The 72089-nt window shown below is 41.7% G+C and overlaps 3 protein-coding genes and 1 pseudogene across 5 annotated transcripts; 3 read left to right on the top strand and 1 right to left on the bottom strand.

The window, feature by feature from the left end:
- Window positions 1-6621: 6621 nt before the first annotated feature.
- XAGE3 (X antigen family member 3) lies at window positions 6622-12672 on the top strand. Of its 2 annotated transcripts, none has more exons than XM_054544229.1 (5): window positions 6622-6711; window positions 8096-8184; window positions 8682-8787; window positions 10303-10428; window positions 12561-12672. In XM_054544229.1, exons 2-5 carry the CDS (start codon window positions 8104-8106, stop codon window positions 12581-12583), a joined length of 336 nt encoding a protein of 111 aa, XP_054400204.1. In that variant the 5' UTR covers window positions 6622-6711; window positions 8096-8103; the 3' UTR covers window positions 12584-12672. The 2 variants fall into 2 exon arrangements, with proteins under 2 accessions (XP_054400204.1, XP_002831720.1); XM_002831674.4 differs by lacking the exon at window positions 6622-6711 and adding an exon at window positions 7155-7232.
- Window positions 12673-18848: 6176 nt separating this feature from the next.
- On the top strand, window positions 18849-20092 carry LOC100452450 (eukaryotic initiation factor 4A-II-like; annotated as a pseudogene).
- A 3408-nt stretch (window positions 20093-23500) lies between these two features.
- LOC100936054 (X antigen family member 3-like) lies at window positions 23501-52877 on the top strand (the record flags this gene model as incomplete). Its single annotated transcript, XM_009234873.1, has 5 exons — window positions 23501-23571; window positions 23928-23931; window positions 24622-24721; window positions 49229-49354; window positions 52855-52877. Coding segments are annotated over 5 exons (324 nt in total), but the record flags the coding sequence as incomplete, so codon positions are not given.
- XAGE5 (X antigen family member 5) lies at window positions 32403-39431 on the bottom strand. 2 transcript variants are annotated; one of them, XM_054544228.1, is made up of 6 exons: window positions 39307-39431; window positions 39004-39175; window positions 38085-38164; window positions 37477-37582; window positions 35484-35609; window positions 32403-32513 (listed from the first exon to the last, which is right to left on the bottom strand). In XM_054544228.1, the coding sequence occupies exons 3-6, from the start codon at window positions 38154-38156 to the stop codon at window positions 32491-32493; spliced, it is 327 nt and encodes a 108-aa protein (XP_054400203.1). In that variant the 5' UTR covers window positions 38157-38164; window positions 39004-39175; window positions 39307-39431; the 3' UTR covers window positions 32403-32490. The 2 variants fall into 2 exon arrangements, with proteins under 2 accessions (XP_054400203.1, XP_002831717.1); XM_002831671.2 differs by lacking the exons at window positions 39004-39175; window positions 39307-39431 and adding an exon at window positions 38463-38519.
- Window positions 52878-72089: the final 19212 nt, after the last annotated feature.

The raw sequence follows: 72089 nt of genomic DNA, 5'->3' as shown, positions 1-72089 counted from the left end.
CTTTCAGGATTTTTGCCTCCTCAAAGCTCACCTTTGGCAACATTTGAGTCCTTTCCCCTCCTGCCTGGAGGAGAAAACAAAAGCCAAAGTCAGCACCTGGCTGCACCTTCCCCGGGCACCCTGCATTATTCAGCATAGAACAGCGACTCAGGGATCCAGTGAGCCAACTCTCTTGCCGTTGGAGGGATTACTGTGAAATGCAGTGAGTACATGTATTTTTCACAACAGACAAGAGCTCGGCTGCTGCTTCCTATTATGGGCAAATCCACAGTCTCCCAGGTGTTACAGCTTCGTCATGTCTGCTTCTTCATTCTTTATTCAAAGAAGGCTTTCATTATATTTTAGTGAGTCAGGGTCTTGCTGGTGAATCACACTGTTGTTGCCACTGTGTCAGGGATCCCCAAGACCAACCTCACTTCCAGTAATTGCCTATGAGGACCCAATGTATAGTTGTGCTCGTGGCTAAGATTTCTTACAGCAAGAGAATACTGAGCTAAATCAGTAATGGGGAAAGTCCACTGGGCAAAGTCTGGTGGGAACCAGCAAAAGCTCCTAAGAGTCCCTTCCCAATGGAGTCACACAATTTGTCTCTCCAGCAACGAATCGTGACAACATGTGTAAAATGTTATCTACCAGGGAAGCTCATTAGAAACTCAGTGCCCCAGGTTTTTACTGGGGACTGGTCACATAGGCACTCTCTGCCTAACAAGCAACAACATTTCAGATTCCCAGAAGGGAAGCTCGTGTTCAGCATAGAACATATTGCTTGAACAAACAGTTTCGGAGGAGTAAACCACTCTTATCAGATGGAGAATGGTGGGAAACCTCCCGAAATCAAGTTCACAGATGCCAGGCAAGGGCCAGTCTTGCAAGCTGGCCTTTCTAAGGATAGTAGTTTCAGACCTGCTATATTACCTCTTTTTTTGCACAGAACTCAACTAGAAAGCTTTAAAATACATAATCAAATCAGACAGAACCAATGGAAAAAAGTCAGTAACATACAGATGAACTGAATGGCACCATGGACTAATTGGATCTAAGTGACACATAAAGAAAGCTCCTCATAATGACAGCAGACCGTGTATTCCCTCATGGGTGGTTTTGAGGGGTTCATGGCTCCAGTGGATGAAGTACCTGCCGACATGGTGGAAATAGCAAGAGAACAAGGGTGGAGCGTGAAGAGATGACTCAACTGCTGCCATCTCATGATAAAAATTTAACCTGTAAGGAGCTGCTTCTTTTATTATTATTATTATTATTATCATTATCATTATTATTATTATTATTATTATTATTATACTTTAGGCTCTATGGCACATGTGCGCAACGTGCAGGTAAGTTACATATGTATACATGTGCCATGCTGGTGCGCTGCACCCACCAACTCGTCATCTAGCATTAGGTATATCTCCCAATGCTATCCCTCCCCCCTCCCCCCACCCCACAACAGTCCCCGAAGTGTGATGTTCCCCTTCCTGTGACCATGTGTTCTCATTGTTCAATTCCCACCTATGAGTGAGAATATGCGGTGTTTGGTTTTTTGTTCTTGCGATAGTTTACTGAGAATGATGATTTCCAATTTCATCCATGTCCCTACAAAGGACATGAACTCATCATTTTTTATGGCTGCATAGTATTCCATGGTGTATATGTGCCACATTTTCTTAATCCAGTCTATCATTGTTGGACATTTGGGTTGGTTCCAAGTCTTTGCTATTGTGAATAATGCTGCAATAAACATACGTGTGCATGTGTCTTTATAGCAGCATGATTTATAGTCCTTTGGGTATATACCCAGTAACGGGATGGCTGGGTCAAATGGAATTTCTAGTTCTAGATCCCTGAGGAATCGCCACACTGACTTCCACAAGGGTTGAACTAGTTTACAGTCCCACCAACAGTGTAAAGGTGTTCCTATTTCTCCACATCCTCTCCAGCACCTGTTGTTTCCTGACTTTTTAATGATTGCCATTCTAACTGGTGTGAGATGGTATCTCATTGTGGTTTTGATTTGCATTTCTCTGATGGCCAGTGATGGTGAGCATTTTTTCATGTGTTTTTTGGCTGCATAAATGTCTTCTTTTGAGAAGTGTCTGTTCATGTCCTTCGCCCACTTTTTGATGGAGTTGTTTGTTTTTTTCTTGTAAATTTATTGGAGTTCATTGTAGATTCTGGATATTAGCCCTTTGTCAGATGAGTAGGTTGTGAAAATTTTCTCCCATTTTGTAGTATATCTAGAAAACCCCATTGTCTCAGCCCAAAATCTCCTTAAGCTGATAAGCAACTTCAGCAAAGTCTCAGGATACAAAATCAATGTACAAAAATCACAAGCATTCTTATACATCAATAACAGACAAACAGAGAGCCAAATCATGAGTGAACTCCCATTCACAATTGCTTCAAAGAGAATAAAATACCTAGGAATCCAACTTACAAGGGATGTGAAGGACCTCTTCAAGGAGAACTACAAACCACTGCTCAAGGAAATAAAAGAGGATACAAACAAATGGAAGAACATTCCATGCTCATGGGTAGGAAGAATCAATATCATGAAAATGACCATCCTTCCCAAGGTAATTTACAGATTCAATGCCATCCCCATCAAGTTACCAATGACTTTCTTCACAGAATTGGAAAAAACTACTTTAAAGTTCATATGGAACCAAAAAAGAGCCCGCATCGCCAAGTCCATCCTAAGCCAAAAGAACAAAGCTGGAGGCATCACACTACCTGACTTCAAACTATACTACAAGGCTACAGTAACCAAAACAGCATGGTACTGGTACCAAAACAGAGAGATAGATCAATGGAACAGAACAGAGCCGTCAGAAATAATGCCACATATCTACAACTATCTGATCTTTGACAAACCTGACAAAAACAAGAAATGGGGAAAGGATTCCCTATTTAATAAATGGTGCTGGGAAAACTGGCTAGCTGTATGTAGAAAACTGAAACTGGATCCCTTCCTCACACCTTATACAAAAATCAATTCAAGATGGATTAAAGACTTAAATGTTAGACCTAAAACCATAAAAACTCTAGAAGAAAACCTAGGCATTACCATTCAGGACATAGGCATGGGCAAGGACTTCATGTCTAAAACACCAAAAGCAATGGCAACAAAAGCCAAAATTGACAAATGGGATCTAATTAAACTCAAGAGCTTCTGCACAGCAAAAGAAACTACCATCAGAGTGAACAGGCAACCTACAAGGAGCTGCTTCTTATGGATGAATAAAGAGAGTAGTTTCCTGCGATGAAATCTACTCCCAGTGAAGATGCTGTGAACACTGTGGAAATGACAGCAAAGGATGAGTTGATTAGGTAATGGCAGGATTTGAGACATCTGACTCCAATTTATAAAGGAGTTCTACTGTAGGTAAAATGCTATCAAGCAGCATTGCCTGTTACGGAGAAATCTTTCGTGAAAGGAAGAGTACATCAATGGAGTAAATTTCATTGTCGTCTTATTTTAAGAAATTGCCACAGCCCTCCATGTAGTATTAGCTTGTTAAAAAGTAAATAAAAAAGAAAATAAATTGCCACAGCCACCCAATTTTCAGCAACCAGCACCCTGATCAGTCAGCAGCCATGTACATCCAGGCAAGACTCTCTACTAGCCCAAAAGTTACAACGCATTGAAGGCCCAGATGATCTTTAGCATGTTTTAGCAATACAGTATTTTCCAATTAAGTTATGTACATTTTTTGACATAATACTATTGCACAGTTAACTGATTGTAGTGTAGTGTGAACATCACTTTTATTTTATTTTATTATTATTTTTTAAATTTTTTATTTCAATAGGTTTTTGGGGGAACAGGTGGTATTTGTTTACATGAGTAAGTTCTTTAGTGGTGATCTGTGAGATTTTGATGCACCCATCACCCGAGCAGTATACACTGAAACCAATTTGTAGTCTTTCATCCCTCACCCCCCTCCCACCCTTTCGCCTGAGTCCTCAAAGTCCATTGTATCATTCTTATGCCTTTGCATCCACATAGCTTAGTTCCCACTTATGAGTGAAAACATACTATAAACATCACTCTTATATGCACTAGGAAATAAAAAAATGTGTGCGACTTGCTTTATTGTGGTGTTCTGGAACGGTACATGCAATATGTATGATTTATGCGTGCATAAATTTCTGAAGGGGACATAATTTAACATGTAAAAGTCCACCATCTGGCACCTCAGATTCATGTTCCCTCACATCTAAAATACATTCATCTCATCTCAACATCCTCAAAACTCGTAATTCTTTCCAGCATCAACTCTAAATCCCAAATCTCATTCAAATGTCATCAAAATCAGGAAAGGGTGAGAGTCAGAGTATGTTGTATTCTGGGGCAAAATTATTTTCATCTGTGAACTTGTGAAACCAGACAAGATGTTATCTGCTTCCAAAACAGCATGAAGGTGCAGGCATAGTAGAAACATTCCTATTCCAAAATGGAGAAGATGGAAGGAGAAAAGGAGTCATGGAGTCCAAGCAAGGTTTCAGACTTTAAGAGATTTTAAGGCTTCAGAATGGTCCTCTTTGGCTTGATGATGTGTCCTCTGGGCCTAGTAGGGTGGCAGCTCTGCCCTCTTGGCCCTGAGTGTTAGCCCTGCTCCCTCACCCCTGGGCAGAAGCCCTGTTTTCTGAAAGTGAGGAGGTGGCTCTGCCATCTGGAGCTCAGGAAGAGGCGTCTGGATTCCTGTTCCCCAGGTCATTGCTGTCTGGGCCTATAGAGGCAGTGGCAGCTTGCCAGCCTCTGCATCTGTAGCTCTCCCCTCAAAGTCACTCTTCCTTTATTTTGTCCCATTTCTGTCCCTTTCATTTCAGGCTGGCTGTGCTTCTTTTGGTATAAAATCCTCAAAAACATGTTGGCCTCTGATGCAATTCATGGCATCCATGCCAACAGACCCTGAGTCCTCCCTAGATCTTTCCTGGATAAATGCATCTCCTTCCCTGCATTCTGCTGAGATGGTTGACTGGATCCATGACTCACATAGCTCATATCTTTAGTAATCAGTTGTCCCGCTACACCCTTGGCCCTATTTCCAGAGCTTGCTATCTGGGTAGGCTGAGAATCTTCTAAATAATCAAGGGCTGATTCCTTTTTGCTCAGCAATTCTGTTGTTGTTTTATTTCTCCTCCCTTACATTTTGCAACCAGCAGTGAGGAGAAACCAGGCCACAACTTCAATACTTTGCTTAGAAATGTTCTTAGCTACATATGCAATTTCATCACTTACAAGTTCTACTCTGCATCTAAGAGAATGCAATCTAGCCAAATTCTCTGCTACTTTCTTACAAGGATTGTGTGTCCACATGTTTCCAATAACGTGTTCCCCATTCCTGTCTGAGCGCTTACCTTCAACATTCATATTTCTAGGAATATTCTGTTCATGATGATGGATGTATTTTCTAAGATGACAGAAACTTTCTCTATAGTTATATAAACACCCATACAATGCTAGAAACTCTCCTCCATTTGAATGACCTCCCATAATGATTCATTCAGAGGAGAGAAGCGATCTGCTGGGAACTCTTAGAGCTTCCAAAACCCAGTCTACCTGTGCTTGCCCTGGCATTCTCTGCTGCCCTTCTGCATACAATGCTCCTAACTAAAGCCAGCCCCTCACCTCAGCTCAGGATCCCATGCCTCCCACCTTTTCAGGAGCTTTGCTCCTGCAATGATCATTCCTCTCTCCTGAACCACCAACTCCTCCCTCTAAATGGGATCATTCCCCAAGCTAAGGGGGGAACTCACCTTCTTCCCCCATGTCCTCCCATAGCTACTAACACATTTATCTGCTTCCTTTCAAAGCGAAACTGCATGAACTTATACAACCCACTACATTGGAGTCGTTTTTTCAAAATTCTATGGAAAGGAAAATGAACCAGAACAACCAAAACGATTCTGAACTATAACTTTGGGGAACTCACACTACCTAATTTCAAGAGTCATGTTAATTCTATAGTAATCCAGGGAATGTGGTACTGGGGAAAAATCAACAGATCAGAATGGAGTCCAGCAATATGTTCACAGACATGATAAACTCATTTTCAAAAAAGGTGCAAAGGCAATGTAGAAATATTATCTTCTTGAGAAATTGTGTTGTTTTCTACCTTGCTTCTTGGCCACGACATTCATTGCTCTTTACTCCCCTGGGTCCATTCCCCGTTTATCTCCTTTGCAGTTCAACTGCTCTTCTGTTTAACTGTCTGTCTGCCCCACCACAGTGTGGTAGCCTCCGTGGGACATACCACGTGTGGTTCCTTGGTCTTCACATTTCCAGCATCCCAGATATTTCCTGCAACATGGCAGAAACCCATGCATATATAAATGAGAAAAAAGTATGTATAAATATATATAATAAAATAATTTATTTATGTCACAAAAGGTTTTTCTGAGCCACATCCTCCACTCATGGTGACATGGGACTGTCCCCAGTGTTTCTGGATGCATGAGAATGGTAGGGCAAGAGAGGGAACAAAGCCTCTTTGTCCCTTTCCTTCTACTACAAACACCTTAGGGATGTGAGTCTGGGGACAGTGGGAAAACCCCGGCTGGCCTTGCATGTGCCTGACTCAGCGTGCACGCTCCTTGCTGCCCAAGTCCTTTGTTGTCCATGTGCCTTGCTGTCTGCCTTCTGTCCCTGCAGAGCTGTGCAAGGAAACATCATGACTTCCTTCTGTGTTGCTGACTAGGAGTCAGCCAGTAAGTCCGAAGATCAGTCTTCCCAGAGTTGAAGTGGGAGAGAGTTTGAGGAGGAGCCCGCGGTGCGGTCTATGGCCTCCGGTGGGGAGGTGCTTGAGGTTCCTGTCCTTCTCCTAACAGGTGGCGACATAGCCATGGCCTTGCTGCCGTGGGGGTCCCAGACAGGGGAGGAAGGAGGGCCATAGAGGGGAGGAGGACCTAGTGAACATGGAGTGAGTTTTGAAGGGGGAAACTATTTGTGGTATTTGTGTCCCGGAGGCATATGAAACCGCCCACAGAAGACACATTCCGAAGTCTTCAGTGGGAACCTGGGAGAGGGTAGAGGACTGCGGGGCGCGGCATGGGGTGGGGCGAGGAGAGGCGCCACAGCCCACTAGGCAGGCACCGACCTCACTGCGCATGTCCACTGGGTGTCTTCCCCTCGGCTCCTTTGCCCACGTGGTGAATGCCCTGGAGCTGTGAGGGTGTGAGGGTCGCGTTCCTGCCGTCTGGACTTTTTCTGTCCTACTGAGACGCAGCTGGTAGGTCCGCAGGCCAGTCCTCCCAAGGGTTGAAGTGTGAGTGCGTGTGAGGAGGAGCCAGTGGCTGTCCGGAGCGTGGGACAGCGTGGCCCGTGGCCTCAGAGGCCAAAGGGTCTCAAAGTGATCATCCTTCTCCTCGTGAGGTGGCACTGCCATGGGCCTTGTTGTGGTGAAGTCAGAATGAGGGAAGAAGGTGGGCCGCGTAGTTGAGAGGGGTCAGATGAAGATGGGGTGAGTGCTGGGGGTGCCGGGGCAGGTATCTGAGTCCCTGGAACCCTCGACCGAGGACAGATTTCAGACTCCTCCGTGTCGACCCGGGAAGGAGCCGGGTGGGCATTAAGGAAGGGAACTGGGAACGCTGCGGGTTGGTGACTATGGCCCTGAGGTCTGTAAAGCGCCTGGCAGAGGTGTACAGTGAGGAGGGCCCAGAGCTGTGTGGCAACTTCTCAACTCCACCGTGGAGGTTTGAATGGGCGGGGCTCTGCATTCCAACAAAATTTGATTTTGGGGGGAAATGGGCCTAGCAAATGGGTGTGTGACAAAAGCCGTGGTCACTGCAGTTTTAATTCTCTGGCTGTATTTTCCCAAATGTCTCCACGGAGGAGAGTTCAGTTGTGAAACCAAACCTCATCGGAAATATCCTGTCTTTTGCCAGGAGCCTTAAGAAATTGCTCAGCTAGCTTCACCAACTTAATGGCTTCCCAAGCATTCAGAAGGCACACATACTTACACTTGCCCTGAGACTTAGTTCGAAAGTATTTACAAACTTTTAAAAAATGACAAGTTAACATTTGGTCATGGAAGTGGTCAAATATAGCTGTCTTTTCAAGTGCATTTACCAATTCACAGTATTCTGTTTGCAGTGTGAAATATGATTTGGCGAGGAAGATCAACATATAGGCCTAGACCAAGGAGAAGTGTACCACCTCCTGAGCTGATTGGGCCTATGCTGGTGAGTGCCTTAACCTTTGATGTTTTCTATTAGCAGAAAGTTATTTTTGTAACTTGTTGTTGCAAAACTATGTTTTGTAATTGTTGTTGAACCAGTATAGACATACCAATAAAGGTCTCCCATGCTGATAAAAATAATCATGGCATCTCATGAAGGAAAGACTAGTCCAAGAGGATTAAGTTCTTCTGTTGTCTGGATGGATGATCTTGTGTTCCACAGATTTTGCCCATGATTTCCTTCTCATGCTTATTTGCAAAAGATTACACACATTCATCCCAGCTTAGATTAAAACAGCTTCCAAAGCCCTTGAGGGCAGCTGTCTTAGAGTAACCTCTCTGTGGGAAGAGTAACTTTATAAAAAATAAGTATGTGGAATAGTGTTGGAGAAATGTCTTTAGACTTATGATCAGAAATATCTATGTATTCTGTATATTTGTATTATTGAAATGTATTGATAACAAAACTTTTTATCTGCACACACACACCCCTGGTTCCAGGAGCCCAGTGATGAGGAGCCTCAGCAAGAGGAACCACCAACTGAAAGTCAGGATCCTGCACCTGGTCAGGAGAGAGAAGAAGATCAGGGTGCAGCTGAGATTCAAGGTGCTGGGAAGGGAAAGAAAGAACGTCTATGGGGAGGGGAGGAGGCCTATGCCATGACAGAAGGAAAGAAAACATTAGGAAAGGATCTCAAACATTTGCTGAGAGTTGGCTGGAAAAGTGAAGAGTATAGTTTGCAGCTTCATAGAGTCCCTGGATATAATGAATCTTCTCTTACCTTTGAAATATATTTTGTATGCTTGAAAATACAGTCCTTGCTAAATCAGATGAAACTGTTTAATTTGATGTACAAAAATGTACATTATTTCAGTAGTTTACTTTGATCTTCTTAGAATGTTGTTGTCTGATCTTCTCAGCCGAGGTGTCCACAGTATTGTATGCACCCTTTAATAGCATGTAGAATGCCAAGTCACCCTACCTGAATACACTGAATAAAGCTCATTTGCATAAGGATGTTAGCCCCATTTTATAAATAAGAAAACTGAGGCTCTGAAATGGAGGCTTACCAAGAACACTTGACTCATGGAGAAGGAATTCATATTTCATTCCAAGGTTTGTGTTCTCCCTACCATTCACATTAGAAAACGTGAATGATTTTGCTTGAAATGTTAATACTCAAATGTGTCTGTACTGTAAGTACTTCAGTATTGGCTCAGGACAAAACAAAGTTCAGTGAAGCAGGATAGCAACGCCAGAAAAGAGCTCAATGAATGACAGCCACTCTTTCCTTTGCTTTGTATTTTTAACAGTATGTTTGGTAAAATCTGGATAATTCAGGACATTGGCATACAGGTAGCTATATTAGTATGATTTTAAAGGGCTTTTAAAGAGTTGTTTATATACTTTTATAATTAGAAAACTTGAAGTACAATAAGATTATCATAAAACAGAAATTATTTCCTCAACAGATAGCATTTTGAGGTTAAACATTGACAGAATTTGGGTCATGGGTTACTTTAGCAATTCACTGTTAAGGGGTTTCCAGCATATGACTGTCAACAATGCCCATTAATTTTTTTTCACTTAAGTTTCTGTACTCTTGTGGAAGACAGCGATTTTGCTGTTATATTTGGTACTTTTTTGTGAATGGGATTCATTTATGGAAAGTTACATATAGGGCCTTTGGACCTAAGTTTGTTTAATTTTAACCAAAAAATTTTCAAGTGACCTCAACAGGTGATGAGTGTCAGGACTGTAAGATTTGTCATAGGCTCACCAATATATTCATCTAATCTTTCAGAAAATTACATTTAAGTTATTATTAAAATGCTATCCATTGGGCAGTCTTTAGGTTTCCTAGATAGCCGACACTCACTGTTTATAATACACAATGGTAAAGTCTAGGAAATGTAAGTGTGGTGTGATTTTTCCTCAGATTGTCATTTAAGATTAGATTTCATAATACAGGAAAACAAAGGTGGGACATCTTTGCATCACATTTATTACCACAGTCGCCTGCAGCCTTTTATTTCATAACATTGAGGAAAAGAATATTATCATTTCCTTCTTTATCTTTCTTGTTTGCCTGCTTCAATCGATAATCTTTGTATTTTTTAGTGCCTGACCTGGAAGCTGATCTCCAGGAGCTGTCTCAGTCAAAGACTGGGGATGAATGCGGAAATGGTCCTGATGACCAGGGGAAGATTCTGCCAAAATCAGAACAATTTAAAATGCCAGAAGGAGGTATGCTATCCATTATTATGTGCTTTCTGTTTTCCACGATATTATACTTTTGATAATAAGAGAGAACATGACTATCCCTTTAAAATCAGAGTTCAAATGCAGACTTTCTTTGAAAGGTTGTTCAGACCCCAATTGCCTGACTGTAAGACTTAAACACTATCAGACACAGACACAAATTGGGTCAAACCCACATTGAATCATCAAATATGAAAGCATATTCTTACTTCTGATTATACCCAACAACTAACAATTTTCAGATTTTTTTCTAATTTCTGCTTTTAACAAATATATAACGCATTTGTAATACCAGTTTGTGTGAAATATCCTGAGCACCTTAAGCAGATTCTAGTACCAGCTCTAACATTATTTGTGAGATTCTGGATGAATTCCATAAATTCTACAACCATCTTTTGCTGTTATTGAAAATAGTAAATGCAAATCAGATGTATTAACATCTGTTTCAAAGTTGATATCTGTATCCTCATGTTCCGTTGGATAGAATACAAAGATATGATTTGTTTTTCATAACAATCAGTTTCACTCCAGTTATAATATCTGAGTTGAGATTTCATGGTTCCTAAGAAAATGAGTGGGCAACTTGCTTCATGAAAGTATCTTTTCCACATATTTTCCAAATTGATGACTGTTAATCAGAAGAGCTTCTGAATTTATAGGAAGCATTCCATGTTTATGGAAGAAATTGCCTAAATGTTTTTACTCTACACTGCTGAACCATTCCATTAGACTATTTACATGAAAGATAGTTTTCAATTATTTCCAGGAGCCCATTGAACAATCCTCAATTGTATTCTTAGGAAGATAGTCTTAAGTGAATATCTTGTTAAAACAGAAAATTACACGAGAAAGGAAAATATTGATGAAAATTATAAAGAGCAATAGAATAAATCTAAGGGAAAAGGAAAGAGGTACTTAATAAGAGACAGGTATGAAACATTAGTAAAAGGAAATGTAATCCAAAAGTAATACATTTAAAATATTGTTCTTTTGAAAAATAGCTATGAATAGGGTAATAATTTACACACTCTTGAAGAAAATGGAAAAAGCTCAACATGGAATATGAACGAGACCCTAACAGATACTGAATATATGGTATAATCGAAAGTGAATACATTCTTGAATTCTAGTATTTTCAAAATATGAATGAAATGATTGATATGCTAGGAACACATACATTAGTTAATTTATTCCAGTAATACCTGAACATCTAAGCATCACAAAGACTGTGGGAAAACTTCTGAAATTTCCCACTTATCCCTCAAAAACACTTAACTTTTAGAAACAAATATTTGGCTTTTCCAGATGTCTTACTGTCCTTTTCTATTTTCCTCTCCCTCCATTTCTTTTTTTGCCCCACTGTTCATGATATATGCCTCTTTCCCATTTTGATGTCAAAAATAATAGTGATAGATTAAACTGAATGTGACCATGTAATTTATTTTACCAATGGGAATACTTTCAAGTGTAAAAAGAGGGACTCTTCATATTGACATCAGGATGGTAGGTGAAAATCTTGGACAAATGGTTACCGTACCTTACAGACCACAGAAGGATGAACTAGCCCCAAGCAATATTTTTGGACTTCTGTGCAAAGAGAAAAAACAAATGCAGTACTGACCTTTCAATTCACTGCACTTTTGCAGTTCCTAATGTGACATAAACTGTTTCCCAGGAGCTTGTTGAACATCCAGACTATTATTTCAGGGCAAAACATTGCATTACATTATACATTGTTTGTAAATTCCTTTTGTTTCTTAGGTTTGTTGTGTGTTGGTCATATTTTTATTAAAACAATACACAATGTTTCCTTTTCACTTTGAGCCACCTTTTAATAGGTTCACTTGATTTAAAGTGTTCTGAAGTTAGACAGTTTTTGGTTTCCTTGAACTACAGAAAGCAGGATGTTTTAAAAATGTTGCTAATGTATATACTTGGAAGCCTGTCTTCAAAGTCTCTACAGAGGTCTAACTGAATGTTAGCCATCGGGTTACTCTTAGGCTTCTGGTTTTAGTCCATGGTATAAAACCAAAACTTTGGTGTCCTTTGCAAACCTTTAATGTCATCTGAATACAGTTCTGCTACTAATGTTCCCTCCTGTTATATTTCTATTATAGGTGACAGGCAACCACAGGTTTAAATGAAGACAAACTGAAACAACACAAACTGTTTTTATCTAAGATATTTGACGTAAAAATATCAAAATAAACTTTTGCAGCTTTCTCCAAAGAAGTCTTGCACACTTTTTGTTCATTTTATTCCCAAATATTTGATACTATTGAAAATGGTGGCCAGGTGTGGTGGCTCAAGCCTGTAATCCCAGCACTTTGGGATGCTGAGACAGGAGGATTTCTTGAGCTCAGGAAACTGACACCAGCTTGGGCAACATAGTGAGACCTCCTCACTGCAAAATAAATGAATGAATGCATGAATGTATGCATGTATATATGTAGCCTTAGTCCCAGTTACTCTTGAGGCTACGTTGAGAGGATCCCTTGAACTCAGGAGGTCGAGGACGTAGGTAGTTATGTTCAGGCCACTGCAACTCCAGCCTGGGTGACAGAGTGAGACTCTGTTTAAAAAAAAAAGGAAAAGTATCATTTTTGAAATTTTCTATTCTGATTACACTGGTACACACACTTGTGATATTATGAAATATATAAATATATATTTGGTCCTCTACCCTCTATACTGGCATACAACTCTTAATATTTTTAGAATCTCCACAAAGTGATGTCTTTTTGTATGCTAATGAGTTGGACTGATGCCTAGCAGCCCCTAGGTAGCTTTGGGATGGGGGATTAGAGGGCTGGGACTTTCAGCCCCACCCCAAACCTTCAGGGAAGGGAGAAGGGCTGAAGGTTAAGTTGATCACCAATGGCCAGCCAGTGGTTTAATCGATCACACCTGCATAATGGAAACCTCCATGAAAACCCAAAAGGATAGGGTTCAGAGAGCTTCTGGATAGCTGCGCACATGGAGCGCAGCATTTCCACAGAGGGCATGGACGCTCCCTACCCCTTAACTCATTCCTTACCTTATGCATCTCTTTAACTGGATCCTTTCTAATATCCTGTTTAAATCAACCCATAAATGTATATGTTTCACTGAGTCATGAGATGTTTTAGTAAATTAATTGAACTCGAGTAGGAGTCATGGGAAATTCAATTTATAGCTGGTGTGTCAGAAACACAGTAAAACAACCTAGGGCTTGAAGCAATTGGCAGGGCCCTCTTGTGGGACTGAGCCCTCAACCTGTGCAATCTGATGCTATCTCCAGGTAGATCCTATTGGAGTTGAATGAGAGGATACCCAGCTCGTGTATGCTGCAAAACTGATTGCTTGCTCGGTGTGTGGAGAAAAGCCCCCACATATTTGGTCACAGAAGTCTTTGATGTTACTGGTTGTAGGGCAAGAACAGAAAAAACACTTTTTTCTTCCATTCAACCAACAGGTATCATGTTTGTATATTGTTTTTCTATGCAGTAAACTTGCTAAATATCCTCATTCCAAATTTATCTCTAGATCCTTTCTGATTTTCAACATACACAATCATATCATCTTTGAATAACAACAGCTTGTTTCTGACATTTCAAACACTATAATTTTTCCTTTTTCCTATTTTACAACATTGGATGGACCCACCCAATACAATGCTGATTAGAACCAGTAATTGTGGCCATCCTTCTTTTATGTGTAGTAGGCACTGGAAATTTTTTATTTTTTATTTTTTATTTTTTATTTTTTATTATACTTTTTTTATTATTATACTTTAGGTTTTAGGGTACATGTGCACAATGTGCAGGTTAGTTACATACGTATACATGTGCCATGCTGGTGTGCTGCACCCATTAACTCGCCATTTAGCATTAGGTATATCTCCTAAAGCTATCCCTCCCCCAGGGTACATATGCACAATGTGCAGGTTAGTTACATATGTATACATGTGCCATGTTGGTGTGCTGCACCCATTAACTCGTCATTTAACATTAGGTATATCTTCTAATGCTATCCTTCCCCACTCCCCCTACCCCACAACAGGCCCCAGTGTGTGATGTTCCCCTTCCTGTTTCCATGTGTTCTCACTGTTCAATTCCCACCTATGAGTGAGAACATGCGGTGTTTGGTTTTTTGTCCTTGTGATAGTTTGCTGAGAATGATGGTTTCCAGCTTCATCCATGTCCCTGCAAAGGACATAAACTCATCCTTTTTTATGGCTGCATAGTATTCCATGGTGTATATGTGCCACATTTTCTTAATCCAGTCTATCATTGTTGGACATTTGAGTTGGTTCCAAGTCTTTGCTATTGTGAATAGTGCTGCAATAAACATACGTGTGCGTGTGTCTTTATAGCAGCATGATTTATAATCCTTTGGGTATATACCCAGTAATGGGATGGCTGGGTCAAATGGTATTTCTAGTTCTAGATCCCTGAGGAATCACCACACTGACTTCCACAATGGTTGAACTAGTTTCCAGTCCCACCAACAGTGTAAAAGTATTCCTACTTCTCCACATCCTCTCCAGCACCTGTTGTTTCCTGACTTTTTAATGATCGACATTCTAACTGGTGTGAGATGGTATCTCATTGTGGGTTTGATTTGCATTTCTCTGATGGCCAGTGATGATGAGCATTTTTTCATGTGTCTTTTGGCTGCATAAATGTCTTCTTTTGAGAAGTGTCTGTTCATATCCTTGGCCCACTTTTTGATGGGTTGTTTGTTTTTTTCTTGTAAATTTGTTTGAGTTCATTGTAGATTCTGGATATTAGCCCTTTGTCAGATGAGTAGATTGCAAAAATTTTCTCCCATTCTGTAGGTTTGCCTGTTCACTCTGATGGTAGTTTCTTTTGCTGTGCAGAAGCTCTTGAGTTTAATCAGATCCCATTTGTCAATTTTGGCTTTTGTTGCCATTGCTTTTGGTGTTTTAGACATGAAGTCCTTGCCCATGCCTATGTCCTGAATGGTATTGCCTAGGTTTTCTTCTAGGGTTTTTATGGTTTTAGGTCTAACATTTAAGTCTTTAATCCATCTTGAATTAATTTTTGTATAAGGTGTAAGGAAGGGATCCAGTTTCAGCTTTCTGCATATGGCTAGCCAGTTTTCCCAGCACCATTTATTAAATAGGTAATCATTTCCCCATTGCTTGTTTTTGTCAGGTTTGTCAAAGATCAGATAGTTGTAGATATGTGGCATTATTTCTGATGGCTCTGTTCTGTTCCATTGGTCCATATCTTTGTTTTGGTAACAGTACTGTGCTGTTTTGGTTACTGTAGCTTTGTAGTATAGTTTGAAGTCAGGTAGCGTGATGCCTCCAGCTTTGTTCTTTTGGCTTAGGATTGACTTGTTGATGTGGGCTCTTTTTTGGTTCCATATGAACTTTAAAGTAGTTTTTTCCAATTCTGTGAAGAAAGTCTTTGGTAACCGAATCCAGCAGCACATCAAAAAGCTTATCCACCATGATCAAGTGGACTTCATCCCTGGGATGCAAGGCTGGTTCAACATATGCAAATCAATAAATGTAATCCAGCATATAAACAGAACCAATGACAAAAATCACATGATTATCTAAATAGATGCAGAAAAGGCCGTTGATAAAATTCAGCAACCTTCATGCTAAAAACTCTCAATAAATTAGATATTGATGGGACGTATCTCAAAATAATAAGAGCTATTTATGACAAACCCACAGCCAATATCATACTGAATGGGCAAAAACTGGAAGCATTCCCTTTGAAAACTGGCACAAGACAGGGATGCCCTCTCTCACCACTCCTATTCAACATAGTGTTGGAAGTTCTGGCCAGGGCAATCAGGCAGGAGAAAGAAATAAAGGGTATTCAATTAGGAAAAGAGGAAGTCAAATTGTCCCTGTTTGCAGATGACATGATTGTATATCTGGAAAACCCCATCATCTCAGCCCAAAATCTCCTTAAGCTGATAGGCAACTTCAGCAAAGTCTCAGGATACAAAATCAATGTGCAAAAATCACAAGCATTCTTATACACCAATAACAGACAAACAGAGAGCCAAATCATGAGTGAACTCCCATTCACAATAGCTTTGAAGAGAATAAAATACCTAGGAATCCAACTTACAAGGGACGTGAAGAACCTCTTCAAGGAGAACTACAAACCACTCTCATTGAAATAAAAGAGGATCCAAACAAATGGAAGAACATTCCATGCTCATGGGTAGGAAGAATCAATATCTTGAAAATGGCTATACTGCCCAAGGTAATTTATAGATTCCATGCCATCCCCATCAAGTTACCAATGCGTTTTGTGATTTTTCAACAAGCAAAATTAAAACGTGATACAAATGAATGTTTTTCACTATGTTTACCAAGAATTTGTATCAATATAAAGACATTTATGTTATAATGCATACATTTATATAAACATGGGTGTAATCAAGAAGAATATAACATTCTTCCAGATATTTTCTAACTTATGTGTGCTCTTTTTTTATTGACTCTCAATCTATTTCCCAATTACTCATATGAAAGACTATTCTTTTTTTCTATACATAATATTAGGAGTTTTTACAATCATCATTAAACATGGCAGATTATTACTCTACCTATGATTAATATACGTTTGTAGCTTCACTGACTGGCAGTATATCAATATATTAAGCACATAACTAGATTTCTATTCAAAGTTACATCTAAAAATATTACCTATTATTGAAGGAGAATGTTCACATGATAACCATAACTCCAAATGTTATGTTGTTTATAGTACTGATGATGTGTTATTGGTTAGATATGATGGTCACATAAGAATTATCAGGATCACAAAGTAGTATAGGGATATCAGAAATCTTGCTGGCATAGAATTTGGCTACTTTGTCTTCCTAAATATCCTAAGCTGAAACTGAAGCTGAATAGAAAATTTAGGCCAAATATTTGTGAAAAAGCAAACTTTAAATGGCTGCATGCAATAAAAAATATGCTTGGAATGATTAAAGGGACACCTGATTTTAATGAGAAAGAAAACCCTGCATTCTCTTGTAGTTTTGAAGTAGAAGACACACAGCGCTTAATTCCAGGTCCTGACAGGACTTAATTCACAGTCCTCACAGGATAGGGTGAAGAAACCCTCATGAACCCGCAGACAGAGATGACTGCAGATGATTGAGGAATCTCTAGCTGCCTTCATTGCTCACTAGCACATGACACTCCCACCAGCGCCATGACAGTTTACAACTGCCATGGCAATGAACCAGAAGTTCACCCTCCCCTGTCCCCCTGCATTACTAGACAGTTCTAAATAACTCGCCCTTCAATTTGCATTAACCTACCCCTTCATTTACATGGAACTGAAAGTTGGTATAAATGAGTATAAATACAGTTGTCAAGAACCCATAGGTTGCTGCCTGCTGGCGCACTGCCTGTGGGTTAGCCCTGTTCAGAAAGGAGCCGTACTGTTCTATAAAAGTATTGCTGTCTAACACCACCAGCTCATGCTTAAATTCTCTCCGAGGCAAAGCCAAGAACCCCCCTGGAATAAGCTCCAACTTTGGGTCTCACCTATCCTACGTGAGTTTCAAGGCAAGAATTTTCCTGATAGTCTACAATTGTGTATTTCTCAAGTTGATTTGTTAATAATGTCAAAATCTCAGACTCTTTGATTCTATGTCTTGGTCAATATGTCATTTAAGCATAATGGTGACATAAAAGCTGAAGTGTAATAATTGTTAGTCTGATTAGAAATTCAGTAGGATTATTGCCCTGTAAGATCTTTTATTGTTACATTCACTGGAAGCGTGGCATAAAACCCAGAATCACAGAAAAAAGTGATTAATCAAAGCATGTATAAAAATTGGCCCAGGTGGGAAGATCACTTGAGCCCAAGAATTTGAGACCAGCATGAACAACATAGTGAGATCACTCTCTAAAAAATAAATGAATCAATTGCTCAGGTGTTGTGTCCACACCTGTAGTACCACCCACTTGGGAGGCTGGAGGATGAGGATTGTTTGAGCCCAGGAGTTGTGCCACTGCCCTCCAGCCTTGGCAAAAGAGCAACATCCTTAGGAAAAAGCACGTGTAAATACAGACATAAAATTCCTTATTTCTGTCAGAAAAGAAATACATCTTCCACTAAGGGTGACATGGGACTGTGTGTTTCCAGTGTTTCTTGATGCAGGAAATTGTTTGGGCAAAGAAACAAAAGCTCTCTTATGTCCCTTTCTTTTTACTAAAAAATGCCCTGTGGATGCGGATACAGGTGTTATGGGATCTTTGGGGTGTCGATTTTCTGGCTGGAAACCTCTGTGGCTGGTGTCGCCTTTGTTCAAGTTCTTGTCCTGCATCCAGGAAGTATAAGGTACGCAGACAAGTGGAGGGTAAACAAGACAAAGAGGACTTTTCAGTCGGGCACTGAGTGGTTTTTTGGATCATGTCTGGTGGCTCCATGGATTATAACAGAGAACGTGGCAGCCCAGAGGGTATGGACCCCGATGGTGTCATTGAGAGGAACTGGAATGAGATTGTTGATAACTTTGATGATATGAATTTAAAGGAGTCTCTTCTTTGGGGCATCTATGCTTACGATTTTGAGAAGTCTTCTGCTATTCAGCAGAGAGCTATTATTACCTGTATGAAAGGGTATGATGTGATTGCTCAAGCTCAGTCAGGTACTGGCAAGACAGCCACATTTGCTATTTCCATCTTGCAACAGTTGGAGACCCAAGCACTAATGCTGGCCCTCACCAGAGAACTAGCTCCACAGATCCAAAAGGTAATTCTGGCACTTGGAGACTATATGGGAGCAACTTGTCATGTCTGCATTGGTGGAACAAATGTTCGAACTGAAATGCAAAAACTGCAGGCTGAAGCACCACATATTGTTGTTGGTACACCTGGGAGAGTGTTTGATATGTTAAACAGAAGATATCTTTTTCCAAAATGGATCAAAATGCTTGTTTGGGATGAAGCAGATGAAATGTTGAGCCGTGGGTTTAAAGATGAAATCTATGAGATTTTCCAAAAACTAAATACAAGTATTCAGGTTGTGTTGCTTTCTGCCACAATGCCAACTGATGTATTGGAAGTGACCAAAAAATTCATGAGAGATCCAATTCGAATTCTGGTGAAAAAGGAATAATTGACCCTTGAAGGAATCAAAAAGTTTTATATTAATGTTGAGAGAGAGGAGTGGAAGTTGGATACACTTTGTGGCTTGTACGAGACACTGACCATTACGCAGGCTGTTATTTTTCTCAAGGCCCAAAGTGGACTGGCTGACTGAGAAAATGCATGCCAGAGACTTCAGTTTCTGCTCTGCATGGTGACATGGACCAGAAGGAGAGAGATGTTATCATGAGGGAATTCTGATCAGGGTCAAGCCATGTTCTGATCACTACTGACTTGTTGGCTCATGGGATTGATGTGCAACAACTGTCTTTGGTTATAAATTATGATCTACCTACCAATCATGAAAACTATATTCACAGAATTGGCAGAGGGGGACTATTTGGGAGGAAAGGTGTGGCTGTAAACTTTGTTACTGAAGAAGACAAGAGGGTTCTTCATGACATTGAGACTTTCTACAATACTACAGTAAAGGAGATGCCCATGAATGTGGCTGATCTTATTTAATTCCTGGGATGAGAGTTTTGGATGCAGTGCTCGCTGTTGCTGAATAGGCAATGACAATGTGTATTGTGGTTCTTTCTTTGGGACTATTTGAATCTTGTCTCAATGCCCATAATGGATCAGAAATATAGATTTTGATAGCAAAGCTACATTAGTCATGAGCTCTTGTGAGGAAAGTCATTGGCTTCATCCTCTTTAGAGTTAGACTGTTGGGGTGGGTATAAAAGATGGAGTCTGTAAAATCTTTCTTTCTTAGAAATTTATTTCCTAGTTCTGTAGAAATGGTTGTATTAGATGTTCTCTATGATTTAATAATATACTTGTGGGCTAAAAGATATAAGTGCTGTATAAAATCAGCCAATTATGTTAAACTAGCATATCTGCCTTTATTGTGTTTGTCATTAGCCTGAGTAGAAAGGACTTTAAAATTTTTTTTAGAAAGCATTTGAATGCATTTTGTTTGGTATTATATTTATTCAGTAAAATATTTAATCAGTGCTAAGTGTGAACTGGACCCTGTTGCTAAGCTCCGGCAAGCAATCATCCTAGATAGGGTTTAATCCCCAGTAAAATTGCCATATTGCACATGTCTTAATTAAGTTTGAATGTTAAGTAAATTGTATATTCACTTTTTTAAAAAACAAGACAAAGAGGAGCTTTATTGTGTGTTAGAACAGCTCAGAGGAGATCCGCAGTGGGTAGTTCCTCTTTAGGCAGGTTGTTCTGTCAAGTGTTCAGCTCTCAGCAGAGAGGAGGCCCTGAAGAGTGTGGCTCCTCTTTGCAGGCAGGTCTTTCCAACGTCTGCAGCTCTCAGCAGAGAGGAGGCCCTGGAGAGGGTAGCTCCTCTCTGCAGCTGGTCATCCCATTTTCTCTCCATCCTTTGCCCTGCTCTGGCTGAGTCCCAGGCATTTACGGACCTCAGAGGGGAGAAAGTGCATGTACATTGGTCCATGGGTGGCCACGGATGGGCCCAGAAAAGGCACCACAAGTCCACACTCTGGTCTCTGGGATTGGCCGCCTGGCCAGTACCTGGTCTGAAGGTGGGGCCTTGCCAGGGACCGCCCCTTTCTGCTCTGGAGCCTGTCTGCCTCCCACTGCAGTCTATGGTGCCCAGGCTGCTCACACCAAGGGGCATCTGCAGGCCTCCACCCAGCTGCCCTCAGCACCCCCTTGGCTTCCCGTCTCATGTTCCTCAAAAATCAAATTCTGGAGGTGTCTGAGGTGGCAGGGGGATGGCACGCCAGTGCTGGCCTGGCTATGTGCACACTTGGCTGAGCTGTGACAGTGCAGGGGCTCAGCTCCCAACCTGCTCTGAAATCAGAGTGGGTTCTGGGAGCAGGGAGAGATCAGGCAGTGGGAGCTGACACTTCCAAACCTGCAGGGACAGTGGGGGCCTTCCTGGGCTTCAGAGAGTGCAGGCTGCAGACACGCCTGGGTCTTCCACCTGGGAGGGCAGTTGCAGCTGCTCCTGGGGAGCTCCCAATCCACCAACTCTGAAGGGGTGGGGCTCCCACTTGTCCCCAGCTCCTGGGTCTGCAGCCATAGATCGTTTGGTTGCAGCTGCACCCGGGAGGGCAGAGATCCTGCCTGCTCACGGTCCCCCCAAGAGGACAGGGAGGCTTGGATCTGCAGCCACAATATGCCTGTTCCATGGAGCTAGAGGTCTGGGTCTACAGCTGCAGTTTGGGCAGCTGCAGGTGCACCCAGGAGCTCCCTCCCCAACTCGTAAAAGGTGGGGAGCCCACTTGTCCCTGGCTCCTGCTGCCTCCACAGAATATGCAGCCCTGGCTGGGCCTCCCTGCTGCAGCCAGTGTGATGGCAGCAGCTGCTGCTATCATGGTGACAGTGAGGAAACTCTGGCTGTCCCTGAAAGTCCCTGGCTCAATGTGCGTGACCCTTCCTATGCAAGTTCCTGCTGCCCGTGGGTCTTGCTGTCTGCCTTCTGTTCCTGCAGAGCTGTGGGAGGAAATGTCGTGACTTCTTTCTTGCTGACTATGACACATCAGGTAGGTCCACAGATCAGTCCTCCCAGAAGTTGAAGTGTGAGTGAGTGTGAGGGAAAGTGGGCAGACTTCCCATGGGTTGGGCCACTTGGTCCATGGCCTGATAGAGAGCCTCTTCCTCCTACTAGAAGTCAGCGACACCACCATGCACTTGCTCCCTTGAGGGGCCTGGAAAAGGGAGGAACAAGGGCCATAGAGGGAGGAGGGTCAGGTGAACACGGAGTGAGTTTTGAATGGTGATATTTGGGTATTTGAGTTGCAGAGGCATAAAAAAAAACACACAGGGAGGATGGATTCCAAAGTCCTTAGTGGGGTCCTAGGAAGGGATGGAGGAAAGAGCAGGGGGAGGGGGGACAAGGAGGGAGACACCACAGCCCTTAAGGCAAGCGCACATCTCACTGCACATGCTCTTTGGGCGCCCACCTCAGTGCACATGTTCACTGAGCGTCTTCTGCTCTACCCCTTCGCCCACGTGGTGAATGCCTCGGAGCTGTGAGGCCAAGTTCCTAAGGTCTAGATTCTTTCTCTCCTACTGAGATGCAGCAGGTAGGTCCACAGGCCAATCCAATTGGGAGTTGAAGTGTGAGTGAGGGTGAGGAGGAGCCAGTGGGCTTCTGGAGGGTCATCGATGGGAGGGAGACTCAGAGGGAGAAGGGCCTCCAGGTCTTCATCCTTTACATGTGGCACTGCAGCCATGGGCCTTTTTTTTTGTTGGGGCCACAACTAGGGAGGAAGGAGGGCCTCGGCATGGAGGGGACTGGGTTATGATGGGGTGCATACTGGGAGAGCTGTTGGAGGTATCTGAGTCCCAGAAATGCCTCAAGCCCCCGACAGAGGACAGATTGTAGACTCCCCAGCAGGGACCCAGGCAGAGATGGCGTGGGTGGCAAGGAAGGGGCCTGGGAACTGGGAAGGCTGCGGGTTGGTGACCTTGGCCCCGAGGTCTGTAGAGTGCCAGGCACAGGTGTCCAGTGAGGAGCGCCCAGTGCTGTGTTGCAACTTCTCAACTCCACCGTGGAGGTTTGAATGGACGGGGCTCTGTGGTCGAGCAAAACTTGACTTTAGGGAGGAACTGGGCCCAGGAAATGGGTGTGTGAGAAACATTGTGGTCACTCCCAGTTTAATTATCTAGTTCTATTTTCCTACATGTCTCCATGATGGAAATTCCAGTTGTGAAACCAAATCACATCAGAGCTATCCAGTGTCTCTTGCCAGGAGCCTTAAGATATTACTTTGATAGCTTGACCACCTTAAGTGATTGTGCAAGCATTCTCTTCAGAAGACACACAAACTTATACTTGCCCTGGGACTTACCTTCAAAGTATTTCCAAACTTTAAAAAAGTGACAAGTTAACATTTGGCCATGGAAGTGCTCAAATATAGCTATCCTCTCAAGTGCCATTTCCCAATCACAGTGTTCTGTATTCTCTTCGCAGAGTGAAATATAATTTGGCGAGGAAGATCAACATGTAGGCCTAGACCAAGACGAAGTTTACAACCTCCTGAGCTGATTGGGAGTACGTGTGAGTGCTTTAACATTCGTTGTTTTCTATTAGCAGGAATTATTTTTTTTGTGTGATAGTGTCATTGAATTAGTATACATAACACTGTTAAAGGTCTTCTGAGCTGATAAAAAATGATCATGGCATCTCATGAAGGAAAGACTGATCTGAGAGGATTACGTTGTGTGTGTGTTTTTTTGGAGACGGAGTCTTGCTCTGTCACCCAGGCTCGGCTCACTGCAACCTCTGTCTCCTGGGCTCAAGCAATTCTGCTGCCTCAGCCTCCCGAGTAGCTGGACTACAGGTGCATGCCGCCTCGCCCAGCTAATTTCTTTTTGTATTTTAATAGAGACAGGGTTTCACCATGTTGCCCAGGCTGGTCTTGAACCCCTGAGCTCAGGCAATCCGCCTGCCTCAGCCTCCCAAAGTGCTGGGATTACAGGCCTGAGCCACTGTGCCCAGCCTACATTCTGGTTTTGCCTGGATGGATTCCCCAGATTTTGCCCATGACTTCCTCTGTATGCTTATTCATAACAGATTGCACACATCCATCCCAACATAGATTAAACTGCCTTCCAAAGCCCTTGAGGGTAACTCTGTCTTAGAGTAACCTCTCCATGGGAAGAATAACCTTATGAATAATAAGTATATGGAATAGTGTTGGAGAAATGTCTTTAGACTTATGATCAGAAATATCTATGTATTCTGTATATTTGCATTATTGACATGTATTGATAACAAAACTTTTTTTTTTCCCGAGATGGAGTCTTGCTCACAGCACTCCAGGCTGGAGTGCAGTGATGTGATCTCAGCTCACTGCAACCTCCGCTTCCCGTGTTCAAGCATTTCTCCTGCCTCAGCCTCCCAAGTAGCTGGGATTACAGGCATGCACTGCCACGCCAGGGTAATTTTTGTATTCTTAGTAGAGACAGGGTTTCACTGTGTTTGCTAGGCTGGTCTCAAACTCTTGACCTCGTGATCTGCTTGCCTTGGCTTCCCAAAGTGCTGGGCGTGAGCCACCGCGTCCAGCCAAAACTTTTTATTTGTACACACACAACCACAGTCCCAGGAGCCCAGTGATGAGGAGCCTCGAGAGGAAACACCAACTGAAAGCTGGGATCCTACACCTGGTCAGAAGAGGGAAGATCAGGGTGCAGCTGACATTCAAGGTGCTGGGAAGGGAAAGAAAGAACGTCTATGGGGGGAGGAGGCCTATGTGTGCATCAGGCATTATGCCATGACCGGTAACAGGAGGAAAGAAAACATTAGGAAAGGATCGCAAACATTTGCTGAAAGTTGGCTGGAAAAGTGAAGAGTACAGTTTACAGCTTCAGGCAGTCCCTGGATATAATAAGTCTTCTCTTACCTTTGAAATATATTTTGTATGCTTGAAAATACAGTCCTTGCTAAATCGGATGAAGCACTTTAATTTCATGCATAAATATGCAGTGTGCCACTAGTTTAATTTGTTCTTCTTAGAATGTTGCTGTATGATCTTCTAAGCCATTGTGTCAACAGTGCTGTAAGCACCCTTTAACAGCATGTGGAGTGCCAAGTCGTCCTACCTTATAACACCCCGAATAAAGCCCATTTGCATAAGGATGGTAGCCCCCTTTTATAAATAAGAAAACTGAGGCTCTGAAATGGAGGTTTACCAAGAACCTTTGTACTCATTGAGACAGAATTCATATTTTGTCCCAAGGTTTGTGTTATCCATGTTGTAATAAGAAAAGGTCAGTGCTTTTGCTTAAGATACTTACTATTCGAATGTGTGTGTACTGTAAGGTACTTCAGTATTGGCTCAGGACAAAACACAGTTCAATGAAGCAGAATAGCAACTCCAGAAAATAGCTCAATAAATGACAGCCACTCTTTGATTGGTATCCTTCAGTATTTTTTCAGGATGTTTGGTAAAAGGTGGGTAATTCAGGACACTGGCATACAGGTAGCTATATTAGTATGATTTCGAAGGGGCTTTTAAAAGTTGTAGAAGCACTTTCATAATTAGAAAACTCAAAGTACCATAAGTTTATCCTGAATCAGAAGTTGTTTACTCAGTAGATAGCATTTTTGCGTTAAACACTGGCAGAATTTGGGCCATGGATTATTTTAGCAATTCACTGTTAAGAGGTTTCCAGAATATGACTGTCAACAATGACCACTAATTTATTTGCACTCAACCTCCTGTACCCTTACTGGAAGACAGTGATTTTCCTGTTATTTTTGGTACATTATTCTAAATGTGATTTATTTGTGTATAGTTACATATAGGGCCCTTAGACCTAAGCATAATGTTAATTTATCTAAATAATTTTCAAGTTACCTCAACAAGGGATGGGTGTCACAATTGTAAGATTTCTCATAGGAAGGCCAATACATTGATCTAATCCTTCAGAAAATTGCATTTCATTTAGGATTAAAATTCTATCCATGTGGCAGACTTCAGATTTCTTAGATAGTCGATATTCACTGTTCATAATTCACAGTGATAAAGTATGGGAAATGTAGGTGTGGTGTGATTTATCCTCAGATTATCATTTAAGATAAGTTTCCATAATATAGGAAGACAAAAGTGTGACATCTTTACATCACATTTATTACCACAGTAGTCTACAGGCTTTTATTTCATAACACTGAGGAAAAGAATATTATCATTTCCTTATTTGTCTTTCTTGTTTGCCTGCTTCAATCAAGAACCTCTGTATTTTTCAGTGCCTGACCTGGAAGCTGATCTCCAGAGCTGTCTCAGTCAAAGACTGGGGATGAATGCAGAGATGGTCCTGATGTTCAGGGGACAATTCTGCCAAAATCAGAGCAATTTAAAATGCCAGAAGGAGGTATGCTATCCATTAAGATGCAAAATTATGTGCTTTCTGTTTTTCACAATATTATACTTTTGATAATAAAAAGAGAGAACACTACTGCCCCTTTAAAAACACAATTCAAATGCAGGCTTTCTTTGAAAAGTTGTTCAGACCCCAAATGCCTGACTGGAAGACTTAAACACTATCAGATACAGAAACAAATTGGGTCAAAGCCATATTGAATCATTAAATATGAAAGCATTTTCTTACTTGTGACTATAACCAATAGCTAACAATTTTCAGATTTTCTAATTTCTGCTTTAAACAAATACATAATGCATTTGTAATACCACTTTGTGTGAAATATGCTGAGTACTGAAGGAGGTTCTAGTACCAGATCTAACATAATTTGTGAGGTTTTGGATGAATTCCAAAAATTCTACATCCATCTTTTTCTATTGAAAATAGTACATGCAAATCAGATATATTAAAATCTGTTTCAAGATTGATTTCTGTATTTTCATATTCTGTTGGATAGAACACAAAGATATGATTTGTTTTTCATAACAGTTTCACTCCAGTTATAATATCTGATTTGAGATTTCGTGGTTCCTAAGAAAAAGAGTGGGCACCCTGCTTGATGTTTGTTTTCCTGTATGGAGACCTAAATGACTGTTCTTGGATTTTGCTAAATTTTGAATTCTCTGGTTCTTAAAGAATAATTGTATTTTAAATCCTTCCTGCAGTGAACCCTTGAATGACTGAATAATAAAATGGCAAGAGACAGTCAGGTTTCTGTGGCCGATGTAGTAGGGATCATGCGTGTAGGTCAGTGATGCTCAAGGTGGATGTAAGATGCCTGTGCTAAGCATGCTCCCTGCCCTCCTGTCAGTCTTCATGAGCTACTGTGTGTAATTAGATTGAAGACACATATGATAGAATCACCTCTAACCATATCAGAGGTTACATATTACAGGTTTCTGCCTTGAGACATCGGATGATACGACTTACAGTTCAAAGACTATAACATCCTAATTCGTGAGTAGTCGACATAAGTATCTTTTACACATAGTTTCCAAATTGCGGACTGTTAATAGAAGAGCTTCTGAATTTCAAGGGAGCACTCCATATTTAGGGAAGAAATTACCTAAACGTTTGGGCTCTACACTGCTGAACCATTCCATTATACCATTTACATTCAAAGACAGTTTTCTTTGGGAGGCCGAGGCGGGCAGATCACGAGGTCAGGAGATTGAGACCATCCTGGCTAACACAGTGAAACCCCGTTCTACTGAACAAAACACAAAAATTTAGCAAGGTGTGGTGGCGGGTGCCTGTAGTCCCAGCTACTCGGGAGGCTGAGGCAGGAGAATGACGTGAACCCGGGAGGTGGAGCTTGCAGTGAGCCGAGATCGCGCCTCTGCACTCCAGCCTGGGCGACAGAGCGAGACTCCGTCTCAAAAAAAAAAAAAAAAAAAAAAAAAAAAAAAGAGAGAGAAAGACAGTTTTCAGTCTATTTCCAGGAGCCTATTGAAGAAGCCTCAACTGTATTCTCAGGAAGATTATAGTCTTAAATGCACATCTTATTAAAATAGATAACACATTACATGATAAAGGAGAAGAATAAAAAATAAAAAAAAATAAAAGAGCAATAGAATAAACCTAAGGGGAAAGGAAAGAGGAAATGAATAAAAGACAGATACGAATCACTAGTAAAAAGAAAACGAATCCAAAAGTAACAAATTCAAAAGATTTTTTTGGGGGAAATAGTTATGAATAGAGTATCCAGTAGTTTACACACTCGGAGAAAATGGAAAAAGGTCAACACGGAACATAAACAAGACACAGATATTGAATATAGGTTATAACTGAAAGTGAATACGTCCTTGAACTCTAATATTTTCAGTGTATGGATGAAATGGTTGATATGCCAGGCACGTATACATTATTTAATATATCCCTATAATATGTGAATACCTAAACATCACAAAGACTGGAAGAACTTCTGAAATTTGCTAGTTGTCCCTCAAAAACACTTACTTTTAGAAACAAATAGTTGGCTTCTCCAGATGTCTTCCCGTCTTTTCCATTTTCCTATCCCTCTATTTCCTTTTTTTTTTTTTTTTTTTTGGCCACACTGTTCATGATATATAACGGTTTCACGTTTTGACATCAGGAATGATAGTGATAGCTTAAAACTAATGTGACTACATAATTAATTATACAAACGGGAATACTTTCAAGTGTAAAAAGGCAGTATTCATATTGACATTAGCACTTTTGGTGAAAATTGGGGAAAAATGATTACTGTACCTTAAAAACCACAGAAGGGTAAACTAGCCCAAAGAAACACTTTTGCACTTCTGCACAATAGAGAAAAAACAAATGCAATAAACTGTTTTCTTAAAAGATAGTTTTCAGACTATTTCCAGGAGCCTATTGGACATCCAGAACGTAGTTTCAAGCTAAAGCATTAAATTAAACATTTTTTGTAAATTCCTTTTGTTTCTTAACTTTTTTTGTGTGTTGGTTATATTTTTAGTAAAAGTATACACAATGTTTGCTTTCTACTTTGAACCACTTTTTAAAAGGTTCACCTGATTTAAAGTGTTCTGACCTCTAACTGTCTTTCGGTTTCCTTGTAGCACTAGAAACCAGGGTGTGTTTAAAAAGTATTGATAATGTATATGCTTGGAAATCTATCTTCAAAATCTCTACAGAGGTCTAACTGCATGTAAGCCAATGGGTGACTCATAGGCTTCTGGTTTTGGTCTATTGTATGAAACTAAAACGTTGGCGTCCTTTGCATACCTTTAATATCACCTAAATACAGTTCTGCTAGTAATGTTGTCTTCTATTATGTGAAAGGCAACCACAGGTTTAAATGAATACAAGCTGAAAGAATGCAAACTGGTTTTGTATTAGACATTTGACTTAAAAATATCTCAGAGGACCTCACATGCAGAAGGAGGGCAGAGAACACTTGTGGAATTGTAGTGATCTCTACATGGTTGGATGACCAAACCCTAAGTCACAGTGATGAGCCACGTGGATGTCAGTCTGCAGAGGGTGGGAGGGGAATGCCACAGGCCTCTGCTTTAGGAGCCATGCAGCAGAGTGAGACCAACCTGCAGTACTGATCTCAGTTATGCCCTTTAAGGGTCCCAGACATATGCAGCCTATTGGTTAGGGTTCCTCATTGCGTGCGCGCGCGTGTGTGTGTGTGTGCGTGCACACGTGTGTGGGTGGGTGAGTGGAGAGAGAGAGAGAGAGAGAGAGACTGAGTTTGAAGACCTAGCCCATGGAAGTGTTGCGACTGGCAAGTCCAAATCTCACAGAGCAGGATGTCAGGCTGGAGACACGGGGAAGAGGTGATATGAGAGCTCAAATCAAGGGCAGTGTGGAGGCAGAATTTCTTCATCTTGTGGAGGACCCCTGTCTTCTTCTCTGAAGGCCTTCAAGGAACTGGAGGAGGCCCACCCACACTGGGTAGGGCAATTAGGTTTACCCAAAGTCTGCTGATTTAAATGCTAGTTTTCATGTAAAGAAAACCCTTCACGGAGACATCTACTCTGGTCAAAGTGAACATTTCTCATGCATCGTGGCATAGCAAAGTTGATACATCAGATTTCCCATCACATCCATCTTATATAAATCCTAATAATGATGAAAGCCTATCTGACAAAGGCAGGTGACTTCCTAACTAAGATTCTGTATTAACCATTTTTATCCAGCCCAAGCCAGCATTTCAGGCTCGACACAACTATGGCCAGGAAGTTGAAGCTGATGTCAATGCCTTCCAGGGATGAGGCAGTGATGGGACATTCAGGGCGCACAGGTAAGAACAATCCCAGAGGGCACAGGTGATACCCCTGGACAACAAGACTTTACCCTTGTTAGGGCACCCGCAGCAGGACATACATTCGTCAGGTAGGAGCTGGCCAAGGCCCCCAGTGTGGCCTCCCACTAAGGGACCCTTCCCTCTAGGGTTCCTCGTCCAGTCCAAACAACTGATTTGCATCTTTGGTTTACGGGAGCTGTCAGCAGGCAGCCAGTTCAGGGTAGCCATTGACACAGGTTCCTCCTCTTCACAAGCATGGATGACATCCCTAAGGTGTTCTGTGTGAGATGTTCGGGAGCTGGGTCACCCCTGCTGTCCCATAGTTGCAACTCGGTCAGGTGTGATCTGGGGTTCAGGATTCAGTGTGGTTTCAAAATTGGCCTTACAGTATGACTGTGGGCTCCTCACAGGCAGAGAGACCCACCATCTGTGCTGTCACTGAGTATCTCTGATTCAGTGTGATACTGTAGGACTAGGGACACAGTGCTGACACATTGTTAATCTTGCTTTTGCTGAGTCTGCAAGTAATCAACCACTTTGATCCATTTGGGCTCATTGTCTTTTACCTGCCAAATCTATGAATATATGACAAGCCAAAATTACAACTGCACTGGTGATCCTTGTGGCCCCGTTAGCCACCACAGGGCTGCTTAGGGACTGCCTGAGCTCTTGACACACTATGATATTGAGTTCTGTGGTGTTGACTGACCGGAATAGACTTATTCTTCATGGCATCACACACACCAAACGAGTTTTCAGCACATAGTACTGACATAGTGTTGGCCTTGTCACACCTCGGTTATTTACAAATCAACTTCAGAATCAATGCCATGTCTGATGCCAGCTACACTGCTATTTAATTTACATATTTACATCAAATCAGTTTCTGAAGTCAAATGCATTTAAAAAGGTAGATTGATATTCCTACTTGAAATTCCAAAGCAGTTATCACATACTAGAGGTGTAGTTGTAAAGAAAAATGGAATGAAAACATTTGAAATTTTAAAGGGATTAAGGAAAGATAACTAGTAAATTTATCTGCAATGTAATGCCTGCATCGTATGTTGTTTCATTTATTCTTCGTAGCAAGTATTTAGTCTAAATACTCTAATTTCAACTTTAAAATGGGGAAACAGTCCCACAGGATGTAAGTATCTTGCCCACCATCTCAAGGCCAGTGTGTAAGAGGCAGGATGGCTCTTACACCCATGGCTATGTCATGCCATCGCCTGTAAGGAGACAGTGTAGGTAGGATCCAAGTAATTTTGCTTCAGCAAGTTGTCCTAGTTGCTTTCCCCTCTCTTCTACCTAGGCCCTAGTTCTTTCATCCAGCTCTACAGCCTGGGGAATTCTCACATATTTTGTGGAAAATAGGATATCCTAACAAAGGATGCAGATACAGAGATACATAGGGGAAGGAATGAAGGAAGAGGCAGGGGGCTTCCATGGCCTCTACGGGCATGCTACCCTCCATGTGTTCCGCTAGGCAGAAGCTCTATGAACCCTGTCCTTTTGGGTTTTGATGGAGGTTTTCATTATATAGGCATGACTGACTAAACTGTTGGCCCGCCACTGGCAATCAACTTAACCTTCAGCCCCTCTCCCTGTCCTGAAGGTTGGGGATGTGGCTGAAAGTGTCAACCCTCTAATCCCCTATCCTAGAGCTACCTAGGAGCTGCCAGCCAATGGTCAACTCACTAGCATACAAAAAGACGTCACTACGTGGAGATTCTAAAACCTGTAGGAGTTGTATGACAGTAAGCAGGGTCCAGGACCAAATATATATATTTCACAATATCACACATGTGTATACCAGCTCAATCAGAATGCAAAGTTGCAAAAATGATACTATTTTTTATTCAGACAGAGTCTCCTTCACCCAGGCTGGAGTTGCAGTGGCATGAACATGACTACCTGCATCCTTGACCTCCTAGGCTCAAGGGATGCTCCCACCTCAGCCTCCAGAGTAGCTGGGACTACACCTACACACACATATGCATATATTCATGCATTCATTCATTTATTTTGCAGAGAGGGGGTTTTGCCATGTTGCCCAAGCATGTCTCAATCTCCCAAGCTCAAGCAATCCTCCTGCCTCAGCATCTCAATGTGCTTGGATTACAGGCATGAGCCACTGCACCCGGCCAAAATTTCCAATAGGGTCTAATATGTGAGAATAAATGAACAAAAGATGTGTGATACTTCTTTGGAGAAAACTGGAAAACTTTATTGAGATTTTTAAAAGTCAAATATCTCTGATAAATCCAGTTTGCATTCTTTTGGTTGTCTTCGTTTAAAGCTGTGGTTTCCCTTCCTCTGCAATAGAAACGTAACAGGAGGGAACATTACTAGCAGAACTGTATTCAGATGAAATTAAAGGTATGCAAAGGACACCAAAGGTTTAGTTTTATACAATGGACTAAAACCAGAATCCGAAGAGTCTCCCTACGGCTAATATTCAACTAGACCTCTGTAGAGACTTTGAGGATACACTTCCAAACATATACATTAGCAACATTTTTAAAACACACCCTGCTTTTAGTGCTAGAAGGAAACCAAAAGACAGTCTGAGGTCAAATCACATTAAATCAAGTGAATCTATCAAAAGGGGCTTAAAGTAGATGGCAAACATTGTGTAGAGTTTACTCAAAATACAACCAGAACACAAAAAACCTAAGAAACAGAAGGCATTTCTGAAAAAAAAATTCCTCCAGAAAAAATGCATAATTTAAAGTTTTGGCTTGAGTATGGTCTGAATGTCCAATAGGTTCCTGCAAACAGTCTGAAAACTATCTTTTGAGAAAACAGTTAATGTCACATTAGGAAATACATAAGTGGAATGAATAGAAAGTCCAGTATTGCATTTGTTTTTTCTCTATCGTGAAGAAGTGCTATGATATTGCTTTGAGCTAGTTTACCCTTCTTTGTTCTTATTTAACATACACTAACCATTTGCATCCAGTTTTCACCTATAGTCCTCATGTCAGTATGAATGACACTTTTTTCACTGGAAGGTATTCCCGTTTGTATAATTAATTAAATGGTCATATAAGTTTTAAGGTATCAAGATCATGATTGGTATTAAAATGTGAAAGAGTTATATATCATAACCAGTGTGGAAAAAAAAAAAGAAATGGACGGAGAGGGAAATGAAAACGGAGAGTAAGACATCTGGAAAAGCTAAATATTTGCTTCTAAAAGTAACTGTTTTTGAGGGACGACTAGCAAATTTCACAAGTTCATGCACAGTCTTTGTGGCGTTCAGATATTCAGGTATTGCAGGGACATATTAAATAATGTAGGCATCCCTAGCATGTCAACCATCTCATCCATACTCTGAAAATACTAGTGTTTAAGAATGTATTCACTTTCAATTATGCCTTACATTCAATATCTGGGTCTTGTTCATATTCCATGTTGTGCTTTCTCCATTTTTTTTTAAGATTGTTTAATCTACTGGATGCTGTCTTCCTACCCATTTCTCAAAAGAACAATCTATTAAATGTATTACTTTTGGATTAGTTTTCCTTTTGTTAATGATTCATACCTTTCATTTACTGCCTGCTTCCTTTTCCCTTAAGTTTATTCTGTGACTCTTTTATTATTTTTTATGTCTTAGTATTATTTTCTTGTATCATGTAATTTGTTATCTATTTTAATAAGATATGCATTTAACGCTATGACTGTCCTAAGAATACAACTGAGGCTTGTTCAGTAGGCTCCTGGAAATCGTCTACAAACTATCTATTGATGGAATTAGTCTAATGGAGTGGTTCACCAGTGTGGAGTAAAACATTTAGATAATTTCTCCCCTAAAAATGCAGTGCATCCTTTAAATTCAGAAGTTCTAATTAAGTCAGGAATTTGAAAAACATGTGTAAAAGATACTTATGTGGACTACTTAGGACTTAGTATGCTAGTTTTTGACCTTTAAATCATATGATCTGATGACTCAAGGCAGAAACCTGTAATATATAACCTCTGATATGGTTAGAGGTTACCATATGTGTCTTCAATCTAATTACACACAGTAGCTCATGAAGATTGACAGAAGGGTAGGGAGCATGCTTAGCACAGGCATCTTCCAACCACTTTGAGCATCACTGACCTACATGCATGTTCCCTACTTCATGGGCCACAAAAACTTGACTGTTTCTTTCCATTTTATTCTTCAGTCATTCAAGGCTTCACTGCGGGAATGGTCTGAATGTATGGTCTGAATGTCCAGTAGGTTCCTGCAAATGCAATCATTGGGTCCGGTGAGGGAGATGGTTCACACCTGTAATCCCAGCATTTTGGGAGGCCAAGGCAGGTGGATCACTTGAGGTCAGGAGTTCGAGCCCAGACTGGCCAACATGGTGAAACCCCGTCTCTATTAAAAATACAAAAGTTAGTTGGGCATGGTGGCACGCACCTGTAATCCCAAATACATGTGAGGCTGAGGCATGAGAATCGCTTGAACCCAGAGGCGGAGGTCACAGTGAACCAAGATTGGACCCCATCCTGGGCGGCAGAGCGAGACCTCGTCCGAAAAAAAGAAAACAAAAACAAACAAAAATAAATAAATAAAACAATCGTTGTTTAAGAGCCTGAGAGAATTCAGGATTTGACAAAATCCAAGAACACTAATGAAGGTCTCCTTATGGAAAAACAAACATCAAGCAGAGTGCCTGCTCGTTTTCTTAGGAGCAATGAAATCTCAACTCAGATATTACAATTGGACTGAAGCTGATTGTTATGATAAACAAATCGTGAAAATCCGAATATCTTTGTATTCTCTCCAACAGAACCAGAGCATGTAGAAATCAGCAATGAAATGGATTTTAATCTATCTGATGTGCATTCACTACTTTCAATAAAAGCAAAAATGGGTGTAGGATTTATGTGATTTGTCCAGAATCTCACAAATTATGTTAGAGCTGGTACTAGAATCTTCTTCAGGGATCAGCATATTTCACACAAAGAGGTATTACGAGTGTATTATATATTTGTGAAAAGCAGAAATTACAAAATAATCTGAAAATTGTTAGCTGTTGGTTATAATCAGAAGTAAGAAAATGCTTTCCTATTTGATGGTTCAATATGGCTTTCACCCAATTTGTGTCTGTATCTGATAGTGTTTCAGCTTTGCAGTCAGGCTTCTGGGGTCTGAATTACCTTCCAAAGAAAGTCTGCATTTGAACTCTGTTTTTAAAGGGGCAGTAATATTCTCTCCTTTTATTATCAAAAGTATAATATTGTGTAATACAGAAAGTACATAATTTTGCATCTTAATGGATAGCATACCTCCTTCTGGCATTTTAAATTGCTCTGATTTTGGCAGAATCTTCCCCTGGACATCAGGACTATCTCTGCATTCATCCCCAGTCTTTGACTGAGACAGCTCCTGGAGATCAGCTTCCAGGTTAGGCACTGAAAAATACCAAGGATATCGACTGCAGCAGCCAAACAAGAATGATAAATAAGGAGATGATCCTATTCTTTTCCTCAGTGCGATGCAATAAAAGCCTAGAGGCTACTGTGGTAATAAATGTGAAGCAAAGATGTCCCCCGTTTGTTTTCCTGTATTGTGATATCTTATCTTAAATGACAATCTGAGGATAAGTCTCAGCACACCTGCATTTCCCATACTTTACTACTGTGTATTATAAACACACAGCTACCTAGGAAAACTGAAGACGGCCTCACGGATAGCATTTTAATCATAACTTAAATGTAATTTTCTGAAGGATTAGATCAATGTACTGGTGAGCTTATGACAAATCTTATGGTCCTGACACTCATCCCCTGTTGAGGTATCTTGAAAATGTTGGGGTTAAACTTTATTAAAGTAATTCTTAGGTCCACAGGCCCTATATGTGACTTTCCATACATGAATGTCATTAAGAAAAAAAGTACGAAATGTAACAGCAAAATCACTGTCTTCCAGTGAGAGTATGGGAACTGAAGTGCAAAGAAATTAATGAGTATTGTTGACAGTCATATTCTGGAAACCCCTTAACAGTGAATTGCTAAAATAATCCATGGCCCAAATTCTGTCTCTGATTAGTTTGAAAATGCTATCCGTTGAGAAAACAATTTCTGTTTCACGATAATCTTATCGTACTTGGAGTTTTCCAATTATAAAAATACTGAAACAACTTTTAAAAGCCCCTTCCATATCCTATTAATACAGTTACCTGCACACCAACATCCTGAATTATCCACCTTTTACGAAACATGCTGTAAAAAATATACATCAAAGGAAACAGTGGCTGTCATTCATTGACCTCTTTTCTGGAGTTGCTATCCTGTTTCACTGAACTGCGTTTTGTCCTGAGCCAGTATCGAAGTACCTTATAGTACAGACACATTTGAGTATTAAGCATTTTTAAGCAAAATCATTCACATTTTCTAAAATAGATGGCAGGAAGAATGCACACCTTAGAACAAAATATGAATTCCTTCTCCATGAGTCAAGTTTTCTTGGTAAGCCTCTATCTCTGAGCCTCAGTTTTCTTATTTATTTATTTTTATTTTTTGAGATGGAGTCTCACTGTGTCACCAAGGCTGGAGTGCAGTGGCGCGATTTTGGCTCACTGCAGCCTCCACCGCACAGGCTCAAGAAATTCTCCTGCCTCAGCCTGCTTAGTAGCTGAGGTTACAGGTGTGTGCCACCATGCCCAAATAATTCGTATATTTTTAGTAGAGACAGGACTTCACCACATTGGCCACAGTGGTCTCGAACTCCTGACCTCAAGTGATCCGCCCACCTCAGCCTCCCAAAGTGCAGGGATTACAGGGGTGAGGCACCACGCCCGGCCTCAGTTTTCTTATTTATAAAATGAGGTTAACATCCCTTTGCAAATGGGCTTTATTTGGGGTGTTATATGGTAGGGTGACTTGGCACTCCACATGCTATCAAAGGGTGCTTACAACACTGTGAACACCATGGCTGAGAGGATCTCACTGCAACATCCTAAGAATATCAAGTTAAACTGGTGAAATAATGTACATTTTTATACAACCAATTAAACGGTTTCATCTGATTTAGGAAGGACTATATTTTCAAGCATACGAAATGCATCTCAAAGAAAAAGAGAAGATTCGTCATATCCGGGGACTGCAGGAAGCTGCAAACTATACCCATCACATTTCCAGCCTCTTGCAAAACTCTCAGCAAATGTTTGAGATCCTTTCCTATTGCTTTCTTTCTTCCTGTTACTGGTCGTCGCATAAGGCGTGATGCACACACAGGCCTCCTTCCCGCATAGACATTCTTTCTTTCCCTTCCCAGCACCTTGAATCTCAGCTGCACCCTGATCTTCTTCTCTCTTCTGACCAGGCGTATGATCCTGACTTTCAGTTGGTGGTTCTTCTTGTTGAGGCTCTGGCACACTGGGCTCCTGGGACAAGGGCGGGGGGGTCGTGGTGTGTGTGTGTGCAGATAAAAAATTTTTCTTATCAATACACGTCAATAATATGAATATGCAGATTACACAGATACTTCTGATCATATGCATGTTTAAAGACATGCTCCAACACTATCCCAAAACGATTCCACATACTTATTCTTCATTAAGTTACTCTTCCCATAGAGAGGTTACTCTGAGACCGTTACCCTCAATGGCGTTGGAAGCCATTTTAATTTATGTTGGGTTGAATGGGTGTAATGTGCTATGAATAAGCATGAGGAGGAAATCACCAGTGAAATCGAGGAACACAAGTTCACACATCCAGGCAGAAACAGTATGTAGACTTCTTGGGTTACTCTTTCCTTCATGAGATGCCATGATCATTTTTTATCAACATGGGAGACCTTTATCAGTGTATCTATACTAGTTCAACAATAACTACCACACAAAAAAATTTCTGCTAGTAGAAAAAATCGAATGTGAAGTCATTCACAAGCATAGGCCCAACCAGCTGAGCAAGTCGTAAACATCGTCTTGGTCTATATCTTCTTCCTCGCCAACTCATATTTCAGTCTGCAAACAGAACAGTGTGCACTTTGGGAGGCTGAGGGGGATGGATCACCTGAGGTCAGGAGCTCGAGGCCAGCTTGGCCAAAATGGTGAAACCCCGTCTCTACCAAAAATGCAAAAACGTAGCTGGGTGTGGTGGCGAGCACCTGTAATCCCAGCTACTCGGGAAGTTGAGGCAGGAGAACCACTTGAACCCGGGAGCGAATGTTGCAGCCAGCCGAGATTGCACCATTGCACTCCAGCCTGGGCAACAAGAGCAAAACTCCGTCTCAAAAAAACCAAATCAAACCAAACCAAAAACCAGAATACTGTGATTGGAAAAATGCACCTGAGTATATACCACATTTGAGCACTTCCACGGCCAAATGCTAACTTGCAATTTTTGAAAATTTGGTAAGACATTGAAAAGTAAGTCAGAGGGCATGTATAAGCGTGTATGCCTTCTGAATCGAATACTTGTACAGCCACTTATGTTCGTCAAGCTAGCTGAGCAATCCTTAGGGCTTATGGCAAGAGACACACGGTATTTCCAATGAGGTTTGGTTTCACAATTAGACTCTCCATCGTGAGACATTTAGGAAAATACAGCTTGAGAATTAAAATTAAAGTGCCCATGGCTTTTGTCACACACCCATTTGCTAGGCCCGTTTCCCCCCTAAAATCGAGTTTTGTTGGAATGCATAGCCCCTTCCACCCATTCTAACTTCCAAGATGGAGTTGAGAAGTTGCCACATAGCACTGGGCAGTCCTCACTTGGCGGGCACCTCTGCGGTTCGTTATACAAACCTTGGGGTGGCGGTCACCAGTCCGGAGTGTTCCCACTTTCTAGGCCCCTTCCTTACTGCCCACGACATTCCAGCCTTGATGCCCCTTGAGGAGTCTGGAATTTGTCCTCTGTTGGGAGTTCCAGGCATTTCTGGGACTGGAATACCGCCAAAAGCACCCCAGCATCGCCCCAGCTTCACCTAACCCCCGTCCCACTCCGAAGCCCTCCTTCTTCCTTCGTCCTGACCCCTACAAGACAAGAAGGCCAATAGCTGCGGGGCCACACGAGAAGGACGACGACATCAAGGCCCTTCTCGGAGTCACCAATCACGCGCCCTGACCCTCCGGAAGCCCGCTGGCTCCTCCGCACTCTCACTCACACTTCAACTCCCAGTTGGCTCGGCCTGTGGACCTACTGGCTGCGTCTCAGTAGGGGAGAAAGAATCCAGACCTCAGGGACCCGAGCTGCAGGATCACAGCTCCCCGGTGGGCGAAGGGCCAATGGGAAGGCGCCCAAATGAACATGCGCACTAAGGAGGCACCCAAGGAGCATGCGCAGTGAGGTCCCCTCTTGCCTTAAGAGCTGCACTGCCTTTCAGTGTCCACCCATGCCCTGTCCTCTGCTCCTTCCAAGGTCCCCACTAAGGACTTTGGAATCCATCCTCTCTGTGTGGTTTTTTATGCCTCTGAGACTGAAATACTGCAAATAATGTCACCCTTCAACTCATTCCATGTTCATCTGACCCTCCTCCGCTCTATGCCCTTACTTCCTCCCGTGCCCAGGATCCCACAACAGCAAGGCCATGGTGATGTCGCTGCCTTTTAGTAGAAGGATGACAACCTATATGAGGCAATGGACCGAGTGGTCCAACCCACGGGAAGCCCTTCCGCTTTCCCTCACACTCACTGACACTTCAACTTCTGGGAGGACTGATCTGCTGACCTACCTGCTGTGTCATAGTTGGCAAGAAAGAAGTCATGACGTTTCCTTCCACAGCTCTGCAGGGATAGAAGACAGACAGCAAGGCACATGGGCAGCAGGAACTTGCTTAGCAGGGAGCATGCCCATTGAGTCTGCCACTTGCAGGCTGACCATGGTTTTCCTGCTGTTCTCATACCTGCATCCATAGGGTGTTAGTAGTGGAAAGAAAGGGACTTAAGAGAGCATTTGTTTTTCTTTGCCCAAACAATCTCATGCACTGAGAAACGTTGGGAACACACAGTCCTATGTCACCCTTAATGGAAGATGTGTCTCAGAAAAGCCTGTTGTGAAAGAAATAAGCTATTTTTGTATCTTTATTTATAATTTTTTTTTCAGACGGGGTGTGGCTTTGTCGCCCAGGCTGGACGGCAGTGGCATGACCATACCTCACTGAAGTCTGGATCTCCTGGGCTCAAATAATCCTCATGCTGAAGCCTCTCAAGCGGATGGTACTACAGGTGTGAACACCACACCTGAGCAATTAATTTAATTTTTCTTGGAACGTTGTTTCAGTCTGATGCCATGCTGGTCTTGAATTCCTGGGTTCAAGCTATCATCCCACCTTGACCAATTTTTATACATGCTTTGATTAGTCACTTTTTTCCTCTGGTTCTCAGTTTTCTGCCATGCTTCTAATGAATGTAATGGAATAAACTCTTCTGCAGACTAAATATATTCACACATGCTTAGTTTTTTTTTGGGAGGGTGTGTTATTGCACATTTAAATCTCTGGGCTGGTGACTGATTTGCCTGAATATACCTGTAGGCCATTCAGATCATGTATTTTGATTCAGAAATATACATACATATTGATGACAGGATCTACTCGCAGTCTACTGTGACATAATGCAAAGCAGTAGTGACTAACTGGATCATATACTGTACTCTCCAAATATCAGCCAAATAGCCTGTTCATATGACAGGGCTGACATTATTTGCATAATGCTGTAAGGGAGAGCACTACCTCTACTGAGGCACTAGTACATCAGACGTCGAAGGGATTTAAGTATATTTATTCTGATTTTGAAATCTGGTGTAAAGTGGGTCTTTTAAAGTGGGGGATTGTTTGGTAAGAGTTAGGTAGGAATCATAATGATTTAGGGTTGGTGGAGCCAAGAAGACAAAGATTTTTAGGCAACAGTTCAATGAGTTTTGGGATTGAAAAATGTCATTTGACACTTTTGACTGAAGAGTTGATGGATCTTTCAGGCAGTTACTGAAATGAACAGTAAAGTTCTTTGAAACTTCTATTTTCCTAGGCAAGAGATTGCTGTATTAGTAAAGTTATGTTGATGAAGCCAGTGGAGTATAAGCTCTCCTTAATGTAGACAGTAAGCTGTGCTCATGATTCCTGTTCTTATTACTTTTGTACTCTTTAGCAGTTTAATGTGGGAAATATTATATGGAAGGGAAGGATAGGAAGGGTGTCCTGATTAGAATGCAGCCCTTTATAAATAAATTAAGATATATTGCTGAAATGACGCCTATATATTTCATGCAGCTGGGCTTCTTTTAGGCAAATACCTTGAGCTGGAAAAGAAAGGTTGCTCAGTCTCTCTCTGTCTCTCTCTCAAAAGCAACTTGAGTAGGAATCATGGTGTTTCAAATTTTTTTTTTTTTAAAATGCGAGAGCAGTTATAATCATGATCTCTTATTTAATTTACCTTTTATATTTTTTATTCTTTCTTGGCATGGACACTATCATTATTAAATTTCACTTTCTTTTGTTTCTTATTAACTCTAGTTTTTAATATAGTGCACTCAGAAGTGCTCAAAGAATGGGAGATAGTGATTTCTGGACTCAGACCTTTTGTGAGCAACTATTTAGCAAATGGTCATGCCATCAGATGGCTGGATGGTAGTGTTTCACGCCGTGTTAGTTAGGGATCTGTAGAAGGACAGAACTAATAGGATAGATGTATATATGAAGTAAGGTTTATTAAGGAGTATTGACTCACATGGTGACAAGGTGAAGTCCCACAATAGGCCTTCAGCAAGCTGAGGAGCAAGGAAGGCAGTCCGAGTTCCAAAACCTCAAAAGTATTGAAGCCAGCATTGCAGCCTTTAGTCTGTGTCCAAAGGCCCGAGAGCCCCTGGCAGATCACTGGTGTAAGTTCAAGAGACCAAAATCTGAAGAACCTGGAGTCTGTTGTTCGAGGGCAGGAGGCATGCAGCACCGGAGATAGTTGGAGGCTGGAAGACTCAGCAAGTCTAGTTTTCCATGTTCTTCTGCCTGATTTGTTCAAGTGGCGCTGGCAATTGATTAGATGGTGCCCACACAGACTGAGGGTGGGTCTACCTCTCCCAGTTCAGTGACTCAAATATTAATCTCCTTTGACAACACACTCTCAGACACACCCAGGAACAATACTTTGCATCCTTCGATCCAATCAAATTGACACTTACTATTAACCATCACATGCAGACCTGGACTTTAATGACTCCTGAGTGGCCTCACTCCAGCCTCAAAGGGCAGGCTTGAATTTCTTGCCAAATTTGAACTTCCCGCTGCCATTCCTGTGGGCCATAACTCCAGACCTGCTGCATGAGTTCAAAGGATCATATTAGGATTGGGATTGGGAAAGTTGTGAAAGAGTCCTTGTGACAAACAGGAAGCAGCAGAAAGTATGAAAGACACTGTAGAGACAAGAAGAGTTGCCTGATACGTGACCCTAGCAACTCTCTAGCTGCTAAGGGAGGAAACAGAGCTGGGACCAACACAGCCAGTCTACCTGTGGGAGGGCTGAATTTCCCACATGACCAGAGCTTCCCATCCTCCATACACAGGAATCTATGACCAAACATAGATTTCCACAGGATAGTGGGTGGGTGGGACAAAGTCTACAGATTCTGAGCAGCTGGCAAGTTTCAGGGTACCAGAGTAAACACTATCACGTGAGCTCAGATTGCTTGGTGGTTGAGGCCAAATTATTTACTACCTACAATTTTCAATGTAGCTCTCCCACTTGCTTCATAAAATGGGAGCACAGTAGGGGAACGGAGGTCCCTGTGAATGCATGCAATGCGTGACATTCAGCTATGCTGCAGCCCAAGCAAAGCCTCCACATGATATCAAGAGGACAAGAAGTCACATGTACTTTCTGTTCCTTTTGCCTATGAGTTCCCACTTCTCCAAGTAAGACTTCACCTGTGCAAAACAGACACTGATATCTGCAGATGAAACACACATTTCATCAGTAATTGTATATTTTGTAGTAGCCTTTGTGGCCCATATCAAAGATGACATTTTTGTCTAAAAACACTGAATTGCAAAGGAGGTGGACAAAATTGGGTTCTAATGTGTTTTTGCATATATTCTATAGCAACATTTATCAACCATGGGGGATGTTCTCTGAAAAAGCTGTAATCATTTCTAAACTGGTTTTTAATCCATAGTGGATCATAAGATGAATGTTGTCAGCCACAAACAGCATTTTAAAGAATGGAGATAAATTACTAAATAGCGTTCACTGCATATAGAATATACAAATACACTACACATCCCCATGTACATACATGTATTTATTTGCCTAGTTGACTATATGTAAACTGTGTATTTCTCACACATTGTCATAAAAGAGTTTGAACATCATTACTTTAGCGGTTATCAGATAAAATGTTTATAGGCCATTTCTATAGCCATCTGTGAAGATGATGGATTAAGATTTGCTCAGAATAAGTTCACTGTTGTCTGTAGCTTTCTACATAATGCTTGAAATGGCACTCAGTGATGTTTAAATTGGTCAGTTTTACTGTGGGCATTTGACCCTCAGCAAACTCATTTGTGAACTCATGAGCTGGTGAGAAGGAAGGCTGATGAGTTGTGGGGCTTTACTTCCTACCATGTCTTTCTGCAGCCGCAGGTGTGTTCATGTGTGTGCTTCTGCACTCGTCTGACGGTGCTTTGATATGTTCCCTTTTATTTCCCCCTTTATTATTGACTGTGTCTTATAGTTCCTATTATGTACTTCATTAGCATCCAGTGACAGTGACATCTGTGGTATTCAGTGTTGATCCAATTTACACAAATTTTAAAAATATTTTAAGCATGAATATTTTTTCTTACCAACTTTCCTTAAGTACTTCAAGGAGTCAAATGCAATTCAATATTAGTAGTTGATGTTAGAAAATACTGGGGCATAATCCTGGAAAATTGCTGATCATACTAATTGTTGCTATGCCTCAGCTTTCATGTCACCATAATGCTTAGATAAATGACACAATGACCAACACATGGAAAGAAGGATTCTGAAATATTGACATTTTTTATTTCCAAAGTTTACTTTAAGTTCAGGGGTACATGTGCAGGATGTGCAGGTTTCTTACATAAGCAAATGTGTGCCAGGGTGATTTACTGCACACATCATCACATCACCCTGGCATTAAGCCCAGCATCCACGAGCTATTCTTCCTGATCCTCTCCCTCCTCCCACCCCCGCACTCCAGTAGGCCCCGTGTGTGATGCTTCTCCCATGTGTCCACGTGTTTTCATCATTTACCTCCCACTTATAAGTGAGGACATCCGGTATTTGGTTTTCTGTTCCTGCATTAGTTTGCTAAGGATAGTGGCTGTCGCCACCATCCATGTCCCTGCCAAGGACATGATCTCATTCTTTTTATGGCTGCATGGTATTCCATGGTGTACATGTACCACATTTTTTTGATTCGGTTTCTCATTGATGGGTTGGACATCTCAAATATCACAAAGACAGGTGGTACTTGCTGTGGGAAATATCGCACTGTGGTGGGGCAGACAGACAAACAGAAGAGCAGTTGAAGTGCAAAGGAGAAACACAGGGAAGGGAACCAGAGGGATAAAAATCAGTTAATGTAGTGGCCACGAGACAGGAGAAAACAACACAATATTTTAGAAAGATAATCTTTCTCCATTGCCTTTACCACTTTTCTGAAAATCAACTTATTAAGCTTGTGAGTCTATTGCTGGCTCTCTTTTGATCTGTTGATTTTTCTCCAATACCATACTGTCTTGAATACTGGAGAAGTAACACAATTGCCATATGGGGCTGGATGATTAAGAATCATAATCAACAACTTCATGCAATGCTTCCTAACTCAAGGCAGCACCCTCACCTCAGCTGAGGATCCCATGCCTCCCACCTTCTCAGGGGCTCCGCTCCTGCACTGATCTCTCTTCTCTCCTGAACCATCAACAGCTCCCTCTATATTGGATCAATCCCCAAGCCAAGGGGGAAGTCACCTTCTTCCAATGCACTGATAACATAATCAATCAATAAATATAATAGAATTAATGTGAATCTTGACCTCCTGTAGGGTGAATTCCCCAAAGTTAAACTTCAGAATTGTTTTGGATATTCTCGTTCATTTTCCTATGTAGATAATTTTGAAAATGGACTCCAGTGAAGTGTGTTGAGTAAGTTCACGCAGTTTTCCTTTGCAGGGCAGGAATTAAATGTGTTCATAGCTAGAGAAGGACATGGGGGAAGAAGGTGAGTTTTCCCTTAGCTTGGGGAATGATCCAATGAAGAGGGAGCAGTTGATGCTTCAGGAGAGAGGAGTGATCATTTTGGGAGCAAAGCCCGTGGCAAGGTGTGAGGCATGGTATACTGACCTGAGGTGAGGGTGCTGGCTCTAGTCAGGAGTATTGTATGCAGAAGGGTAGCAGAGAATGTCTGTGAATCACTGAAGGTGAGGGTGGCCTTGGAGGTCTCTGACCCAGTGGCAGCAACTGTGTGATTCACCAGCAGGACCCTGACTCACTACAATATGGTGGAACTTTCTTTGAGTAAAGGAAGAGCGAAGGGGTAGAGATGATGAAGCTGTCACTCCTGGGAGACTATGGATTTCCCCATAGTATGAAGCAGCAGCTGAGCTGTTGTCTATTACGAAGAATACATGTACTCACAGCCTTAACAATAATCCCTCCAACTGCAAGAGAACTGGCTCACTGGATCCCTCAACCGCTGTTCTGTGCAGGATAATGTATGGAGGAAAATCGCAGTCTGGTGCTGACTTTAATTATTGTTTTCTCCTGCAGGCAGGTAGAGACTGGATACAATTGTTGCCAATGAACTTTCAGTAGGCCCAAAATCCTGAAGGTTTGAATTGCTCTTTCCTCTAAGTGGGAGGGAAAAAAATCAGTTTTCTGGGATAAAGCAAAGCCTTAGCTAAACCTTAAGCCTTAGATGAAGGAAAAAAAGTGAGAGAGAAAAAGGCCACATGCAGCGGCTCACACCTGTAATCCCAGTATTTTGAGAGGCTGAGGGAGGAAAATCACTTGAAGCCAGTTCAAGACCAGCCTGGGCAACATAGTGAGACCCCTGCTCCACACAATTTTTAAAATTAGCTGGGCATCATGGCACGTGTCTGTAGTCCCATCTACTCAGGAAGGTAACACAGGAGGATTGCTTGAGCCTAGGAGTCCTAGGTTGTGGCGAGCTCTAAGTCCTCCAGTGTATTCCAGCCTGGATGACAGAGAGAAACCCTGTCTCAAAAAGGGAATGGGGTGTGTGAAGACACACTTCAGCCTTGTCTTCAGCTGGACTGCCACTGCTGCAGCCTCCTCCCAACATTTGAGGCAGGATCTCTCTTGGCCATGGTACTCGTGACTCTGTGAATGTTGAGTTCAGTGCTAGGGTTTTGATGGAAATTACAATGAGATTAAAAAAAAAAGGTACAGTTGTAAAATGTCTTTGTGTTTTGTGGCTATTACATCTGGATGTGTGATATTGACGGAAAGGGTCCGGCAGTTTGACTACTTAATGCAGTTGCCAAAAGCCAGGAATTCATCTTTTCTACACTTCTCAACTGAATAAGGGATAGAGACAAAAGGGATGGATGTTATGTAAACTGATTTTTAAAACTTTCATGAATTCAGGATTTCATCCTGTCCATTTCTTAAATGTGATGAATCTTTTCACTAAGTTTATATCATAATGTGTTTTTCTGAAGATGTTTCGTCCCTTCTGCTTACAACCCTTCCAGATAAAAAAAGGTCTGGAGGATGAAATGGGATGATTAAAGAGATAAAAACTTTTCATCACAGAACACTACATGGTGATTCTGTAATAGAGGAGAAAACAGAAAACCTGGCACATGAGGAGAGGCAAGAGAGGGAAGGAGGACCTTGGTTGTCTCTGTTTTTCAAAACTATTCCTGCAAACTCTCCAATTTTCCTCAAGAAATACTTCCCATGAGGGCTTTCCAAGCCACTGTGAGCCAATGTTAAAACCACACTCATCGGTGAGCCAGTGATTACCTTACAGGTATTCAGGGAATTCAGCTATCAGTCAAGAGGTATAAAAGTGCAATAACACAACCTTAAAAAAAAAGTACAGGTGTGAATTGATTGAGTCTACAGCATGTATAAAAAGCATGTATAAAAATTGGCAGACATGGGAGGATCACTTGAGGCCATGTGTTTGAAAGCAGCCTGAGCAACTCAGTGACACCCCGCATCTAAAATATAGTAATAATTAAATACATTAGGTGGGCGTGGTGGCGGCCACCCGCAGTCCCAGCTACAGGGGAGGTTGCAGTGTGAGGAGGATTGCTTGAGCCCAAGAGATGGAGGCTGCAGTGAGTCATGGTCATGCCACTGCCCTCCACCCTGGACAACAGAAAAACATCCTGAGAAAACAGCTTGTGTAAATATAGACATAAAATTCTTTATTTCTGTCACAAAAGGTCTTTCTGAGACACACCCTCCACTAAGGGTGACATGGGACTCTCTGTTCTCAATGTTTCTGGATGCCTGAGAATGGCTGGGCAAGAGACAAAAAAAAATTTAAAAAATCTCTCACGTCCCTTTCTTCCTACTACAAACAACTTGGGATAAGGGTGTGGGGGTAGCAGGAAAACCCTGGCCGGCCCTGCATGTGCCTGACTCAGTGTGCATGCCCCTTGCTGCACAAGGCATGGTGGCTCACATCTGTAATCCCAGCACTTTGGGAGGCCGAGGTGGGTGGATCACCTGAGTTCAGGAGTTTGAGACGAGCCTGGGCAACATGGCGAAACCCCGTCTCTACTAAAAATACAAAAATTAGCCAGGCGTGGTGGCCATGCCTGTAATCCCAGCTACTCGGGAGGCTGAGGCAGAGAAACTGCTTGAACCCGGGAGGTGGAGGTTGCAGTGAGCTGGGACCGCACCATTGCACTCCAGCCTGGGCAAAAAGAATGAAACTCCGTGTCAAAAAATAAATAAATAAATAAATAAATAAATAAATAAATGAATAAATAAATTAATTAAAAAAACAGAAAAATGAAGCTCAGAGATTGAGACTTACCAAGAACATTTGACTCATGGAGAAGGAATTCATATTTTGTTCCAAGGTTTGCATTCTTCCCACCATCCATGTTAGAAAATGTGAATGATTTTGCTTAAAAATGCTTAATACTCAAATATGTCTGCACTGTAAGGTACTCAGCATTGGCTCAGGACAAAACGCAGTTCAGTGAAGTAGGATAGCGTCTCCAGAAAAGAGGCCAATAAATGACAGCCACTGTTTCCTCTGATGCGTATTTTTGACAGTATGTTTGGTAAAAGGTGGATAATTCAGGACACTGGAATACAGGTAACTATATTAGTAGGACTTTGAAGGGGCTTTTAAAAGTTGTTTCAATATTTTTATAATTAGAAAACTCCAAGTACAAGAAGATTATCATGAAACAGAAATTGTTTCCTCAACGAATAGACAGCATTTTCAAACTAAAGATAGACAGAATTTGGGCCATGGATTATTTTAGCAATTCCCTGTTAAGGGGTTTCCAGAATATGACTGTCAACAATGCCCATTAATTTCTTTGCACTTCAGTTCCTGTACTCTCATTGGAAGACAGTGGTTTTGCTGTTGTATCAGGTACTTTTTCTTAATGACATATAGGGCTTTTGGACCTAAACATTAATTAAGTTTAACCCCAACATTTTCAGGGTACCTGAACAGGGAATTAGTGTCAGGACTATAAGATTTGTCATAGGCAGACCAGTACATTGATCTAATCATTCAGAACATTGTATTTAAGGTATGATTAAAATGCTATCCACGGGGCAGTCTTCAGATTTCCTAGGTAGCTGAGATACTTCAGATTTCCTAGGTAGCTGAGTGTTTATAACACACAATGTTAAAAAGTATGGGAAATGTAGGTGTGGTGTGATTTATCCTCAGATTGTTAGTTGAGATATCATAATACAGGAAAACAAAGGTGGGACATCTTTGCATCACATTTATTACCACAGTAACCTACAGGCTTTTATTGCATCACACTGAGGAAAAGAATAGGATCATTTCCTTATTTATCATTCTGGTTTGGCTGCTGCAGTCGATATCCTTGGTATTTTTTAGTACCTGACCTGGAAGCTGATCTCCAGGAGCTGTCTCAGTCAAAGACTGGGGATGAATGTGGAGTTGGCCCTGGTGTCCAGGGGAAGATTCTGACAAAATCAGAGCAATTTAAAATGCCAGAAGGAGGTATGTTATCCATTCAGATTCAAAATTACGTGCTTTCTGTATTCCATAATATTACATTTTTGATAATGAAAAGAGAGAACATTACTGCCCCTTTAAAAACAGAGTCCAAATGCAGACTTTCTCGGGAAGTTAGTTGAGACCCCAGAAGCCTGACTGCAAAACTGAAAGACTATCAGATACAGACACAAATTGGGTCAAAGCCATATTGAATCATCAAATAGAAGTGGGGACTCACGCCTGTCATCCTAGCACTTTGGGAGGCCGAGGCGGGTGGATAATTTGAGGTCAGGAGTTCAAGACCAGCCAGGGCAAATGGTGAAACCCAGTCTCTACTAAAAATACAAAAAATTAGCCGGGCTTCATGGCAGGCGCCTGTAATCCCATCTACTCGGGAGGGTGAGGCAGAGGAACTGCTTGAACCTGGGAGGTGGAAGTTGCAGTGAGCCAAGATCATGCCACTGTACTCCAGCCTGGGCAACAGAGTGAAACTCCGATCTCGGGGGGGATAAAAAAGAAAGGAAAAGAAAAGCAAAGAAAAGCATTTTCTTACTTCTGAGTACAACCAACAGCTAAAAATTTGTAGATTATTTTCTACTTTCTGCTTTTCACAAATACATAATACATTTGTAATACCACTTCGTATGAAATATGCTGACCCTGAAGAAGATTCTAATACCAGCTCTAAGATAATTTGTGAGATTCTGGACAAAACACATAAATCCTGCACTGGTTTTTGCTTTTATTGAAAGTAGTGAATGCACATCAGATAGATTAAAATCATTTCATTGCTGATTTCTGCATGTTCCGGTTCTGTTGGAGAAAATACAAAGATAATCTGATTTTCATGATTTGTTTATCATAACAATCAGCTTCAGTCCAATTTGAGATTTCATTGCTCCTAAGTAAATGAGCTGGCACTCTACTTGATGTTTGTTTTCCTGTATGGAGACCTTCATGAGTGTTCTTGGATTTTGTCAAATCCTGAATTCTCTCAGGCTCTTAAACAATGATTGCATTTTTTTTTTCAGTAGGAGTCTGGCTCTGTTGCCCAGGCTGGAGTACAGTGGTCTGATCTTGGTTCACTGTGACCTCCACCTCCCAGTTTCAAGGGATTCTCATGCCTCAGACTCCTCTGTAGCTGGGAATACAGGTGCGTGCCACCACACCCGACTAATTTTTGTATTTCTAGTAGAGACAGAGTTTCACCATGTTGGCCAGGCTGGACTCGAACTCCTGATCTCAAGTGATCCACCCGCCTCAGCCTCCCAAAGTGCTGAGATTATAAGCATGAGCCACCTCCCTTGCCGGACCCAGTGATTGCATTTTAAAGTCTTCCCGCAGTGAGACCTTGAATGACTGAATAATAAAATGGAAAGAGACAGTCAAGTTTTTGTGGCCCAAGAAGTAGGGAGCATGCATGTAGGTCAGTGATGCTCAAGGTGGTTGTAAGATGCCTGGGCTAAGCATGCTCCCTGCCCTCATGTCAGTCTTCATGAGCTACTGTGTGTAATTAGATTGAAGACACATACAGCAACGTCTAACCATATCAGAGGTTATATATTACAGGTTTCTGCCTTGAGTCATCAGAAGATACGATTTAAAGTTCAAAGACTATAACATACTAAGTCCTGATTAGTCCACGTAAGTATCTTTTACACGTTTTCCAAATTGCTGACTTAATTAGAAGAACTTCTGAATTTAAAGGAAGCACTCCATGTTTAGGGGAGAAATTACCTAAATGTTTTTACTCCACACTTCTGAACCACTCCATTAGGCTATTAACATTAAAAGATTGTTTTCAGATGATTTCCAGGAGGTTACCGAACAAGCCTCAGTTGTATTCTTAGGACAGTCATAGCATTAAATGCATATCTTATTAAAATAGATAACAAATTCCATGATACAAGAAAATAATATTAAGAAAGAGCAAAATAATAAAAGAGTCACAGAATAAACTTAAGGGAAAAAGAAACAGGCAGTAAATGAAAGGTATGCGTCATTAACAAAAGGAAAACTAATTTGATATTAATAAATTTGATAGAATGTGTTTTTGAGAAATAGCTAGGAAGAGCATCCAGTAGATTAAACAATCTTGAAGAAAATGGAAAAGGCAAAACACAGAATATGAACAAGACACAGATATTGAATGTAGGGCATAATTGAAAGGGAATACATTCTTGAACACTAATGTTTTCAGAGTGTGGATGATATGGTTGATATGCTCAGAATGCCTACATTATTTAATATAACCCTGAAATACCTGAATATCTGAACATCACAAAGACTGTGGAAGGATGTGAAATTTGCCAGTTGTACCTCAAAAAACAGTCACTTTTTTTTTTTTTTTTTGAGATGGAGTCTCTCTCTGTTGCCCAGGCTGCAGTGCAGTGGCAGGATCTTGGCTCACTGCAAGCCCCACCTCCCGGGTTCATGCCATTCTCCTGCCTCAGCCTCCCGAGCAATTGGGACTACAGGCACCAGCCACTACGCCCGGCTAATTTTTTGTATTTTTAGTAGAGATGGGGTTTCACCGTGTTAGCCAGGATGGTCTTGATCTCTTGACCTGGTGATCTGCCTGCCTCGGCCTCCCAAAGTGCTGGGATTACAGGCGTGAGCCACTGTGCCCAGCCAAACACAGTCACTTTTAGAAGCAAATATTTAGCTTTCCAGATGTGTTACTCTCCGATTTTGTTTCCCTCTCCATTTCTTTTTCTTTGCCACACTGCTTATGATGTAAAACTCTTTCACGTTTTAATGCCAATAATGACAGTGATACCTGAAAACTTATATTACCATTGAAGTAATTATACAAATGGGAATACTTTCGGGTGAAAAATGTGTCATTATTCATATTGACATGATGACTATAGGTGAAAACTGGATGCAAATGGTTAGCGTATGTCAAAAAAGGACAAAGAAGGGTAAAGTAGCCCAAAGCAATATTATTGCACTTCTGCACAATAGACAAAACAAATGCAATACTGGACCTTCTATTCACTTCACTTATGTATTTCCTAATGTATCATTAACTGTTTTCAGTTACATTATGGCAAAACATTCTTCTCAGACTATTTGCAGGAGCCTATTGGACATCCAGATGATAGTTTCAAGCCAAAACATTAAATTTACATTTTTCAAATTCCTTTGGTTGCTTAGGTTTTTTGTGTTTTAGTTGTATTTTGAGTAAAACTCTACATAATGTTTGCTATCTACTTTTACCCCCTTTTAATAGGTTCACTTGACTTAATGTGTTCTGGTCTGACTGTCTTTTGGTATCCTTCTAGCACCAAAAGCAGGGTGTGTTTAAAAAACGTTGCTAATGTATATGCTTGGAAGTGTATGTTCAAAGTCTCTACAGAGGTCTAGTGGAATGTTAGCCATAGGCTTCCGGTTTTTGTCCCATGTATAAAACTAAAATTTTGGTGTCCTTTGTATACCTTTAATTTCATCTGAATACAGTTCTGCTAGTAATCTTCCTTCCTGTTATGTTTCTGTTGCAGGGGAAGGGCAACCACAGCTTTAAACAAAGACAAGCTGAAAGAATGCCAACTGGATTTATCCGAGATATTTGAATTTTAAAAATCTCAATAAAGATTTCCAGTTTTCTCCAAAGCAGTATCGCACATCTTTTGTTCATTTATTCTCACATATTAGACCCTATTGGAAATTTTGGCCGGGTGCAGTGGCTCATGCCTGTAATCCAAGCACATTGGGATGCTGAGACAGGGGGATTGCTTGAGCTTGGGAGACTGAGACGTGCCTGGGCAACATGGCAAAACCCCCTCTCTACAAAAATAAATGAATGAATGCATGAATGTATGCACATATGTTTGTAGGTGTAGTCCCAGCTACTCTGGAGGCTGAGATGGGAGTATTCCTTGAGTCTAGGAGGTCGAGGATGCAGGTAGTCATGTTCACACAACTGCAACTCCAGCCTGGGCGAACGCAACTCTGTCTGAATAAAAGATAGTATCGTTTTTGCAACTTTGCATTCTGTTTGAGCTGGTATACACATGTGTGATATTGTGAAATATATATATTTGGTCTTGGACCCTGCTTACTGTCATACAACTCCTACAGGTTTTAGAATCTCCTCACAGTGATGTCTTTTTGTATGCTAGTGAGTTGACTGATGGCTGGCAGCTCCTAGGTAGCTCTAGGATGGGAGCTGAGAGGTTTGGGACTTTCAGCCGCATCCCCAACCTTCAGGACGGGGAGAGGGGCTGAAGGTTAAGTTGATTGCCAATGGAGGGCCAACAGTTTAATCAATCACGCCTTTATAATGAAAACCTCCATCAAAACCCAAAAGGACAGGGTTCATAGAGCTTCTGCCTAGCGGAACACCTGGAGGGTAGCATGCCCGCAGAGGCCATGGAAGCCCCCTGCCTCTTCCTTCATTCCTTCCCCTATGTATCTCTGTATCTGCATCCTTTGTTAGGATATCCCATTTGCCACAAGATATGTGAGAATTCCCTAGACTATAGAGCTAGATGAAAGAACTAGGGCCTAGGCAGAAGCAAAAGGAAAGCAACTAGGTCAATTTGCTGAAGCAAAATTACTTGGATCCTACCTACACTGTCTCCTTATGGGCGATGGCATGACATAGCCATGGGTATCCATCCTGCCTTTCACACACTGGCCTTGTGATGTTGGGCAAGATACTTATATCCTATGCAACTGTTCCCCATTTCCAAAGTAGAAATGAGAATATTTAGACTAAATACTTGCTATGAAGAATAAATGAAATAACATAAGATGCAGGCATTTTGTCAGATGAGTAGGTTGCGAAAATTTTCTCCCATTTTGTAGGTTGCCTGTTCACTCTGATGGTAGTTTCTTTTGCTGTGCAGAAGCTCTTTAGTTTAATTAGACCCCATTTGTCAATTTTGACTTTTGTTGCCATTGCTTTTGGTGTTTTAGACATGAAGTCCTTGCCCATGCCTATGTCCTGAATGGTAATGCCTAGGTTTTCTTCTAGGGTTTTTATGGTTTTAGGTCTAACATGGAAAATGTGGCACATATACACCATGGAATACTATGCAGCCATAAAAAATGATGAGTTCATATCCTTTGTAGGGACATGGATGAAATTGGAAATCATCATTCTCAGTAAACTATCGCAGGGACAAAAAAACCAAACACCACATGTTCTCAATCATAGATGGGAATTGAACAATGAGAATACATGGACACAGGAAGGGGAACATCACACTCTGGGGACTGTTGTGGGGTGGGGGGAGGGGGGAGGGATAGCATTAGGAGATATACCTAATGCTAAATGGCGAGTTAATGGGTGCAGCACACCAGCATGGCACATGTATACATATGTAACTAATCTGCACATTGTGCACATGTACCCTAAAACTTAAAGTATAATAATAAAAAAAAAAGATGCAGGCATTACATTGCAGATAAATTTACTAGTTATCTTTCCTTAATCCCTTTAAAATTTCACATATTTTTTTTTTTACAACTACTTCTCTAGTATGTGATAAGTGCTTTGGAATTTCAAGTAGGAATATTAGTCTACCTTTTAAAATGCATTTGACTTCAGAAACTGATTTGATGTAAATATGTAAATTAAATAGCAGTTGTAGCTGGTATCAGACATGGCATTGCTTTTGAAGTTGATTTGTAAATAACCAAGGTGTGACAAGGCCAACACTATGTCAGTAGTATGTGCTGAAAACTTGTTTGGTGTGTGTGATGCCATTGAAGAATAAGTCTACTCCAGTCAGTCAAACCTACACAACTCAATATCATAGTGTGTCAAGAGCTCAGGCAGTCCCTAAGCAGCCCTGTGGTGGCTAACGGGGACACAAGGATCGCCAGTGCGGTTGTTACTTTGTCTTGTCATATATTCATAGATTTGGTGGGTAAGAAGACAATGAGCCCAAACGGATCGAAATGGTTGATTAGTTGCAGACGGAACAAAAGCAAGATCAGCATTCTGTCAACACTGTGTCGCTACTCCCACAGTACCACACTGAACTGGAGATACTCAGTGACAGCACAGATGGTGGGTCTCTCTGCCTGTGAGGGACCCACAGTCAAAACCTAAGGCCAATTTTGAAACTACACTGAATCCTGAACCCAAACTTACATCTGACCGAGCTGTGACTATGGGACAGCAGGGGCGACCCAGCTGCTGAACATCCCACATAGAACACCTAGGGATGTCATCCACACTTGTGAATAGGAGGAACTAGTGTCAATGACTACCCTGAACTGACTGCCTGCTGATAGTTCCACTAAATGAAAGATGCAAATCAATTGTTTAGACTGGACAAAGAACCCTAGAGGGAAAGGTCCCTCAGTGGGAGGCCACATTGGGGGCCTTGGCCAGCTCCTGCCTGATGACTGTATGTCCTGCTGGGGGTGCCTTAACAAAGGTAAACTCTTGGTATCCAGGGGTATCACCTGTGCCCTCTGGGATTGTTGTTACCTGTATGCCCTGACTATCCCATCACTGCCTCATCCCTGGAAGGCATTCACATCAGCTTCGGCTTCCTGGCCAGAGTTGTTAAGACCCTGAAATGCTGGCTTGGGTTGGACAAAAATGGCTAATACAGAATCTTAGTTAGGAAGTCACCTGCCTTTGTCAGATAGGCCTTCATCATTATTAGGATTTGTATAAGATGGCTATGATGGGAAAGCTGATGTGTCAACTTTGCTAGGCCATGATGCATGAGAAATGTTCGCTTTGACCAGGGTAGATGCCTCTGTGATGGGTTTTCTTTAGGAGAACTAACATTTAAATGAGCAGACTTTCAGTAAACCCGATTGTCCTCCCCAGTGTGGGTGGGCCTCATCCAGTTCCTTGAAGGCCTTCAGAGAAGACTGCGGTTCACAAGATGAAGAAATTCTGCCTCCACACTGCCCCTGGATTTGAGCTCTCATATCACCTCTTCCCCGGGTCTCCAGCCTGACATCCTGCTCTGTGAGATTTGGACTTGCCGTTCACAACAGCTGCATCAGCTAGGTCTTCAAACTCAATCTGTCTCTCTCTCCACTCTGTCACACACACACGTGGGCGCCAAGCCCACCCCTCCACATACACACACACAGAGGAACCCTAACCAATAGGCTGCTTGTATTTGGGGCCCTTAAAGTGCATAACTGAGATCGGTACTGCAGGTTGATCTCACTCTGCTGCATGGCTCCAAAGGCAGAGGCCTGTGGAGTTCCCCTGCCATGCACTGACATCCATGCTGGTCATCACTGTGACTCAGGGTTTGGTCATCCAACCATGCAGAGGTCACTACAATTCCACAAGCATTCCCTGCCCTCCTTCTGCATGTGAGCTCCTCTGTTCCATCCTGAGGATGCAGAAATCTACTGGGTATGTTTCCATCCTTCCAGGAAGGACCTTGGAGCCTGGTGAGGGAGATACACCTGCAACAGCGGTAACAGCAACGGGCATAGCCAGTGTGTTCACCAACTCATGAGAGATCACACTACCAACATCTCCCATGTAAATTTCCCCATCAACAAAGAGCTTATCATGGAAATGATCGCGTTCATAGGTATGGTGGATTCCCCTTATTCTATTTTCCCCAGGAATGCACAGATACAAAGAAAACTGATGCTGGAATGTTGTGTTGGAGTGCAATCCAAGAATGGGATGCCCTGCAGTGATGTGATTTCTGAAGCAGTCACTAAGTCTTTATAAGTTCTTAGATGAAGAAACGTACAAGTCTCCTTCAGTTTACAGGAAGTGACATGTATGGAAAATCCAGTTTATTGAAGACTTGAGAAAAAGATGTTTGCCTCCCTGTAACACTCATTCCCCAAATGCCAGTAGCCCCTACCAATCATTCCAACAACCACAGCTGCACTCAGAAAACTCCAAAATGCCCCAAAGTAGGTGACGATATTCTGGCTATAAGCCACAAGTTTATGATTGAAAAGAAGTATCTTCAAACTTCTTGTTTACATAAAAAGAGTAGGGATATTGTGGTCGGTACAAAGGAAATAACAGGGCACCAAGGAGGAGGACACAATGTCCCCGGGAGGGGTTACAAACACCTTCCTCCTCTGTGTTGCTTTGCTTTCCGTGATAAGAAAGTGGTTCAGGGATAGGCGTGGTGGCTCCCACCAGCCTGGGGTATATAGGGAGACCCCTTTTCTACTAAAAATTTTGAAAAACAGCCAGGCATGGTGGAGCATGCCTGTAGTCTCAGCTACTTGGGAGGCTGAGATGGAAGCATCGCTTGAGCGTGGGAGTGAGCCATGATTTCTCCACTGCAATCCAGGCTGAGCAACAGAGTGGGACCCCATCTCAAATAAAACAGAAATAAAAGAAAGTGTTTCAGGGCCAGCTGCGATGGGTGGTGAAGCTTCATTTCAAAGGTCAATCACTGCCATGGCACATTAATACTCAGGATGGTTCTGTGGTAGTCATAGCTCTGAGATCCTGGGACTGATGTCCTTCTCGACGAGGATAGCCCTCTCCAGGCTGGGACACAGGAGCAAGGTGCCAGGCTAGGTCATCAGGCTACCAGGGAGGAGCACGATAGCTTCCATCACCTCCCATCCTATGTGTTCAATGGTCCCTGAGAGAAGTCCATGCAATTTTGGAATCTAAAGGGTTATTTTCTGGCATTCCCTCCATTCACCACCCACGAAGAGAAGGGATTTGAGATAAACTGAGGCCTTCAGGGAGAAAGGCCAGATGGAGTTGTGAGGCCATCTCAAAAGTCCCTCTGCCCTACCCTTATGGTGAGTCTCACACTGCATTCATCATGTCTTGTGTTCCTGTGTGCTCTGAGGTCTCTCTTCTCAATCTCATGTCTGTCTTGGGAAGAGTGGGTATATTGCAGACAGTTTTGCAACCTAAGGGATTTAATCAGCTTTCTGAAAGTTCCCTAGCCTGGGCAGTAAATTCCCAGATCCTAGGGCACCATTCTGACCAAACTACATGAGATTCACTGCGTGTGAATCGTGGAATCTTCACTTTTAAAGGATCCTGGATTCCAACTTTCATGGAAACTTGTCTGAGAACTAGTAGAGCAGGGGATTAGTCTCCTTTCCCAGCTACACAGCTTCTTTCTCCTTTGTGAAGGTATAGAAGGGACAGGTTTTTTTGTGTTCTCTGACGTACAAACCCAAGATCTTCAGGTGAGGACATGCTGCCTGTTATGGTAATGACACACTCAGGGCACTGTCTCCAAATCATACCCAGGCCAATCCTTTCAAGTCTCCATCTCTTAACTATTTCTGAAGAAATCAAATGTCTCTTGCCTGTGCAGTCCCATGTTATAAAATTCTAAATATTTTGCTATAGCCTTTGGCTCTTACCCTTCAGATCTTACCCTTGCACAAATATGCAGCACAATGGAGTTTTCCATGATGCCTCTGACCTGTGGCTCCACCACTCAGTGCTGGTGACACTGAGAAAGTTACTTAACATCTCTGTGACTCCTTTCTCCAATAGTACCATAGAAATACTACTAGTAAATTTATGTAGTTCTTGGGGCAGTTTAGAGCACTGAGTGTGTGAAGAAGACAGGTACGGTTGTCAGGAAAGTCCCTGGCGTATGGTCAATTTCCAATCAATTCTAGCTGTTACTGTTTTGCTGTTAATATTGTTGCTGTTCCCACATTTCCCTGGAGCACGTTCCAGAGATACAATGTCACGACTACCTTTGACCCCTTCCATGATCTTTTGATTATCACTTCATTTCTTCAGGGACTCAAGGACTGAGTCTGTGGGGGCAGGGTGAGGTCATATTTTTATGAGCATAATAAATATTCAGCTCTCCTTACAGGGTAATGTGGAGCCTAAAGGTAATGCTGGGGTTTCATCATCATGAGCTTGTATGAAAAATTTAAATGGAAATTTCTCTAGGAAATCAGAAGTCTAACGACCTCTTCATGTGATTTGTATAATGCTTGGAAAAGTAACTAGTGACTGGATAAGGAGAGCATGTAAGTATATAAATATTAAAAACTTTATGAATTTTCTATTTCATAGTTTGTGTGTTTTGTATCCCATCTATCGTTGTTTTACAGGTTGCCACAGATTCTCCTACATTTTCTTCTAGAAGTGTGATAAGTTCTATGATGCATTTTGAATTAACTCTTGTATATGGTGTGAGACAAAGGTTGAGGTTCATTTGTTTGCATGTCAACATCTAATTGTTCCACCATCGTTCTCTGAGCACAGCATCGTTTCCCACTAAATTATCTTGGGATCTTATGGAAAAAAAATTAATGAGAATATATAGATCTAGCTTTGGCCCTTATTTTTTCCTTATGCCCATATCACAGTGTCCTGATTACCACAGTTACGAAATACGTGTTGAAAACAGGTAACGATTCCTCCAATATTCTTTGTTCTTTATAAAATTGTTAGACTATTCTAGTCCCTCTGCTTTTCCTTATAAACTTTGAAGTCAGCTTATCAATTTATAGAAACAAAAAGTTGCACGGATTTTGATCGTGGTTACACTGAATGTATAGCTCATTTGGGAGAAACTGACATGTTCACAATCTTGAGTATTGCAATCCATTAATGTGGTATACCTCTCCAGTGATTTCAGTCTGCTTTAATATTTCACAGCAATGTTTTTTAGGCTTCTGAGTACAGGTCTTGCAAATATTTTGTTAAATTTTACCACTAAACATTTCATGAGATTTTGCTGCTATATTAAGTGGCATTGATTTTCAATTTTCAATTGTTTGTTGCTGCTATATAAAAATCACATTGACTTTTGCATACTTTTCTTGTACACATTACTATGCTAAACTCACATATACATGTATAAATATATTCAAGTCATGTGGTGAATCTCATTTGGCTATGATGTTGTAAATTTTTAATATATTCCTAGTTTTGATCTGCTATTATTATAGCATAAACGTAAATCTATGCTTTTATGAACATGAGTTATATTAGTCTGTCATGTTATTTTCTCATGATGTTTGTCTCGTTTTGATACCACGTTGATGTGGACTCTGTAAAATACTTTGGAAAGTGTGATCTCTTTTCAATTATAAAGAGTTTGTGTAGAAACGACATTATTTCTTTCACAAATGTTTTGCAGGATTATCCAGTGAAGTCACCAGAAACGTGAAATTTATTTGAGAAAAAGTCTTTATTTCACTTCTTTGTTTCTGATGTATTTCTTCCTTTGTAATGTATAATGTAAAATGTATAATCTTTTGCAAACGCTCTTTTAATGTTCTGGCTTGAATCTATGGTCTGTATGCCAAATGGGCTCCTGGAAATAGTCTAAAAACTATATTGGAAGAAAACGGTTAATGTCACCTTAGGAACTGCATCAGGGAAGTGAATAGAAAGGCCAGCATTGCATTCGTTTTTACTCTATTGTGCAGAAGGGCAAAAATATTTATTTGGGCTCGTTTACCCTTCTGTGGTTTTTAAGGTACAGTAACCGTTTGTACCCAGCTTTCTCCTACCGTGATGTCAACATGAATCATACCTCTTTTTACACTTGAAAGTATTCCCATTGGTATAATTAAATATAAGGTCACATTACTCTTAAGCTATCACTATCAGTTTTGTCATCAATGTGTGACAGCATTATGAACTGTGCCACACATGAAAAAATGAAGGGATATGGAAATGGAAAACAATAGTGAGACATCTGAAAAAGCCAAAATCAGTTTCTAAAAGTAAATGTTTTTGAGGGACAACTGACAAATTTCACACTTTCTTCCACAGGCATTGTGATGCTTAGATAATCAGGTATTACAGAAATAAATAATGTATGTCTTCTGAGCTTATCAACCATTTCACTCATGCTCTGAAAATATTAGCGTTCAAGATTTTATTCACTTTCAATAACGCCCTATATTAAATCGCTCTGTCTTGTTCATATTCCATGTCGTGCTTTTTCCATTTTCTTCAAGATGGTGTAAACTACTGAATACTCTATTCATAGCTATTTTTCAAAAGACCATTCTTTTAAATGTATTACATTTGAATTATTTTTTCTTTTACTAATGATTTGTAACTGTCTTTTATTCACTACCTCTTTCTTTTTCCTTTAAGTTTATTCTGTGGCTCTTTTATTATTATTTCACAGTATTATTTTCTTTTATCATGTAACCTGCTATTTATTTTAAGAAGATTTGCATTTAAAGCTATGATCTCCCTAAAAATACAACTGAGTCTTGTTCAATAGGCTCCTGGAAATCGTCTGAGAACTATCTTTTAATGTAAATAGTCTAATGGAATTGTTCAGCAGAGGAGAGTAAAAGCATTTAGGTAATTTCTCCCTTAAACATGGAGTGTTTCCTTTAACTTCAAGAGGTATTCTAATTAACAGTCACCAGTTTGGAAAACATGTGTAAAACATACTTATGTCAACTACTCAGGAATTAGCACATTACTGTTATTGAAATTTAAACCCTGTCATCTAATGTGTCAAGGCAGAAACCTGTAATGCGTAACCTATGGTATGGTTAGAGGTGACTCTACTATACCAGTCTTTAATTACATGAAGTAGCTCATGAAGACTGACTGACAAGAGGGCAGGGAGCATGCTTAGCAGAAGCATCTTACACCCACCTTAAGCATCACTGACCTACATGCATCCTCCCTACTACACTGGCCACAGAAACCTGATGATCTCTTGCCATTTTATCATTCAGTCATTCAAGGCTTCGTTGCGGGAGGGCTTTAAAATGCAGTTATTCTTTAACAGCCAGAGAATTCCTTTGGCAACAACCTCTCAGACACACCCAGGAACAATACTTTGCACCCTTTGATCCAATCAAGTTGACAATATTAACCATCACCTGCAGACCTGGACTTTAATGATTCCTGAGTGGCCTCACTCCAGCTTCAAAGGGCAGGCTTGGATTTCTTGCCAAATTTGAACTTCCTGCTGCCATTCCTGTGGACTGTAACTCCGGACCTGCTGAATGAGTTCAAAGGATCATTATAGCATTGGGATTGGGAAAGTTGTGAAGGAGCCCTTGTGACAAACAGGAAGCAGTAGGAAGTATGAAAGACACTGTAGAGAGAAGAAGAGTTGCCTGATACATGACCCTAGCAACTCTGGCTGTGAAGGGAGGAAACAGAGCTGGGACCAACACAGCCAGTCTACCTGTGACAGGGTTCAATTTCCCACATGACCAGAGCTTCCCATCCTCCATGCATGGGAATCTATGACCAAACTTAGATTTCCACAGGATGGTGGGTGGGTGGGACAAAGTCTACAGATTCTGAGCAGCTGGCAAGTTTCAGGGTATCAGAGTAAACACTGTCACGTGAGCTCAGATTGCTTGGTGGTTGAGGCCAAATTATTTACTACCTACCATTTTCAGTGTAGCTCCCCACTTGCTTCACAAAATGGGAGCACCATAGGGGGATGGAGGTCCCTGTGCATTCACAGGGAGGTCCCCGTGAATGCATGCAATGTACGACATTCAGCTATGCTGAAGCCCAAGCAAAGCCTCCATATGATATCAAGAGGACAAGAGGTCACATGTACTTTCTGTCCCTTTTGCCTGTGAGTTCCTGTCTGTGCAAGTAAGACTTCACCTGTGCAAAACAGACACTGATATCTGCAGATGAAGCACACATTTCATCAGTAATTGTACATTTTGTAGTAGCTTTTGTGGCCCATATCAAAGATGACATTTTTGTCTAAAAACACTGAATTGCTAAGGAGGCCGACAAAATTGGGTTCTAATGTGTTTTTGCATATAGTCTATGGCAACATTTATCAACCATGGGGGATGTTCTCTGAAAAGACTTTAATTATTTCTAAACTGGTTTTTGGTCCATGGTAGATTATAAGATTAATGTTGTCAGCCAAAAACAGCATTTTAAAGAACAGCATTTTAAAGAATGGAGATAAAATAAATTACTAAATAGCGTTCACTGCATATAGAATATACAAATGCACTACACATCCCTATACACATACATATATTTATTTGCCTAGTCGACTATATATAAACTGTGTATTTCTCACACATTGTCATAAAAGAGTTTGAACGTCACTACTTCAGCGGTTATCAGACAAAATGTTTACAGGGCATTTCCATAGCCATCTGTGAAGACGATGGACTAAGACGTGCTCAGAATAAGTTCACTGTTGTCTGTAGCTTTCTACATAATGCTTGAAATAGCACTCAGTGATGTTTAAATTGTCAGTTTGACTGCAGGGTGTGTTCATGTGTGTGTTGGTGCACTCATCTGATGATGCTTTGATATGTCTCCTTTTATTTCCTCCTTTATTATTTACTGGGTCTTATGGTTACTATTATGTAATTCATTAGCATTGTGACAGTGACATCTGTGGTACTCAGTGTTGATGCAATTTACATAAATTTTAAAAATGTTTTCAAGCGTGAATACTTTTTCTTACCAACTTTCCTTAAGTATTTCGAGGAGTTAAATGTAATTCATGATGTTAAATCATACTGAGCTATAATCCTGCTAAATTGCTAATCATACTAACTGTTGTTATGCCTCAGCTTTCATGTCACCATAATGCTTAGATAAATGACAGAAAGACCAAAGCATAGAAATAAGGATTCTGAGATATTGACTTTTTTTTTTAATTTCCAAATTTTACTTTAAGTTCAGGGGTACATGCGCAGGATGTGCAGGTTTGTTACATAGGTAAATGTGTGCCACTGTGATTTACTGCACACATCATTACATCACCCAGGTATTAAGCCCAGTATCCATGAGCTATTCTTCCTGATCCTCTCCCTCCTCCCACCCCCGCACTCCAGTAGGCCCCGTGTGTGATGGTTCTCCCATGTGTCCATGTGTTTTCATCATTTACCTCCCACTTATAAGTGAGAACATCCGGTATTTGTTTTTCTGTTCCTGCATTAGTTTGCTAAGGATAATGGCCGCCACCACCATCCATGTCCCTGCCAAGGACATGAGCTCATTCGTTTAATGGCTGCATAGTAGTCCATGGTGTATGTGTACCACGTTTTCTTGATTCGGTTTATCATTGATGAGATGGACACAGCAAATATCACAAAGACACTTGGTCCTTGCTGTGGGAAATATCACACTGTGGTGGGTCAGACAGACAAACAGAACAGCAGTTGAAGTGCAAAGGAGAAACACAGGAAAGGAAACCAGAGGAATAAAAAACAATTAATGTAGTGGCCACGAGGCAGGAGAAAATAACACAATTTTTTAAAAGATCATCTTTGTCCATTGCCTTTGCCTCTTTTCTGAAAATCAACTTATTAGGTTTGTGAGTCTATTGCTGGCTCTATTTTGATCTGTAGAGTTTTCCCCAATACCACACTATCTTGAATACTGGAGAAGTAACATAATTGCCATATGGGGCTGGATGATTAAAAATCATAATCAATAGCTTCATTCAATGCTCCTAACTCAAGGCAGCACCCTCACCTCAGCTGAGGATCCCATGCCTCCCACCTTTTCAGGGGTTCTGCTCCTGCCCTGATTATTCCTCTCTCCTGAACCATCAACGGCTCCCTCTATATTGGATCAATCCCCAAGCCAAGGGGGAAGTCACCTTCTTCCAACTCACTGATAACATAATCAATCAATCAATAAAATAGAATTAATGTGAATCTTGACATCATGTGGGGTGAGTTCCCCCAAGTTACACTTCAGAATTGTTTTAGATATTATGGTTCATTTTCCTTTGTAGAAAATTTTGAAAATGGACTCCAGTGAAGTGTGCTGCATAAGTTCATGCAGTTTTCCTTTGCAGGGCAGCAGACACATGTGTTCGTGGCAACAGAAAGACGTGGGGGAAGAAGGTGAGTTTTCCCGTAGCTTGGGGAATGATCCAATGTAGAGGGAGCAGTTGATGGTTCAGGAGAGAGGCGTGATCACTGCAGGAGCAAAGCCTGTGACAAGGTGGGAGGCATGGTATACTGACCTGAGGTGAGGGGGCTGGCTTCAGTTTGGAGTATTGTATGCAGAAGGGCAGCAGAGAATGTCCATGAATCACTGAAGGTGAGGGCGGCCTTGGGGGTTCCTGACACAGTGTCAGCAACCGTGTGATTCACCAGGAAGACCCTGGCTCACTACAATATGGTGAAAGCTTTCTTTGAGTAAAGGAAGAGTGAAGGGGTAGAGACGATGAAGCTGTCACTCCTAGGAGACTATGCATTTCCCAATAGTATGAAGCAACAGCCGAGCTGTTGTCTGTTATGAAAAATACATGTACTCACAGCATATAACAATAATCCCTCCAACTGAAAGAGAACTGGCTCACTGGATCCCTCAAATGCTGTTCTGCACAGGATAATGTATGGAGGAAAAGTGCAGCCTGGTGCTGACTTTAATTTTTGTTTTCTCCTGCAGGCAGGTAGAGACAGGACACAATTGTTGCCAATGAACTTTCAGTAGGTCAAAAATCCTGAACGTTTGAATTGCTGTTTCCTCCAAGTGGGAGGAAAAAAATTCAGTTTCCTGGGCTGGAGCAAAGCCTTAGATAAACCTTAAAACTTAGATAAAGGAAAAATAAGTGAGAAAAACGCCATGGGCAGTGGCTCACACCTGTAATCCTAGTATTTTGAGAGGCTGAGGGAGGAGAATCACTTGAAGCCAGGAGTTCAAGACCAGCCTGGGCAACATAGTGAGATCCCTGCTCTACAGAATTTTTAAAATTACTTGGGCGTCATGGCATGTGTCTGTCGTCCCATCTACTCAGAAACCTAAGGCAGGAGGATCGCTTGAGCACAGGAGTCCTACGTTGTGGTGCATTATAAGTCGTCCAGTGTACTCCAGCCTGGGCAAAAGAGAGAAACCCTGCCTCAAAAAGGGGGGTGCAGGTTTGTGAAGACACATTCCAGCCTTGTCTTCAGCTGGGCTGCCACTGCTGCAGCCCCCTCTCAACATTTCAGGCAGGATCTCTCTTGGCCATGGTACTTGTAAGTGTGTGAATGTTGAATTTAGTGCTAGGGGTTTGATGGAAATTACAATGAGATAAAGAAAACAGCCACAGTTGTAAAATGCCTTTGCATTTTGTGGCTATTAAATCTGGATGTGTGATATCGATGGACGAGGTCAAGCAATTTGACTAATTAATGCAGCTGTCACAAGCAAGGAATTCATCTTTTCTACACTTCTCACCAGATAAGTGATAGAAACAAAAGGGTTGGAGGTTATGCAAACTGAGTTTTACAATTATTACAGATTCAGGATTTCATCCTGACCATTTCTTAAATATGATGAATCTTTTCACTAAATTTATATTATACTGTGTTTTTCTGAACATGTTTAGTCCCTTCTGCTACAACCCTTCCAGAAAAAAAAAAAATGGTTTGAGGAAGAAACAGGATGATGAAAGAGATAAAAGTTTTTCATCACGTAATACTCCATGCTGATTTGTTAACAACTGGAGACAGCAGAATACCTGGCACATGAGGAGAAGCAAGGGAGGGAAGGAAGACATAAGTAGTCTCTGTTTTTCAAAACTGTTCCTGGAAACTCTCCAGTTTTCCTCAAGACATACTTCCCATGCAGGCTTTCCTAGCTGCTGTGAGTCAATGCTGAAATCACACTGACTGATGAGCCATGATCACCTTACAGGTTTTCATGGAAATCAGTTACCAGTTGACAGGTTCAAAGGTGGAGTAACACAATATTAAAAAAGCACACAAGTGTGAATTGATTGAGTCTACAGCATGTATAAAAAGCATTTATAAAAATTGGCCAAGATGGGAGGATCACTTGAAGCTGTGTGTTTGAAGGCAGCCTGAGCAACACAATGACACACCTCATCTAAAAAAAAAAAAAAATTAAATGCATTAGGTGGGCATGGTGGCAGCCACCTGCACTCCCAGCTACTCGGGAGGTTTCAGTGTGAGGAGGATTTCTTGAGCCCAGAAGATGGATGCTGCAGTGAGGCATGATCATGCCACTGCCCTCCACCCTTGGCAACAGAAAAACATCCTGAGAAAAAGGCATGTGTAAATATAGACATAAAATTCTTTATTTCTGTCACAAAAAGTCTTTCTGAGACACACTCTGCACTAAGGGTGACGTGGGACTCTCTGTTCCCAATGTTTCCGGATGCACGAGAATGGTTGGGCAAGACACACACACACACACACAGACAGACACACACATACAAACACAGACACACACAGATGCGCACACACACACACACACACACACACACAAAAGCTCTCACATCCCTGTCTTTCCACTACAAACACCCTGGAATTCGGGTGTGGGGACATCAGGAAAACCCTGGTCGGCCCTGCCTGTCCCTGACTTAGTGTGTCTGCTATAAGGACACATGCACATGTATGTTTATTGCAGCACTATTCACAATAGCAAAGACTTGGAACCAACTCAAATGCCCATCGATGATAGACTGGATAAAGAAAATGTGGCACATATACACCATGGAATACTATGCAGCCATAAAAAAGGATGAGTTCGTGTCCTTTGCAGGGACATGGATGAAGCTGGAAACCATCATTCTCAGCAAACTAACACAGGAACAGAAAACCAAACACTGCATGTTCTCACTGGTAAGTGGTAGTTGAACAATGAGAACACGTGGACACAGGGAGGGGAACATCACACAATGGGGCCTGTTGGGGGACGGGGGTCTATGGGAGGGATAGCATTAGGAGAAATACCTAATGTAGATGACGGCTTGATGGGTGTGGCAAACCATCATGGCACGTGTATACCTATGTAACAAACCTGCACGTTCTGCACACATATCCCAGAACTTAAAGTATAATAATAATTTTAAAAGAAAGAAAATGGTTCACGGCAAGGTGAGGTGGCTCAGACGTCAAATCTCAGCACGTTGAGTCATCAAGGCGTGAGGATTCCTTCAGCCCCAGAGTTCACGACCATCCTGGGCAACATAGGGAGACCCCGTTTTACAAAAAATTTTAAAAATATATACCCAGGCATGGTGGAGCATGCATGTAATTCTAGCTACTTGTGAGGCTGAGATGGAAGGATTGCTTGAGTCTGGGAGGTCAAGGCTACTGTGAGCCATGATTTCTCCACGGCACTACAGGCTGAGCAATGCAGTGAGAGCCTGTCTCAAATGAGACAAAAAGAAAAGAAAGTGTTTCGGGGCCAGCTGCGATGGGTGGTGAAGCTTCATTTCAAAGGTCAGCCACTGCCATGGGACACTGATGCTAAGGATGGTTCTGTAGCAGTCATGGCTCTGGGATCCTGGGACTGATGTCCTTCCACTCGGCGAGGGCAGCCCTCTCCAGGCTGGGACACAGGAGGAAGGGGCCAGGCTAGATCATCAGGCTACGAGGGACAGCTGTCTGCTGTGGAATGGCAGATGAGATCAGAAGAAGGACAGCTGAAAGGAGGAGAGGGGAGACGCACTGCTCAGGCGAGGGGCCGGTCTCCTAGAAAGGGAAGACATTGGCCCTAAGTTGTGTCATTGCTCTAGGCTCCCGTGGAAGCACATGATGGTGCAAGAAGGAAACTAAGGCTGGTGGGAGGGAACAACAGCTTGCATCATATCCCATCCTATGTGTTCAGTGGCCCCTGAAAGGAGCCCATGCCTTTTGGGGATCTAAAAGGTCATTTCCTGACACAACTCCATTCACCACCCATGAGGAGCAGAGATTTGAGATAAACTGAGGCCTCTGGGGAGAAAGGCCAGTAAGAGTTGTGAGGTCTTCTCATAAGACACACTGCCTTACCCTTTTGGTGATTTTCACACTGTGTTCATCATGTCCTGTGTTTCTGTGTGCTCTGAGGTCGCTCTTCTCAACCTCATGTCTGTCCTGGGAAGAGTGGATATATTTCAGACAGTCGTGCTAGGCTGGGCAGTGAATTCCCAGATCCTAGGACACCATTGTGGCCACACTACATAAGCTTCACTGGGTGTGATTCCTGGAATCTGCACTTTTAACAGATCTTGGGTTCTAACTTTCATAGAAGCTTGTCTGAGAACTACTAGAGCAGGGGAACAGTCTGCTTTCCCAGCTCCAAAGCTTCTTTCTCCTTTGTGAAGGTATAGAAGGGACAGGTTTGTAGTATACAAAATTTTAAAAATGTATGCTTGTTCTATTTCATAGTTTGTGCTTTTTCTTTTTTATTTATTTATTTATTTATTTATTTTATTATTATTATACTTTAGGTTTTAGGGTACATGTGCACAATGTGCAGGTTAGTTACATATGTATACATGTGCCAGGCTGGTGGGCTGCACCCACCATGGACACAGGAAGGGGAACATCACACTCTGGGGCTTTTTCATCCTGTCTATATCTTACATGATGCCACGGATTCCCTTACATTTGCTTCTACAAGTGTTGTAACATTAGCTTTCACTTTTAGCTCTATGAAGCATTTTGAGTTAACTTTTGTGTATGGTGTGAGGCAAAGTTTGAGGTTCATTTGTTTGCATGTCAATGTCTGACTGTTCCAGCACCACTCCTGGAATAAAACATCCTTCCCCACTGAATTCTCTTGGCACTTTATGGAAAAATCCATTTAACTTGAATATATAGATCTAGCTTTGGACTCTTATGCCTTTTCTTCTGCTACTATCACAGTGTCCTGATTAGCATAGTTGTCAAATGCATCTCGATATCAGGTAATGTGAGTCCTCCAATATTCTTGGTCCTTTATAAAGTTGTTAGGCTATTCTAGTCCCTTTGCTTTCCCATATAAATTTTGAAGTCAGCTTGTCATTTTATAGCAACAAGAGGCTGCAGGGACTTTGATTGGTTTACATTAGACATATAGATTATTTGGGAGTAACTGACATATTGACAGTCTTGAGTCTTGCAATCCATTAACGTGGTATGCCTCTCTATTTATTTCAATGTGGTTTCATATTTTTCTGAAATGTTTTTTAGGCTTCTGAGCACAGGTCTTGCACATATTTTGTTAAATTTTACCACTACATGTTTCATGGGGGTTTTGCTGCTGTATTAAGGGATATCGATTTTCAATTTTCAATTGTCTGTTGCTGGCGTATAAAAATAGCATTGACTTTTTCATGTTCATCTTGTACCATGTTACTTTGCTAAACTCACATGGGGAAATTCCATTTGGCTATGATGTACATTTTTTATGTTGCTAGTTTTGAACTCCGGTTGATTTTTTTTACAGAGTTTGTGTCTATGTTCGTGAGTTATATTGGTCTGTCATGTTATTTTCTCATAATGTTGTCTGGTTTTGATATCGGGCTGGTGCTTGCTCTGTAAAATGCTTTGGAAAGTGTGGCCTCTCCTCAATTATCTTGAAGTTTGTGGAGAATTGGTGTTATTTCTTCCAGAAACATTTGGCAGAATTATCCAGTGAAGTCACCAGAAACATGAGGTTTAATTGAGAAATATCTTTGTTGAGTTTCTTTGTTGCTTTTACTGAATCCAATTCCTTTAATTGATACACGGCTATATATGTCATTTATTTGTTTTTTAACATTTAATTTATGTCATTTTTTGTGGGTATTTAGTAGGTGCAGATATACTTGACATGTTTTGATGCAGCTTGCAATTTGAAATGAGGACACGATGGAGATTGAGGTATTCCTCCTCTCAAGCATTTATCCATTGAGTTGCAAATAATCCAATTATACTGTTCACATTATTTTTAAATGTACAGTTACACTCTTTTTGTTTGTCTTTTTTAGCACTTGTCCACTGTTTGTTCATTGGAAGGAAAGCCTGGTCCTAGGTAGACTCAACCTCTCCCGAGGAACCTTGGAGCCAAAGGCAGGAGGCTTCCAGAATGCTTAGACTCTGATCCCCCTTATTATCACCCTGAGACCTGTCTCACCAAAGCCTTCTTCTGTCCATAGTTTTCTCACTGGATCTACAAGGGAATCCCCCCACAAGTCTGGGGACCAGTGTGGTCACTCCTGATGGATGTCAAGAAGGGGAAGGCCAGGAACCTAGGGAAATACCTCGTTTGGCCCGACCACAACTGGCCAGAGGAGGACAAACATGCCATGCCATGTCAGGAACCCAGTTACCCAGCTGGAGGGAAAGTCAGTCCTGAGGAGGTGGAAGGGGCCAGTCACAAATCCTGGACAGATAGTGACCTGGGCTCCACAGGTGAGCTGGGCTCTGATGGCTTTCCCTGCCTTTGGAAACAAGGAGGAGAAGAAGTTTTTTGCAGAAAAAGCCTCTTTTCCTTCCAGAACTGCTGTTTTATGACAGCTGTTTTGGCAGTGAGTCTTGTGTCTGTGATGAGTCTGGGTCCTCTTCTTGGCCCTGCTCTGCAGAAAATGGTGGAGCAGGGCAAGCTGGCCTCAGTGAATGTACACCAGAATGGCCTGGACGTGAGCCACGCCTTCAGAAACAATGTGTGCTCTGAGAGCACTACAGAATCAAATAAGGCCTATGGAGGGTCCCCATCTGAAGGGGATCGGGGAGGTCTCTGAGTCGAGGTAGGTGTCTCAGAGAAGAGGGTGGCAACCCAGCCTACTGCCTGGAGTTCTGGCATTGGGAAGGGACTGCAGAGGGCCCGGGAATAGGGAGGCTTTCAGGGAAGTCCAAGGGGCTCTGAACACCTGTGCTCCTTCCATGAGGGCAAGGAAATGTTGTGCACCCAGATTGCCACCTTAATGTGCTTCACACAGCACTCAATTGATGGGGCAAGGATTCACAGGAGACCACCCCCACCCCAGTCCAGTGACTCTGCTGCCCACAGCGCCTGGCTTCCCCGCTGTAGGGTTCTGACTCCTCCAGAATGATCCTGCTCCTCTCCTCTGCACAGGAGGCAGAGGCACGTCCCTGCAGGGCACAGAAACCATGCCCTGCCTGAGAGGAGACATCCCACAGCAGGGGCTGGGGC

The sequence above is a fragment of the Pongo abelii genome, chromosome X, assembly GCF_028885655.2.
Source record: "Pongo abelii isolate AG06213 chromosome X, NHGRI_mPonAbe1-v2.0_pri, whole genome shotgun sequence".
NCBI lineage: Eukaryota > Metazoa > Chordata > Mammalia > Primates > Hominidae > Pongo > Pongo abelii.
This window is presented reverse-complemented; position numbering and strand designations above follow the sequence as displayed.

What these genes read in the sequence shown, in the direction of transcription:
- XAGE5 (XM_054544228.1), bottom strand. Translation starts at nt 38,156, where the DNA reads ATGAGTTGGCGAGGAAGAAGATATAGACCAAGACGATGTTTACGACTT. An exon ending in GGGTGCAGCTGAGATTCAAG is followed by an intron (nt 35,610 to 37,476) that starts GTGCTGGGAAGG and finishes GGTATTTTTCAG; the next exon opens with TGCCTAACCTGGAAGCTGAT. An exon ending in ATTTAAAATGCCAGAAGGAG is followed by an intron (nt 32,514 to 35,483) that starts GTATGCTATCCA and finishes TTTCTATTGCAG; the next exon opens with AGGAAGGGAAACCACAGCTT.
- XAGE3 (XM_054544229.1), top strand. Translation starts at nt 8,104, where the DNA reads ATGATTTGGCGAGGAAGATCAACATATAGGCCTAGACCAAGGAGAAGT. An exon ending in AGCTGATTGGGCCTATGCTG is followed by an intron (nt 8,185 to 8,681) that starts GTGAGTGCCTTA and finishes CCCTGGTTCCAG; the next exon opens with GAGCCCAGTGATGAGGAGCC. An exon ending in ATTTAAAATGCCAGAAGGAG is followed by an intron (nt 10,429 to 12,560) that starts GTATGCTATCCA and finishes TTTCTATTATAG; the next exon opens with GTGACAGGCAACCACAGGTT.